Source organism: Dermacentor variabilis, chromosome 4 (genome assembly GCF_050947875.1).
Source record: "Dermacentor variabilis isolate Ectoservices chromosome 4, ASM5094787v1, whole genome shotgun sequence".
NCBI classification, from domain to species: Eukaryota; Metazoa; Arthropoda; class Arachnida; order Ixodida; family Ixodidae; genus Dermacentor; species Dermacentor variabilis.
Genome location: NC_134571.1, coordinates 21,959,855 through 22,031,943, shown reverse-complemented (window position 1 = coordinate 22,031,943; position 72,089 = coordinate 21,959,855). Strand labels below are relative to the sequence as shown.

The window sequence follows — 72,089 nt, the reverse complement described above, 5'->3', positions numbered from 1 at the left end:
TAAGCCTAAGCACCCGCAGAGCCAACGACAGGGTATGTAGTGATTTAACTCTTGTAGTAGAAGACGGAATCACCATTACTTACGCCGACTATAGAATTTACTGCTTCATTTTTGTCCTGAATTCGCCGTAGGCAACATGTACTTGGATTGTTTCCGAGCACATCGTGCAAGTACTGCACTTAAAAATAATTTAACAAGATCCTTCACCTAACCTAATGTTACCCCTCTTCACAATTTGAGCGTGAATCAGTTCTAGTAGAACCTGAAGAGCCATTTAAATCTGACCGCATGAGCGATGAAGCATTCTTTGATGTGCGTTAAACACATGCAGTGAAATAAAAAGAAAAGAGAGAGAGAGATTAAGGGGGATTGCCAAAAATTCTTGCAACTGCTAGACTGTGCACGGATCCGCCACATACAGATGAGAGCCGTACTGCCACACAGCAGTCTCCTGCGATATGTTATGCTTATAAACGCACATTCCTTGAAAGCGGTTACGAAAGTTTGTAGACAGAGGATGCTTTCAGGGATACTTTCACTTCATGACGTAACATCCTACAGGAGGTCTCGCTGAAGCGACGCGCATTGTATGAATGTAGGCCAAAATAATTCTCATGCGAGGTGTGAGATTGCGCTGTGTGAATATGTGCTGCTTTCGGCAATCAGCGTGTGCTGAATACAAAATATACCAGTGAAAGTGATCGATGGAGCAATGCGTCCCCAGCATTGCGTAATAGACTGACCGTGTGCTCTCGACGAAAACAGCAATTCTTGATGGTGCGGCGCCACTATTTATGTTAAGCTTTCCATAGAAATAACTTCCAGCAAAACCCATTTTCGCCAAATTTGGCCAAAAATTATGTGCCACACGAGTAAAGGCTCACCTCAGAATTTCGTCGGCACCTTGCTTTCTGTCTGACATATTCGTATTTTTCATTGCTCGTTGCTCGTTCAAACCGCACATCAAGCAATGCGCTACTAAACATTATTTATGCTTTCCTTAATTTTTAACCTTTCCGCAAGTACGTCTCCATGGAATGTTGTGCAGTGTTATTTTTAAATGACCGTTGCATTAATAAAATGAACGTTGCGCCATATTTCCGTCCTGTGATAAGTCTCAACATTGCCTTCATTTTCAATATCTAGCCTAACCAAACCTTTTGACTTAATTAGGTTGAACACGCAAGCAGCATCATAGCCGTTGCGTGTTTTCATTGTCAAGGGAATCGCCCAAGGAAACAACCCGGAAGCAATTAGTCGCAGAGCGCCTCCTTCGGCGGGACCTTTCCTTCTTGTTTTCCTACAAGCTTGCTAAAGCTCGTGTTGGTGGAGTACTCTTAAAAGGATAGTTCTTCCTGAAGGTCCACAGAGATCCACCAAATGAGGAAACAGAGGTAGTGATCTCGTAGCCAACAATTTTGTGCGCTCGAAATGGGAAAAACAACGGCACGTGCTCATATAAGAGGGAATTAGCTTCATTCGTCCTCATTAGCTTGATTAGCAGCAGGCGTTACAAACCTTGCGCAGCGCGTTGTGTAATAACTCCTGCTGTACGCACATGCACTATAGACATGTGCGACATGCGCGGGCCACGCCATTGGAGTAACATTCTCGAAATGTTATTTCGAGGATGTGCTACAAATTTCTAGATTTCTGTCCGAACTGGCTCTGTTTATTAGGGTTAGGTTTGGAGCGAGCCCGTTTTAACACTGAGCAGACGATTGTGGAGTGCCAGCCTGTACCCAGTCGTCACAGGGGAAGACAGTCAAGGCGCTAGCAAGTTTTCCAAGGTCAATCTAACTTTCGGACACGGCTACGACATTCGGCGGGCTTTACTTCGTGCACATGCAAGCTTGCGTTTAATTGCCTTCTTTCCCCTATATATTCCTTATCAATGTATTTCGAAACCGACCACGCCTAGGTTTACCGGGCCCGGCAGCGCCAGTCTACACGTACATGCGCAAAGGAAAAGGTCGTGGTAAAACACGGCGGAGCAGTCGTGTCCGGAAAACATTGAACTGGCCTTTCAGACATCCACGCATCGCCAACGTCATCGCCTTCGTAGTTTGGCGCAGCACCCCATTCTGTAACCTCGTCGACAGTGACTTGCACCCTTCCTTCAGGCTTCAGGCTTCACGTTTTCAGCCACTGCTGATAAAGCGAAGTCTCCCTGTGACCCCCTGTCGTGTTTGACTTTCAGTAAGCATAATTTTTTTCATGTCCGGGTAGACCCAAGGCAAATATAAAAAAAGAAAAACAAACCAAACAAAACGAAGCATCGTATAGATGAGTCTTGGAAGGGTAAGTAAGTTGCCTTTTCCTATTTGGGACGGTTAAACACTGCAGATGGTATTGCGCAGTCAGGGCTCTTACTTTCCTGATTCCTACACATATATCACAGCCAATATTTTTTTAGGACGTATCCTTGAGCCAACTGGTGCTTGCGAAACGACATCTAAGGGGTCGAAGAAAAACACCAGCACAAGATATTGAAGAAAACAATGGACAAGACGTTTTGTTCTGTGTTCTACGTGTAATTAATCTTGCTGAATTAATCTACTTAATGACGGTTTACTTAACATACTTTCATGTTAATGAATTAAACAATGATGAGTTTAAACGAGCGACACTAAATAAACTTTCATATGACCGCACCGGTTGCGGACCGACGAAACAACATTCGTTCTCATTTTCTCATCTCAAGCCCGCGAATACACGCAAAGTGCCTCGAGTGGCCAATCGCGCAGCTACTTTGCGTGTATCCTCGGGCTTGTTTCACGCTGGCAAAAACGCTTTTATGTAGGACCTATTGTGTAACAGAAAGCTGCAACGGGAGTTTTTCATATTGCTCTACAATATTCTCACTGACACTTTGCATCAATAGTTATAATATTTGAGAATTTAATTAAGACAAATTGTGTAATTAGGTGCAATACAAGAAATAATCTGAGTATCCCCAAGCGGCAGTAAACAAGGTTACCTTGGTTCTGTCCAGCTACGTGGCATACGGGAATTTTAAATCTTGCTGCATTATAGTTGGGACACTCTGTATAATTGCAACATTGATCGTACTTCAGCGCTCCAGGACTTCCCGCCGGGAAACACGAGAGGGTCCATTATCCAAACACTATGTCATGTACGAGACGTGAGGGCTCCAAGTTTTTATTAATTATGACGCCAAAAAACCGGTGCGTTTGTTTGTTTGCGGCATTTCGTCCATTAACCTGCAAAGCATACGGGACGATCGTTTTGCGAGTAAAAGCAACGAGTGCACACTTCTCCGGTGGAAGCTCCAGGCCTTGCCTTCATAGATAAGTTGACGCTGCCGTTGAAGCCTTCTGAAGTCGTGCGCGGACTTGTACAAATGTCACTCCTGAAGCCCACATGCAAATGACGTCCGCATATACGGAGAGGTGTACCGTTTGCGGTAACTATTCAGGGAGAACAACGAGCACAAGTTGAACTGAGTATGGCTAAGCACTCCGCCTCTCGGTACACCGCGACTGCTATAGCTGGACGGCGTTGGTCTGCCTTCAGTCAAAATAAATGAAGATCTTCCATTGAAATAGCTGCGCATCCAGCGAAAGACATGTCCACCAATTCTTACAGTTTCTAAGGAGCACAAAATTGCATGATGAGCTGCATTGTCATAGGCACCTTTAACATCAAAGGATAAGGCCGAAGTGATTAATTTCAGGTGTTTCTGCTGCTGCACATACGTTACAAGGTCAATAACGCTATCTATTGACCAGCGTCCACGTCAAAAATCAACCGTTACCTCTGAATAGACGTAAAATTCCAAGTACTATTCTAACCCTGTAAGGATCATTCACTCAATTACTTTGCCGACGCAGCTGGCCAGTGTATTAGATAGTAAGATGATAATTCCAATAAAGGTTTGCCACAATTCAGGAGCGGTACAAGGCGAGTGGATTTCCACGTGGTCCGGACCAAGCTGTCACGCCATGATGCGTTGTGTAAGTCACTAAGTGCATTTCTGGCCTCTTGACCAATGTATACAAACGCATATATATATATATATATATATATATATATATATATAGAGAGAGAGAGAGAGAGAGAGAGAGATAAGGAAGGCAGGTATGTTAACCAGTCAAAAGTGCTGTTGGCTACCCTACGCTGGGAAGGGAGAAAGGGAAAGAGAGAAGGGATAGAGAGAGAGAGGGTATAAAGACGTGCACACACAGTCATTGAGTCAAAGCCGCTCGTGCAAACGAGACGTTCTCAGAAAGAAGAAAAGTACCGTCAGTGCCTTCTAAGCCGATGATCGATGGGGACGGTGCTCTAGCACTGTCTGCTCACTCAGAAGACGGTCATCTAGTTTCCTCAATGTGTTGGACAAAGATCGTCTTTGTGTTTGAAATTGAGGTCAGTGGCGCAATAAGTGGTCAATGTTCTTTTCGGATCCGCAAACGTCACATGAAGGACTATCAGCCATTCCAATTAGTGGTGAGTAAGCTTTCGTGAAGGAAACTCCCAGCCACATTCGACACAGAAGAGACGATGCAAGCGCAGAGTGTATAATGCAAACGGGTCTCCAGTTCATCAATAGAGAAAGGAGCGTCCGTACGAGGATCTCCAAAGTCAGGGGTGACAATCGAAATAGGTGTGCGAGGTCGGAACGTCGGGCACACGATCCTTGCGCTGTAATCTTCTGCTACGTCGACTACTCGGCGTCCTTGATGCAGGCGCTTGAGATTTAAATGGACGGCGTTGTTGATGATTTTCTCTAAGTCCCCGGTCTGTTCTACAGCCAACCGGCAGACGTTTACGCGGATCGAAAGACTTACAAAAAGATTTCCAGCATTCGTTTTGGCCGTACAACAATGCAATGCTGAATTTTCTTTTGAATGCGTCTGATCTATTTAAGGTCGCAAACTGATTTAATTCTGTCTGTGTCGTCGCTCCACTCGCCGGTGGATTGCACGGAGGCGCTGTATTTCCTACTTAAAATCCGTGTATTTTTCCTATGGCCGACATGAACGCATATCATGCTGCATAGCTTAGGCGATCTGAATTTCCAGTGTGGGCGAATAGCCTTCGTGGCATGCGCCCTCCAGAAGTTATTTAAACACAGACCAATCTATTGTTTGGTGAAGGTTACACGAAACCGATTTTGGTGTGCTCTTTATCTTCAGGTAGGTAGCAGCGAATGTTGCCAATTCCATCAGTTGCTATAGCTACGAACCAATGGACGCAGCGAGTGAGCCATCGTGAGGCAAGAGCTAAGTCTCAATAACTGGTGTACGTCCGGCCGGGCAGAAACGTGAGACTGCCATCGTTTAGACAGCAAGGTCCATGGTCATGGGCAAAGGAAACGAAGTTTCTTCCTTTGAAATTGACTTAGATGCTTCCCCGAAGTGAATGATCTCCGTTAATGTCTCCAACGGCAATCCATGGACCAGGAATTGTATCTAAAATGTCACTCAGCCTCTGTCTGTCGAAACGACTTGCTGGAGAAAGGTAAGCATCCCCTACAGTAAACGCAATTTTCTGTTTTTCCATGGTCAACCAGACGTACTGATACTGTCAGGAGGTCGCACTGGATGAACAACGTAAGTCAGTTCACAACGTATGCACATGATAAGCTTGCTAATGTCATTATAAATCGGTAACACTAGTCGATTACGAGTCGAGGTTCACAGCCTGAGAGCCGCACGGCTTTCTGCAGGTCCGGTTCAAGGAAATCGGTTAGTAAAAACGTATTGACGAAAACAATTAACATGGGATTTCAGTCCACGGACATTCTATTGCATAATCGCCCCTACCTTGACTTGTAAAGCACAAAGACAATGTTTGTCCAACACATTGAGGAAGCTAGATGCTCGTCCTCTAAGTGAACAGGCAGTACTAGAGCACCGTCGCCACAGTTCATCGGCTCAAAAGGCAGTGAAAGCACTTTTGTGCTTTCTGAGAACGTCTGGCTTGCGCGAGCAGCTTTGACTCAATGACTGCCTGTTCACGTCTGTCTGTCTGTCTGTCTGTCTGTCTGTCTGTCTGTCTGTCTGTCTGTCTGTCTGTCTGTCTGTCTGTCTGTCTGTCTGTCTGTCTGTCTGTCTGTCTGTCTGTCTGTCTGTCTGTCTGTCTGTCTGTCTGTCTGTCTGTCTCCCTTCCCCCATCGTAGGGTAGCCAACCAGACTCTTGACTGGTGAACATCCCTCCCTTCCTTATATCCCTCTCTTTCTCTCTCTCCTTGACTTGCATGGCAAAGCCATTGCGTCTACTATTCGAGGCTCGCAAGAACGGAATCCATGCTGTCCAGCACTTGTAGTGCGCCCCTAGCTAGGCACGTCTGCATGTCATTTATCAACAGGCGAGTGACTCATTAGAGGCTCGATGATTTCGATTGCTTGTTTTTCTTGACCTTGCACGCGATCAGCGCCGTCATCGTTGCGTCGGTAGTCAACCGTGGGTCTTTGTTTCGCTGAAGGACTTAATGCCGGGAGTGCAGGCAAGGAGTTTGCAGTAGACACATTCACTGCGTCACCAGACACTGTGTTAGTGCGGGCGACCGGCTTGGGAGCACCAGATGCAGGAATTAGCGTCTTTCTTACGATGGTACCAGTAGATTTAGTAGACGAAGATCGTCTGCGGTGGGCACGGCGCCATCGCAGTTTTGCGAAGGCATTTTTGTGCTTTGAGTTGTCTCTCACGATTTGTTTGAGGATTTTGAGCACTGTCTTCTGTCTAGGGCAATCTTTCGACGAAGCTTCATGTAGACCACAGCAATTGGCACACTTTAAGTCAGTCGCACAGCAAACATCAGCGCTGTGCTGCTCACAGAATTTTGGGCACACTCAAATTTTTGCATATACTGCTGACGTGCCCAATGTTCCCACATTTGCGGCCATGAGGGGGTCCAGGAAGCGAAGGTCTCATTGGGTGACAAACAATCCAATTTTCCCTTGTGACGGGAAGCTTCCACCCTTGAAGGTTACCTTCACACAACGTGATTATCCTAGGCGACCCATTTGCACAGTAATTACATCCGCTGTGACAGGTTTACACAAAATAGGCAGGTCGTTTTCGTGGTTTTAGTCATCCACATCATAAATCACACCTGATGAAGTATCGCTGTCCTGTAGTATTATGGTACGGACATTTATCATGCCCAGCACTTTGACTACGCTCAAGACATCCAGCGTTGCTCTGTTCTTGACATCGACTTCGAGATTACTCTCATTGGTGTTAATTCTCAGATACGTAATCTCAATAGGAACAAAGGCCTCTCGTGAGACAGTGTGTATTGCTTGTTTAGCCGATTCAGGTCGTCCGTTGGCGCCTTGGCCAAGAAGAGGCTGGTATGGGCCGTGTCAACGTTCTTTGCCATCGCTGTCGTCCTTGTCCAAGATGACGAAGCAGTGACGACTCTCCTCATTCTTTTTTGCCTGACAATTGTCAAGTAAGCACTGCCACCCGACACATCTTCCTCTGAAGCAGAGTAGCACAGCAAGGTGTCCTCGCTGCCTGTGTCGCTCATGAGGTGGTTGCACTTCCTCCGAGCGCTTGACGTTGTGACGTAAGTCTCGTCCAGACGCCTAGCCGACTCCGTTTCCATCGCCCAAGGCCTTGAGAGCGGAACCTGCCGAAAATACGCAAAAATACTCGCACAATGAGACAAGTTGTTATTGTTGCCTCAAAACATGGGTCATACCCACGGCGGGGATTGACCACACTAGGTTGATTGAAAAGAGCATCTAACAAAATGCCATAAGGGGTGAAGGCAAAGATTAAAAACGAATCATTAGGCAACTAAATGCCAATATAAATTTCTAGGCGGCCTATAAGTTTAGGATAAAATGAATATAATGTGTCCCACTATCGGTAACTTAGCAGCGAAACCTTCGACGCTTCGGTAAACTTGTGTATAGGAATAATCATTGACAAATGGCTTATGCCTAGTTCACAGGTACCAAAGGACAAAATGTTTGCTATAGTAAGCGCTAATCTCAGCTTACTAGTTCGAAATATGAGGGACATTCTGCGGAGGGAGGAGAAGCGGTGACAAGAAAGAAAGAAATTATCCGTAGCTTGCGGTTAATTGCAAAAGGAGCTCAGGTTAGTTACGGATAAACCAGATCTATTTAGGTAAAAATTTAGGTGGGGAGCACTACAACGGAAGCTTAATAACGTCACCTCGCATTGTCGTGAAAGGCATTTGCTTGAGTTCCGCCGGAAATTTAGACGTTGAAGATCATCTGTGGAAAGTAAGGATGCTTCATAGCATTCTAGAAATAAAAGGCGTTTAAATTTAGCTCCTGCCTGTTATACAAGCGAAATCAGGAAGAATATTTAAAACTGGGCTATTTAGTGACGACGATGCGAGAGAGTCAGCTCATTCATTTAAAAAGATTCCACTATGGCCGGGGACGCGGGCAAAGCAGACTTTAGACAAATTTTCCGGGGCAAGAGTTGAAAATATACTCAGCAGGCGTGACCGATTATTAGAAATTGAACGTGCACAAACCAAAAGCGCATCGGTAGCAATCATTACCCAATTCTCTGATGGCCAGAATAATTGCTAAAAATGCTGTAAGAATTACTGGGGTATAATCAGCGAGACAGGAGAGCAAAAGACCAGTTAGGCTGATTTGAAAAGATGCCAACTCAGGCCTTCTCTAAATATTGTGCTGCATCCGTAGAAATAGCCAAGTGAGACCAAAACTGATTAAGATTATCTTGAAGGAGACCTTCAAGTATACACACTGGAAGAAGTTTTGCGTGTTTTGAATATATATAGTCAAACATTAAAGTTTCACCTTTAACGAACTAGTTTTCGGATAATTCAGGCATGGTAGTCGAACTTGAAGTTTTGACAACAGCGTCTGAACAAAAGCGACTTGTGGTTGTCGATAACGTCGCCAACGTATTCCGAAAAATTAATCGGGAGAATTCATGAGAACGGATTGCAAACGGGAGAGGGACGTATCGTATCGTAAGTCTGGATTTAAGCGGAAGAATTCCAGCCTCCAGATAAAGCACATCGTTGGCCACAAAAGGTGACATACCAAGACAAACACGCATCGCTTGCCTTTCTAATAATATTAAAGGTCCTAGCTTCTGTGCTGCCCACCTTGAAAAAAGAACACAGCCTAATTCGAGAATGGGGCTTACAAATCACCAGCAACGTAGCCCTAGCATACCCGTCTTTTTAATATTGAAACGCCGCAACAATCCCATTGAATGTTCTCCTTAACTACTATTTCTTTTGATTTGCTGCTGCCAGTTCCGCGTGCCATCATATGTTATCCCTAAGTAGTTCAAAGCTGCAACTTGCGGTATCGGCTCATTTCGATAACAAAGAGAAACGAAAACGGATTTGACAACAGAAACACAAGTAACAAGCATATGTTGACGTTAAGGGAAAAAAAGTCCTTCCAGCCCCGACTCGAGTGTAGGCAAACAAGATTAGGTGTAATGTATTCATATCCCATGATTAGGAGAAAAATGCAATAAAGTGTTGTAAAGTGCTGATCTGTGGCCACGGATCAGCATAGAGATCCTGCTGAACTGTAATGTGCAGAAGTTAAAAAAAATATTAAACAAAAGTGGAGTAAGAACAGATCCCTGAGCTATGCTTGCTTGCTTGCTTGCTTGCTCCTCACTCTGGAATACGGGGCTCCTCACAAGGGCCACTTCGTCGTCTCCAGTTTCGAGATATTCGTTCGCAAAGCGTGTAGCTAAATACGTGGGTTTTCCAGTTCGCGTTGTGCTTCAAGTGCGATCCTTAGAAGTCGTTCCAAGTGGATATGTCTTGCAAACTCACTGACTCAACTTCCTAATTTGCGATATTTGCAGTAAAGTAAATAACTATAAAGGCAATTCGTGAAATTTTGTTAATTATTCGAGGATGCATTTCAAGTTTTCATGTGGGTAAAGTCCGCCATTACGAGTAATGCATCTTAAGGACTAAAATTACACTATCTACTAGAGGCGACATAAAAACAAATTATGTATGGCCTTAAAAATAAACAACAAAACAAAAGAAGCCTATGTAGACATGATCGTCTCTAGTGTCGCTTGCTGAATCAACCGCCTGTGAAGTCGCTTCATACCATCCAGATTAGAACTGGGTAAGGGACTAATTTCAGTTTAGTACAAAGTAATTGCCCTAAATCTGGCATGTTTCCTATTGAATGTAGTTGGCTTTCAAGAGAACAACCTAAATTCGCTGTTTCGGTTTAAGTTCTTGAGGTACTCTTTCTTTTTTACTGAAATGAAAATAAAATAAGGAGACGTAGTCAACTTATAATGGTGACGGCTACTGCTTTTCTCATATCGGAAACAACACTTTAAAAAGATAAGTACCGCGCACGGGCGTCTGCGTCGGCAGCCGTTTGGTGTGTTGCGACACCACGTACCCGAGCACACGAGGGTTGGACCCTCCCGCGTGTAGCCGTGCGCGGCTTAGCCGTGTCCGGGGAAAGGGGGATCCTGGGGGTTGAGCCGATGCCGGTTGTTCGGACCTTTGAGGTTCCCCGGCGGAGGCAACACACCTCTTTGGTCTCTGCTTCACGTAGACGGCACCTCTGGGCTGACCCACCCAGGGGAAATCGGCTAGTTGCCTTTTCTTGTCTTCCTCTCCGAACTTTTTTCTTTCCTGTATACTTTCACCGCTGTCCTGTCTTCTCTTCTCTTCTGTTACTTTTACATTTTCATAGGCGGCTTGGGTTAACCTTGTGTATATGCCCTCTCTTGGGGATGTTATATTGGGTTATAGCAGCAATGCACAGCTGGCTTCTGCAGCCTTACATGTTAAATGGTACAGCGTCCCCTAGTTGGGCTCCGTGGTGGGTGGTCACCATTGCCACCGAAAATGGCCGAAGTATTATGGGAACACCTGCTTTTCCACGTCTACTTGATCGTCACCCTCAAAAGAGGGTGACGATCAAGTAGAGTACACAGCAAGTAAGTACACAGCAAAAAAACTAGAAAACCAGCTCGAACCGTATCTCCGTTTCTTGTTGCAAAAGGCTTGACTGATGCCCTCGGCCCAGGTTATAAGGTCACCAAAATGGCGAGCGGAGACCTCCTGCTTGAGATCCACAACAAAGAACAGCACGCTAAACTAAGCAAACTTGTAGCATTTGGAGACATTCCTATCACCGTTCCACCTCATCGGTCTATAAATACAGCACGCGGAGTAGTGCCTGATGTAGATCGGATCGACTTGTCCGAGACAGAATTATTGGATGGCTGGAAAGAGCAACATGTAACCAACGTACAGCGCACCATAATCAGACGAGAAAATAAGGAAATTCCTACAAAGCACCTAATCCTGACCTTTGCCACTTGCGAACTGCCACAAACTATAGAAACTGGATACACAAAGATAGCTGTCCAGACCACACATTTCTAATCCAAGAAGATGCTTCCAATGCCAAAGATTTGGCCACAGATCACAGAGATGCCGTGGTAAACTCACATGTGCGAAATGTGGAGTTCAAGCTCAAGCATCAGACAAGTGTGAAGCGACACCTCACTGTGTGAATTGTGATGGGGAACATCTAGCATACTCCCGATCTTGTCCAAACTGGAAAATAGAAAATCAAATTATCACTCTAAAAGTAAACAAGAACATTTCTTTCAAGGAAGCACGTAAAAGGTGCTCACCATTCCACAGCACACCTTATGCTGATGCGGCGCGTCGGGGGGTGGCATCGCAGCGGCCAATGCCACGTGCCCAGCCTGCGTGCAGAGAGCAGGTACTTTTGGCTCCTGCCCCCAGGGTACAAGTAGGTAAGCCTACTCCATCCAACCAGCAAACAGGCCAGGCTACCCTTGGGGCGCTACACGCAACAATCCGGCAGGACAGATAGCGGCCCCGAAGGTGGGCGCAGCCAAGGCTGCCTCAGCCTCACGGCCACTTACAGCGCTGGAAACAGCCGGCGCAGCTCAATCCCACAGGCAGCTCCATCAACCTCCGGGATGTGAGGCGCAGGGGTCTTGCCCTCCGAGGCGGGACTCTCTCGAGTAACTTCTCGCTCGCAAGAGCGCGTGTCCGGGGCCTCACAAGAGGCAATGGACACTACACCTATCCTCACGGCGCACCAAGCGCCAAACTAGCGGCGAGACTCCCTCGAAAGCTCCAGAAGGACAAAACCCGCGTTACAGGGCCTCCAAATAGCTCTGTAATTTAATCTTTCTAATCTCTGTAATCAATACTTTTGTTTCTGTACACAGCACCAATTTACTTCCAATATGGGTACACAAATTATTCAATAAACGTCGGAGGTCTCCTTAGATACCTTGATGAAGTGCAAGAACTCATCCACGAACACAATCCAAAAGTGCTGTGTTTACAGGAAACACACCTAAAATCACAACACACAAAATTTCTCCGACAGTATGTTACGTTTCGCAAAGATCGCGATGATGCTGTCGCATCATCGGGCAGTGTTACAATTGTTATTCAGAAAAGCATTGCGCGTCAGCGTTTACAGCTACAAACGCCCCTTGAAGCAATGGCGGTTCGAGTTATTCTCCTAAACAAACTCATCACCATTTGCTCGCTTTACATACCTCCACATTACAAGTTAAACAAACATGAATTTCAGTCCTTTATACATGAATTTCCAAAACCTTATATTGTTCTTGGCGATTTCAAGGCTGCCTGTGGGGCGACTCTCGTATATATGCGCGAGGTCGTCTTGTTGAACAGTTCCTTTTTTCTTTTGGTGCGTGCCTTCTCAATAAGTGGGAACCCACATATTGCTGTCTTGCAAACACAACCTCTTATTCAATCGACCTTAGCATAGTTTCCCCGTCTATACTGCCTGAACTTGAACGGGAAGTTACCAGCAATCGTTACGGCAGTGAACGCTTCCCCATACTGCTAAGAACATCTAAAGAAAATTAATATCCTCCACAGGCTCTTAGGTGGAAGATTGATAAAGCCGATTGGGAGAAATTTCGAACTCTCACTAGTATCTCATGGGCTGACACGTCTTCTTTAGGAATTGATGCTGCTGTGGAGTATTTTACAGAATTCATAATAGATGCCGCATCTAAATGCATATCCGAAGTAAGTGGCTTGGCATGCAGACGACGTGTACCATGGTGGAACGACGAATGTAGGATGTGGAACGACGAATGTAGGAATGTAGACAGAGGATGCTTTCAGGGATACTTTCACTTCATGACGTAACATCCTACAGGAGGTCTCGCTGAAGCGACGCGCATTGTATGAATGTAGGCCAAAATAATTCTCATGCGAGGTGTGAGATTGCGCTGTGTGAATATGTGCTGCTTTCGGCAATCAGCGCGTGCTGAATACAATATACAAGTGAAAGTGATCGATGGAGCAATGCCTCCTCAGAATTGTGTATTAGACTGACCGTGTGCTCTCGACGAAAACAGCAATTCTTGATGGTGCGGCGCCACTATTGATGTTAAGCTTTCCATAGAAATAACTTCTAGCAAAACCCATTTTCGCCAAATTTGGCCAAAAATTATGTGCCACATGAGTAAAGGCTCACCTCAGAATTTCGTCGGCACTTTGCTTTCTGTCTGACATATTCGTATTTTTCATTGCTCGTTGCTCGTTCAAACCGCACATCAAGCAATGCGGTACTAAACATTATTTATGCATTCCTTTATTTTTTATCCTTTTCCGCAAGTACGTCTCCATGGAATGTTGCGCACTGTTGTTTTTATATGACCGTTGCATCAATAAAATGAACGTTGCGCCATATTTCCGTCCTGTGATAAGTCTCAACATTGCCTTCATATTCAATATCTAGCCTAACCAAACCTTTTGACTTAATTAGGTTGAACACGCAAGCAGCATCATAGCCGTTGCGTGTTTTCATTGTCAAGGGAATCACCCAAGGAAACAACCCGGAAGCAATTAGTCGCAGAGCGCCTCCTTCGGCGGGACCTTTCCTTCTTGTTTTCCTACAAGCTTGCTAAAGCTCGTGTTGGTGGAGTACTCTTAAAAGGATAGTTCTTCCTGAAGGTCCACAGAGATCCACCAAATGAGGAAACAGAGGTAGTGATCTCGTAGCCAACAATTTTGTGCGCTCGAAATGGGAAAAACAACGGCACGTGCTCATATAAGAGGGAATTAGCTTCATTCGTCCTCATTAGCTTGATTAGCAGCAGGCGTTACAAACCTTGCGCAGCGCGTTGTGTAATAACTCCTGCTATACGCACATGCACTATAAACATGTGCGACATGCGTGGGCCACGCCATTGGAGTAACATTCTCGAAATGTTATTTCGAGGATGTGCTACAAATTTCTAGGTTTCTATGCGAACTGGCTGCGTTTATTAGGGTTAGGTTTGGAGCGAGCCCGTTTTAACACTGAGCAGACGATTGTGGAGTGCCAGCCTGTACCCAGTCGTCACAGGGGAAGACAGTCAAGGCGCTGGCAAGTTTTCCAAGGTCAATCTAACTTTCGGACACGGCTACGACATTCGGCGGGCTTTACTTCGTGCACATGCAAGCTTGCGTTTAATTGCCTTCTTTCCCCTATATATTCCTTATCAATGTATTTCGAAACGGACCACGCCTAGGTTTACCGGGCCCGGCAGCGCCAGTCTACACGTACATGCGTAAAGGAAAAGGTCGTGGTAAAACACGGTGGAGCAGTCGTGTCCGGAAAACATTGAACTGGCCTTTCAGACATCCACGCGTCGCCAACGTCATCGCCTTCGTAGTTTGGCGCAGCACCCCATTCTGTAACCTCGTCGACAGTGACTTGCACCCTTCCTTCAGGCTTCAGGCTTCACGTTTTCAGCCACTGCTGATAAAGCGAAGTCTCCCTGTGACCCCCTGTCGTGTTTGACTTTCAGTAAGCATAATTTTTTTTCATGTCAGGGTAGACCCAAGGCAAATATAAAAAAAGAAAAACAAACCAAACAAAACGAAGCTTCGTATAGCTGAGTCTTGGAAGGGTAAGTTGCCTTTTCCTATTTGGGACGGTTAAGAGGAAGCTTTAGCTCGGGCCCAACTCCGACGCGGCCTATTCAAACACATGCAAAACGCAAGAACGTTTTTCTGAGATAACCCCTGGACCGATTTTAATGAAATTTGTTGCGTTTGAGAGAGCAAGTTAAATTCTAGTGACTGTTGGTCACTGAATTTCTATTTATGTCCTGAATTTTGTTAAAAAGATTTTCAAAAATTCGAAAGTTTCAAAAATATAGAAGCACGAAGTTTACAGATTCATAGCTCTGTATAAAAAAACATATCTCGGTTCTATAAACGGGATCCATTAGATCATTGAAAGCGGACAAATTCGATACATTACTTTATATCTTACGTGAATTTGTTACGTTGTTTACAAGGGTTCTGCAAAAGCTATATTTCCATATTACTAAATTTTTTTACATTCATGTGTAACATATCAATTTTGTCCGCTTTAGATGTACTATTGTATGCAAGTCACGGAATTGTATTGTCAGTTTGCGTTTTTCAGTTACGGAGTTGTAAACTTGATAGTTTCGTTGCCTGAAAATTTTCGATTTTTTCCAATTTTTAATAAAAACTTGACAGCCTAAATCCAAAATCCGAAACCAACAGTCACTAGAGTTTAAGTTTTTCTTTTAAATGCAACAAACCTTTTCAAATTTGGTGCGGTGGTTGACGAGAAAAACGAATTCTGCTTTTACGTGTATTTAGATAGGAGCACCAGAGCTAAAGCTTCCTCTTTAGCTCGGGCCCAACTCCGACGCGGCCTATTCAAATACATGTAAAACGCAAAAACGTTTTTATGAGATAACCCCTGGACCGATTTTGATGAAATTTGTTGCATTTGAAAGAGAAAGTTAAATTCTAGTGACCGTTGGAAGCGGAATTTCGATTTAGGGCTTCAATTTTCTTAAAACGATTTTCAAATATTTGACCGTTTGAAAAAAATAGAAGCACGAAGTTTACAAATTCATAGCTCTGCAGCAAGAACTGATATCGCGGTTCTGTAAATGGCATCCATTAGATCATTCAAAGCGGACAAATTCAATATGTCATTTTGAATTGTCATTGTGAATTTTTTATGTTGGTTACAACGGTTTTGCAAAAGTTGTATTTCCCTATGATTAAATTTTTTTTGTATTCATGTGTAACGTATCAATTTTGTCCGCTTTAGATGTACTATTATATGCCATTCACAGAATTGTATTATCATTTTAGTGGTTAAGTTACAGAGTTGTAAACTTGATAGTTTCGTTTCTTGAAAATTTTCCATTTTTGCCAATATTTAATAACAATTGACAATCTAACTCAAAAATTCGAAACCAGCAGTCATTAGATTTTAAGTGTGGCTTTTAAATGCAACAAACCTCGTCAAATTTGGTGCAGTGGTTGCCGAGAAAAACGAATTCTCCTTTTACATGTATTTAGATAGGAGCCCTCGAGCTAAAGCTTCCTCTTAAACACTGCAGATGGTATTGCGCAGTCAGGGCTCTTACTTTCCTGATTCCTACACATATATCACAGCCAATATTCTTTTAGGACGTATTCTTACGCGAAATGGTGCTTGCGAAACGACATCTAAGGGGTCGAAGAAAAACACCAGCGCAAGATATTGAAGAAAACAATGGACAAGACGTTTTGTTCTGTGTTCTACGTGTAATTAATATTGCTGAATTAATCTACTTAATGAGGGTTTACTTAACATAGTTTCATGTTAATGAATTAAACAATGATGAGTTTAAACGAGCGACACTAAATAAACTTTCATATTACCGCACCGGTTGCGGACCGACGAAACAACATTCGTTCTCATTTTCTCATCTCAAGCCCGCGAATACACGCAAAGTGCCTCGAGTGGCCAATCGCGCAGCTACTTTGCGTGTATCCTCGGGCTTGTTTCACGCTCGCAAAAACGCCCTTATGTAGGACGTACTGTGTAACCCTAGTGTAAACGCAATTTTCTGTTATTCCATGGTCAACCAGACGTACTGATACTGTCAGGAGGCCGCACTGGATGAACAACATAAGTCAGTTCACAACGTATGCACATGATAAGCTTGCTAATGTCATTATAAGTCGGTTACACTAGTCGATTACGAGTCGAGGTTCACAGCCTGAGAGCCGCACGGGTTTCTGTAGGTCCGGTTCAAGGGAATCGGTTAGTGAAAACGTAGTGACGAAAACCATTAACATGGGATTTCAGTCCACGGAGATTACATTGCATAATCGCCGCTTCCTTGACTTGTAAAGCACAAAGACAATGTTTGTCCAAAACATTGCGGAAGCTAGATGATCGTCCTCTAAGTGAACAGGCAGTGCTAGAGCACCGTCGCCACAGTTCATCGGCTCAGAAGGCAGTGAAGGCACTTTTGTGCTTTCTGAGAACGTCTGGCTTGCGCGAGCAGCTTTGACTCAATGACTGCCTGTGCACGTCTGTCTGTCTGTCTGTCTGTCTGTCTCCTTCTCCCTTCCCCCATCGTATAGTAGCCAACCAGACTCTTGACTGGTGAACATCGCTCCCTTCTTTATATCCCTCTCTTTGTCTCTATCCTTGACTTGCATGGTAAAGCCATTGCGTCTACTATTCGAGGCTCGCAAGAACGGAATCCAGACTGTCCAGCAGTTGTAGTGCGCCCCGAGCTGGTCACGTCTGCATGTCATTTATCAACAGGCCAATGACTCATTAGAGGCTCGATGATTTCGATTGCTTGCTTTTCTTGACCTTGCACGCGATCAGCGCCGGCATCGTTGCGTCGGTAGTCAACCGTGGGTCTTTGTTAAGGAGCAGTTAACACACACAGTTAAGGAGTTAAGGAGCATATATATATGTATATATATATATATACATATATATATATATATATATATATATATATATATATATATATATATATATATATATATATATATATGCTCCTTAACTGTGGTGAAGGCCTTAATGTCACTCTGGAAACATAAACATCCTGGTACTTACTGAGGCCTATTCCGACCTGTGCAAAGCTTATCTATCTAACCAGCATATCATTATATGCTGGGTACCTGGTCATAGGGGAATCGAAGGTAACATTTTGGCAGACGAAATGGCCACGTCAATTGTATAACATGCTGTTAATGCTACTGCTTCGGTCCCTGTCACAGATCTGAAACCTTTCATACGAAAGAAACTGCGAAACCACTCGCAACTCATGTGGGACGCAGAAATAAATAACAAACTGCATGTGATAAAGCCACAGTTACGTTCTTGGCCCTCCGCAACAAAATCACGGTGAGCAGATGTCCTATTCTGTCGTCTCAGAATAGGACACACATTTGGTACCCATCATTTTCTACTTATTCGAAATGAACCTCTAACCTGTGGTAGATGTGGTGAGAGGCTGACCGTCTTCCACATGCGGTTGGAGTGCCGCAATGACGAAGCGGAGAGAACGAAACATTCCCCTCTTGCATACCATTATTACATCCTTCTTCACCCGGCTGTGTTTCTTGGTAAGGGACCGCTTTTTAACACCAAGGAAGTCCCCGGTTTCCTTAATGATGTTATATTACATGTTATAAGTGCAATGAATTCGTAGAGCATCCTCTTTCCAGAGGATTCCACTGCGATAACTGTTTTGAATAGCACATGCATGCCTCCGGGCCCTTGTGTTTCAAGGGCTCTAAGGAGGCAGTAGCGCTCTAGCCAATTTTAGAATCAGGTATATTTTATACATCGTATCATTCTTTTCAAACGCATCGTAATGTCATAGTACACGCCACATGTCAGGGCCATAACCTTATTATACAGATTTTACGCATTTTAGAACAATTATTTTTAAGGCCCCTCTACAGCCACGTCACACCAACTTCACAGAGCTCATCACTGCACTGCGAATTCATTACCATGGGCTTGGCGCTCTTTGGGCATATTTGGCCCTTGCATCATTAAACATCATTCATTCATTCATTCATTCATTCATTCATTCATTCATTCATTCATTCATTCATTCATTCATTCATTCATTCATTCATTCAAAAAGATAAGTAAGAAAATTAGATGAAATCACGTCATAGGCTCCCAGAACACCACAGTACACAGTCCTATATACCCGTGAGCATAACAATATGAAATTCAAATGCAAGTTCCACCACAATGTGTTTGTAAAAGCCACAAACACACACAGATGCCCGTGATGTAGACTGCGATGAGCATATAAACAGATGAGGAATTACATAGAGTTAAAATAATGCACGCCTGCATCGTGCGTACATGACATTCTTACTCTTGAGGTAATCATTCACTGCGCAACAGGCGTACTTACCTCTACAGGTGCTAAATTGCGTGAATGTAACACGTAGTCCTGCAGGGTTATGCGTGGAGTGATACATTTTATTGCTCTGTACTACATGTGGAACTTGAGCTGAGCTGTGGGCTCGAACCTTCAGTTCATTTATTATATATCTTTAGTGGGAGACTCCGGATTACTTTTGCAGCCAGTGTACAGTAGTACACGAACATGTTTGCATTTCCCGCGGTGGTCGCAGTGGCGGCGAACCGAGCCCGCAACCTCGTGCTTACGATCGCAGTGCCAAAGCCGCTAAGTCACCACGGCGCGTGGAGGAGGACTACAAAGTGTGCGTAGCATTGGGTTGGTGGCATGAAAGGAGACGTAACGTGAACTACCGCAGCGGCGTTATATTTATTAGTCTTATTGTCATCCATTTTTTCTCTCGTTCAATTCTTAGCTATTTCTTTATTTCTTGCTGTATGATATAAAGAAATGGTATAGCGGAGCTTCTCTTTACCTCAACTTATTCACAGCAACCCATGTGTAGCAGAACAGAACGGAGCATTCAGTACTTGTCGGCACGCCGTTTACCATTATCTTATTTCAAATCAGAATTATATGCACGGATATATTGATCAGGTTATTGGACACGTGAGATCTGTAGGATGCGAGACGAGAACGTACCTAGTGCGACGGAGCCATCTCTTTTTCCGCCGGGATATTTACTCGGCACGTGTTTCGAGACGCGCATCGGCGGTCTTCTTGGAAATCTCAAATATCGCATCCGCCGCCACGTGGAGCAAATATCGATACTCATTCATACAGTGCGCATATCCGACATATGTAGAACCGTTGCCCCTGACTTTAAATTCAGATGGCTGAATTTCCTCCGCCGGATAAAACTGAGGAGTCTTTTTCTTTGTCCCATAACTCAAACGGGCACCGTACATGACGCATGCGTCCGCGCTGTTATCAGAGAGGATCTAAGGCTAGAAATATCTCGTACTATTTGTTTTTGTTTTTCTCAGACAGGCGGAAATGTACGTTGGTAGCGGGCGGAATATAGAATATCACGTCTTGTGCGCTTATCTTGTGCATTGTGCACAGATACTAAACCTCACTTCTATCTCTCTATATATCTGTACGTTTCCAGTCTTTGGGGCTCGAAAGTTCATCTTTAGAAGGTAGTCGAATTGTGTATGGTGTGACATACAAACTTTCTTAAAGCGTTCTTTGGATAATGCCCCAGAAGAACGTGGCATCCCTACAATCTACAAAACAGCGATCAATCGTTTCAACATGTGCACCCAAGTGGCAGTTTGTCGACCACGACAAAAAACAGCCCCCTTTTTTTCTTACCAGGTATTGAGATGAAGGCTTGCCGAATGTAACTTAAAGAAATGTTTTGATCCCTGGAGGAATCATCATTCGACCGACACGCTTAACTACACCTAAGTAATACCATTCCAAATAAGGCGCACGATAATGGGAAACAGGAAAAAATGTGTATGTGCGTGCAGCAGAACTTTCGTTGCGGGAGGCAGTCAAAATATAATCCATACTAAAGCGAGCCTTAGGAAAGTGAAAGCCTTCCACAACCTCCCTCAAGAAGCCCCAAAGAGCCGGTGGGGCATCTCTGGCAGATGACGGTGGAACTGTTTCTGGAAAGTAATTGATTGATCGAACTTGTAACATCTCTCTTAGAAATGGACTGTTTACGTCACGAAAGAAGAATATTCGGGAGACAAGCTGTCTAAAAAAAGGTGAGCTAGGCTAAGGCCCCCCGCTCTCAAGAGGAAAAAAAGGCTATCACGCCGCATGACGTCAATACGTGCGCTCCACGCATGTGTAGCAAAGCAAACACACGATTTAAAGCTTGCAACCTAAGCCGCGAGCACTGCAGGACATGCGCAAGTGTGATGCTATGAACACATTGCAAGCTTCAACTCGGCTAAATATATGGTCAACCGCTCGCTATGCCAATTGTTCACCTTACGTTGTACTTCTGCAACTTCCGCTGACCAGTGTGGATTACTATTGCGATATTGATAGAGGGGTACACTTAAGTACTTATAGCCGTCCCTCCATTGAATACCTCTGAAGTGGGTTGGCATTGTACGCCATAGACCGAACCAAAACCCTGAACTTTCTCAAAGCAGAAGCTGAGCAAAACTGTTGCGTTATGGGAAAGGCAGTCTCGAAACCTTTCTTGTCACCACAGAAGGAGTTGAAGTTGAAGTCATGCTATGTCATCCGCATAGGCAAACACCCGGACCTCATTGGAAACAATGTGAATTCGTGAAAGTTATGATCCTTCAGAATTAGTGCGCAAAGCGATTCCAAGTGTCGAGCAAATAATAGAGGAGATAAGTGACAATCTTGCCTCACCGATGCCCTCAGCTAGATAGATTCAGATCTATCGATTCGAGATAGAATGTTGTGCCATTCACATAATGAATGGCGATGCCCTTAAAAAGAAGAGACCCAATGTTTATGTGATCTAACACATGGAACAAGAAGTAGTGATTAACTTCATGAAATGCTTTTGCCAAATGAACCTGAACTATGGCGACCTGACCTGCACTTTCTGCTACACGTCCTGGCACAGACCACCGTACGTGGATATTTGTTGCTAGGTAGCTCACACTTACGGAGCTACCGCGCAACAGCGCTCGTCAATCAGTTCAATGCACTACGCTCCGCAGAGACAATGTGTGCACTGGCGGCTGTGCATGTATTTCGGGCGATTGCGTTATGTGCTTCGCATAAAAATTGTTCTTGCCATGACAGCGGTGTGTTTTCGTGGAATTCTCTGTTGTCATGCTCGTAAAAAACAGCGCCAGCGGCGCAGAGGAGGCAATTATGACAATGGCGATGATAATCCTCAAACATAGCTCCTACCCACAATAGAGGATGCGCCGAGATTAAGGTGATTGGTGAAGAAAAGTTCCGAAAGTGTCGACAGCATTAATGCCAACAGCGACAACGCAGCAACAACACCACATTGTTTACACAATAGCTCCCAGAACTCACAGCAGCCAAGTGACCTATATGGTACACTGCTAACGCACAGAAAAAATGAAATCGCTCAAATTTCGCATGTGACACTGCGTTATTACGCTCGTGAAATGATTTTGCAGTAGGAGTTTCGGCCTCAGAGTTCGTAAATCCCCAGGAAGGAAGGTTAAAACAAGTCATCGGCCCTAAGCGGCATGCAACCTAAAGGGCACAGCAGCTGCCTCTTCTTCTGCCGCTTAAATATTGATTTACAAGAAAAGTGGAGAAAGAAAAAATGTATAAGGGGATCAAGTTTGCAGGTAATCTCGAATAACATACTGCGGTCACGTTTAGCAATCAGGCGCTTAGACGTTGTCCTGCTGAACAATGAAAACAAGGAACAGTAAGTGTTTTACACAAAACAAACGGAAATAAACATGATGTGCTAAGATTATGTCGGTCAAATACATTTAACTACTGAAATGCAGAACCACTCCCCCAGCCCCTCCCCTCTCGCTCCGAAGAATAATAATAAGTAAATAAAAATAAAAGATACGATAAGTTTCTTTTGCTAAACAGCTACGAACAAAAGATTTCATAAAGCTACACATTCTGAATGATTAAACAAAGCTCGCTTAGACAGGAGGGAGTCTGAGAATGGCAAGGCCTGTCCGTGCGTGTAATTTAAATTACACAACATCCAATGTCACACAAAAATCATGAGCCATTACACTCTGTAAAGGTGGTTGACCAGCGAAGCTGTTTAGCACACGACACAGAGGTGACACGTAATTTTGAACAAAGATACGAACTCATTTATTGTCTTGATGGGGCGTCATCCTGCCCATAGGTACGCGCACTCGTTTATTGTCTTGATCGCTGGTCCTTATTTCACTCGCAACTGCCATCACATTCTTCGATAATGTCAAGTCGATGCACGTACGCCGCTGGGTGGTCGATTGGGCTGGATCTTGTGGCATCGCAAGGAATGTGTCTGCAACACGGAACGCGTAAACAGCTCCGTTTTCGGTACCGACACATTCATATTGAAATCACCGATACCGACAACCGGGGTGGCGTCATCGCAGCGAATTCACGCAAATTGAGTAGCCATGAACCTTAGGGACTATGAGCCATTGCAGTTTTTGTTTACTTACGGAGGTATGAACTATTGATGATGACAGTTTTCGACATGCTGTTTTGTATAATGTTTGCGTGATTAGAAAGAATTTAAGCACTGTTCGCTTCACTTTGCTCTGTGCTTGTAGCCTCTGCCTTAGGGGGCTATGAGCCATTGCATTTTTTGCTTGCTTACGGGAATATGAATGCTTAGGCGGGTATGAGCCATTGATGATGATATTTGTTGTTCACGGAGAACAAGAATGCAAGGAACCCTGGCCATATATAGCTTCGCTGTAAAAAAGAAGTTGCGCACGTCACAAAGAACAAGTCAGAATTTCTTCATCTAATCCACACTGTTCTTTCTGTACTATCACATATTGTATTACTGTTTTAAATATGACGGTACATTTCTTTAGTTATTATTTTAAATTAATAAGTTATTTTATTCGACCGCACCCCTGTCCCTAGAAAGCATGTTAGAACCGCTGTGTTCTGGTCCAGTTCCTGGTAATGGGCGAACCCAATTTTTTGAGAAAGACTAAGGCAATTGAATATACGACAGGGGTCTTCACTGTGGGAGAACGCTGATGTAGCAGTAAATAAGTTCAGAGACGAATGAATCACTGGTCTGCGTTTTTTTTCTTTATGTATGAGCTATTCGGCAGGATGTCAGCAGTCCGCCACGGTCGGAAAGTTCCAGCTCGATTTGCAAAGAAAGCTTATTGTTGTGCGCAAATATTGCGAATAAAACCAGACAGACCGGGTAAAACACACAGATGCAATGTACGGAGTGCTGTGTATGCCTTTTAATTTATTTTCATTATACATTTTCGCTGTTTCGATGGCATCTCGTCATTGAAAACTTCCCGTATATTTCTGTGTGCCACGGGACCGAATCGCTCTCCTTCAAAGCGCTTAAATATGGAAACATGTTGGGAAGACACAATGTGAACGATACGTCTTCAATTAGCCGTGATGACACTTCGGTGTCATAAATTGAGGCCACGCAAACTTGAAGTCATTGTTGGCCCAATTGGGTGAGACATGTTTTACTGCGTGAACTATACGACGGAGCGAAAAGGATCGCTCCGCTTCATCCAAAAGTCACTGAGTTAACTCGACAACAATGCAGAGGTACAGGTACATCAGCATTCCCAGCTGCAGGCGGAACGCAATGACAGTGAAGAATCCGGGGCTAACCAGCGTGCGAGAGAAAACACCGTCACGAAGCGTTCGTTACTCCATTTAAGCGGAGACGCAAAGTGACCTCGAACTTTCAGAGCTGCGGCGGGGAGCCGCGCTGTGAGCAATCTCGAGTGTGCCATCGCGAATCGCTTTGTGAAGCGACCCAATTAAGGGGCATCCGATCACGCGGAACTGTAACATGACCCTCCGCTACGTAGCGTCGATAGCTGGTCTTCGCTAATCTCAAGCTCTACATGTACATAGCGGCTCGAGCGACGTGCTCAAAGCGGCCCGCAGTGTTGTGGGCAGCATCAGGTTTCCGATCGGTCAGCAGTAAGGAGAGATGGTTCTCATATGGGCCTCAAATGGATCGATATAGCCGGGATTGAGGTGCACGTCTAACGCCTCGTCGATTGATACCAAACTTTGTTATCTTTATAGTAATGCCTAACTTCTCGTTTAGGAGAAGGAAAGGAAGCAAGGAAGTCAATTTGCGTTGCAAAGCCTTTTACACGGAGCCCTTACACTCAAGTTGTCGACGTTTGATCGTTGTGACGAATACAAAAGCATTGGTGGAAACACGGAGAATAAACAAGTCGACGAAAAGCGAATATGTTTAAGGAAGGCTTATCACGGCCACACTCAAACTTTGTACAGCTGAATTTATGCTGCGGGCTTCTCATCTGTCCCTAGTGAACTTTTCGCCACAGACGCTCCATCACCATCTTCATCTGTACACTATTAGGTGCATTGTGTTGTTCTCTCTGCACTGCGCTAGAATAAAATGGCTGCCTCAGAAGCGATGTAGATATACGTAATTTTGGCAACTTGCAGACTCACGATCAATGTATACATTGCAACGTATACATTCAATGAGCCACATTTACACAACCCAAGGCCGTCAGGGTATGATGCAGGTGTCATGAGCAACTCACTACACAACACATTCACCGCATGCTTGTGCCACGTAGGAGCGGCTAACGCTTCTGAATAGTTGTGCCTAAATTACGTAATCGGCGCACCTTCGGATCTTCGCCCAAAGCGAGCGAGCGCGCGCACGAACGCACGCACGCACGCACGCACGCACGCACGCACCCGCACGCACACGCACACGCACACATTTTTTGCAAGCCAAAAATGGCCCTTTACATAGGTGGAGTCCTTAGTCTAGGACCCCACTGGACCAGGCCGCTACCAGCGGCCGTTAAACTAGAGCCCTTTGAGACTCCGGCACCGAACAGTTGAGTAGGGCTGCCTCCCACGCTTCTCTAGTGGGGAAGGGTTAGGAGGAAGGGAAGGATTCATATGACATGCCCACACCTTGTGAAAATAATTGGAGACTTGTTGACTTGGAGAAAGTTATCGGCCATCAGCTTTCGGGTCAAAATGCTTCACTATTGCAGGACAAAACATGGTGTTGGTCTGCAAGCGCCTTAAGGCTCGTTCATCGGCCTTACTCAGGCCCTTAGCAGGGACCGGGAAAAGCCGATGACGTTCGCAATCCTGAACCGAACAAACGGTTGTCTAATGTCTGAGCCGGAAGAGTCTGGTTGAGGTGCCCGGTGGGTAAGCGCTTGGGCGGTCGCGGTCGCAGCGTGGTTACCTCTAAGGTCCTGTTGGCCCGGAGTCCAAATGATACGTTTGGGTGAGAGGACCGATTCCATTTAAAATGCGGTAGGCTAAAGGTGAGACCTCGCCCGCCAGGTAGTGCTCACAGGCTCTGCGCGAATCTGTGATGTTAGCCGTCGAATCGGGTCCGAAGCTGCAAGCGCTATAGCTACCGCCTCGGCCTGCGCGGAGTTGAAAGCTCGATAGGAGAGCCCGTTAACTCGTTGGCCCTGGTGAACTACGTCGGCCGTGTAGAATCCTGTGGGCGACGGCCCTGCCACATCAACGCAGTATACACCCTGCTTGGACCCCTATTGGTGTTCGAAGGCCTGAGCGCGCGCCTTTCGTCTGCGTTCATGTGACTGCGTGTCCTTGTTGTGCGGGAGTGGAGGAACCCAGAGCTTGTGACGCCATAGTTCCGGGAGCCTGCATGTCTCCTCTGGAATGCATTTGTGTTGTATGCGCAAGCGGTCTAGCAGGCGGCGCCCGGACACCGTCTGCGAAAGTCGCGTGCATTAGTCCACAAGGTGGGCCTCCTTCAACTCCTGGTAGGAGTAGAGCACCCCTATCGAGCTGACAACTTAGCGTTGCAGGTAACCAACGGGAGGTCCAAAGCTCGCTTTGTAGCCTTCCTAATAGCCTCCCGTCGTGTTGCTTTGTAGTGCGAAGGTAGGGCACGGGGTATAAGATCCTGCTGGTTACGAAGGCATGGGCGAGCCGAAGCGTGTCCCTGCACCGCAACCCGCCGCGTTTTTTGGAAACGTGGTGGATCATACGTCCGACCTGTTCGCCTATGCCTTTGAGTTTGGCGATAGTGGACTGCGGGCTGAGTCTGTGATGGAAGGAAGTCAGTGAGATGCGTCTCAGCTTGTCGGTATTTACGGTCTCACCTGGCTCAGGAATGAAGGTGACCAAGGAGGTTTTCCAATCGGGAGGGAGTGGATGCCCGTCCCAGATCTAATTAATCTACCTTAGCAAGTGGAGGCAGGCCAAGTCCAGAAGATTCGCCAATAGTTTCATTGTTATGTGTTCTCGGCCCGGAGCCACACTTCTGCGCATCTTAGCTAAGGCTGCCCTAAGGTCGTGGAATGTAAAGGGGGCATCAATGTCTAGATTAGGCTTACCCGCGTAAACATACTCGGGCCCATTCGGGTCCTCTATGCGACAGAGATACCCGTCACACAGCGTGTCTGCGAGTTGAGCTGTGGTTCCTTGGTACCGTGCAAATCCCACAGCAGTTGTTGCGTCTCCCCTCTCATCTGAGTGGGGTCAATAAGGCTGCGAAGGAGGCGCCACGTCCCTCTCGAGCTCATCTGACGCACTGCCGAATTGCACTTCTCTATCTAATTTGAATCCGTGAGCTGGCCAGCATACGCTGCGGCCTGCTCCGTGAATTAGATAATGCGAGCCTTAAGCTTGCGATTGAGCTTTTGCTTCTTCCACCGTTTCGTAAGACACCGGCGCGCCTCCCCCAGGTGCATTAGGTGACTGTCCACTGCGGGGATGTCTTCGGAAGTGTGAAGTGTTGTAACCTGTTGTTGCTGTATTGTATACATTTGCTTTGCCCACTCCGCATAGCCGCCGCAAAAGAGCACGGGAGGTACCTCCTCCGTTCTGAACTTATGCCAACCGGTCAATTCGGCCTTGCGCACTTTTTGCGAGTCGCCTTCGCCAGAAGAGTGATGCGGAGAAGGCAGTGATCGCTACCAAGAGAGTCGCCCAGGTTCTTCCAGCCGGCATCTTTAGCGTTCTTAGCGAGAGACAGGCCAGGGCACGTGTTACCGAATTGCCACGCTTGTGGGACATGCCTGATCTGTGAGCAGCGTAAGACGAAGTGTGGAGATTAACTCTGCTAGTTTGCGCCCTCTGGCCTGCTCAAAGTGGTATCCCCGATGAAGGCTGGGAGCATTGAAGTGACCCCAACAATAACGAGAGGTTCCGTGTCAGCCGATTGAGCGCGCGGTAGGAGATTTTACTGAAAGTTGCGCGCTGCTTGTGCGGAGCGCAGTACATGTTAAGAATATGTATTCAGGGGTAACAGCGCTTAAGTGGAAGGACCTTGACCATACTGTATTCCTGTTCAGTCACTAAGTCGAGATCGACCGGCTCTGCGGTGTATGCCTAGTTCACCAGAATGCGCGTTGTAGGACCCCCCTGAAACGAGCTATACCCAGTGAATTTAGCTTCCGTTCCGGGTTCCTGAAGAGCCAGAACCGCCGACGCTGTACCGAGAGACTGCAGGTAAAGCTGGAGGTGCGACCATTTCTTCCAGTTCCGAAGACCCCTGCAGTTCCACTGTATGATCTCGAATTTCTTTTTCACGGTTTCGTTAAGAGCTTTTCGCTGGAATCGGCTAGCCGTAGTGAAGGTTGTTTTTAATTATGGGGGGCACGCTCACTCCCCGAAGGCGATAGCGCTTCAGACAGGGGCACCATCATTTCCGGGGAGGGGGCAGCAGGGCTGTGTCCCTGGGAGCCTATGGTCTGATGAAGGTCCACCTTTCGCCTATGCGAATCTGGTCGCGGGGCACAGGAGCGAGCGCGGCTGTTCCTAAATTGGACTCTGGCCCGTTCCTGCACTGTGGACATGATAGAGTCAGTCACAGCTGGAGTTAGGCTATGCACCATGCACGGGAGCTCCTGTTCCCAGAGTGCCCTGAAAGCCCGACCGTTGTGCTGCCGGAGCACTGCGAGACACTAGATAGACCTGACGCGACCAAGGACCTGCCATCTTGTTGCGCCAGCTCGGCTGCTGCATGTAAAGCTTTCTTTACTTCTTCCGGCGTTACCTGTGGGATTTCGAATTCCTCTAGACAATTCTCTCTTCCATTATCGTCGTGGGTGCCACTGGTACTGTATAAATCTCTATAGAACTCCTCAGCCACTTGAACTGTCTCATCCATATTAGTAATGATACTGCCGGCTTTGTCTCCTAACGCATACATCTGATTCTTGCCAATTCCTAGTTTCTTCTTCACTGCTTTTAGGCTTCCTCCGTTTCTGAGAGCATGTTCAATTCTATCCATACTATACTTCCTTATGTCAGCTGTCTTACGCTTGTTGATTACCTTGGAAAGTTCTGCCAGTTCTATTCTAGCTGTAGCGTTAGAGGCTTTCATACATTGGCGTTTCTTGATCAGATCTTTCTTTTCCTGCGATAGCTTACTGGCATCCTGTCTAACGGAGTTACCACCGACTTCGATTGCACACTCCTTAATGATGCCCACAAGATTGTCTTTCATTGCTTCAACACTAAGGTCCTATTCCTGAGTTAAAGCCGAATACCTGTTCTGTAGCTTGATCTGGAATTCCTCTATTTTCCCTCCTACAGCTAACTCATTGATCGGCTTCTTATGTGCCAGTTTCTTTCGTTCCCTCCTCAGGCCTAGGCTAGTTCGAGTTGTTACCATCCTATGGTCACTGCAGCGCACCTTGCTGAGCACGTCCACATCTTGTATGATGCCAGGGTTAGCGCAGGGTATGAGGTCTATTTCTTTTCTAGTCTCGCCGTTCGGGCTCCTCCACGTCCACTTTCGGCTATCCCGCTTGCGGAAGAAGGTATTCATTATCCGCATATCATTTTGTTCCGCAAACTCTACTAATAACTCTCCCCTGCTATTCCTAGTGCCTATGCTATATTCCCCCACTGCCTTGTCGCCAGCCTGCTTCTTGCCTACTTTGGCATTGAAGTTGCCCATCAGTATAGTATATTTTGTTTTCACTCTACCCATCGCCGACTCCACGTCTTCATAGAAGCTTTCGACTTCCTGGTCATCGTGACTGGATGTAGGGGCGTAGACCTGTACAACCTTCATTTTGTACCTCTTATTAAGTTTCACAACAACATGCCACCCTTTCGTTAATGCTATAGAGTTCCTGTATGTTACCAGCTATATTCTTATTAATCAGGAATCCGACTCCTAGTTCTCGTCTCCCCGCTAAGCCCCGGTAGCACAGGACGTGCCCGCTTTTTAGCACTGTATATGCTTCTTTTGACCTCCTAACTTCACTGAGCCCTATTATATCCCATTTACTGCCCTCTAATTCCTGCAATAGCACTGCTAGACTCGCCTCACTAGATAATGTTCTAGCGTTAAACGTTGCCAGATTCATATTCCAATGGCGGCCTGTCCGGAGCCAGGGATTCTTAACACCCTCTGCTGCGTCGCAGGTGTGACCGCCGCCGTGGCCAGTTGCTTCGCAGCTGCTGGGGACTGAGGGCCGGGGTTTGATTGTTGTATTCATATAGGAGGTTGTGGCCAAGTACTGCACCAGGGTGGCCAATCCTGCTCTGGTGAGGAAGCGCGTTACCGGTTCTGGTCACCGGGATTATGCCACACTCCAGGCCTGTTTACGCAATTTTATCAAAACGCGGATATTTTTCATCCTGTGGAAAATTGCGCGGCACCGGCATTTGAACCACGGACCTCTTGCACGCGAGGCGGGTGTTCTACCTCTACGCCACCGCTGCACCTCAACAAAGACAGCAACAGCAAACAAACACAAACAATACAAAACCACAGCGGCGGAGCATTCCGCACGTCTGAGGAGAAAAATCGCACAATATGGAAACCACACAAGAGGCTGATAAATGTTCAGCTCACCCAGAGTGGATCCGCGCTCGGGCTCTAGGGCGGTCAGTTGCGCACGACGGCCGAGCGCTGCAGGCAGAGGCGTGCGGCGGTCTCAGCGGCTGAATAGAGATGCGGCCAGTCGTAAGCTCCTCAGCCGAAAGACAAAGACGCGTCGGGGGAATATCGCTTCTCCTCGAGCGGCGGAGGGGGAGTCTTCCCCGTTCCAAGAAAAGGAAAAGAGCGAACTGAGGGTTTTCGGCTGCAGCGTCGCCGCCACGCGCAAAGAGCAGCGGGGGCAGCGAAACCTTTCCTCTCCCCGCTACCCTCCGCGAGCGAGCACGTGATCACCACGGGATAACCGCGCTGCCGCTCCGAAGATATCGGGATGCGTGTGCATTCCCACAGTGCTGAATTACCTTCAGAATTACCTTCAGCACAAAATTCAGCATTACCTAATGCTGAATTTTGTGATAATATCGTGCAGCTGTGGAAATGTTTTCGCCTGTAAAACACGCTTAGCAACTGAACAGTACAGTCATGCGGCAGAGCCAGACTTTCAATAGCAAGAGGCATCGGTTTGCGGAAACTGAAGGTGCACTCTTTTGCAGCGCCATCCCCAATCTGAGCTTATTGTTTGACAACAAATGGACAGGGTCAAATTTCTCTTAGTTTACGGGCATTTGATGTTGCATATTATGGCACAGGCAGATGAGAACAGACAGCGAGTGGGAATTACTCGGTTAACATGAGCAAAATTCATAATCTTTTAGTATAACGGCTTACTAGACTAATTGTTTAGCATTGAAAATGTAATTACGATCTTCCAACATGTTAAAATAACCGAACATGCTGATAAATGCTAATCCATTAAATCATACGATATTCTATTCGACGTGCGATGCTAAGTATTCGTATTCGATTCCTATTGGAGAATTTAGATATTCGCACCTCTCTACATAAAGGGTAAAACGCCAAGGAAACTTCAAGCGTAGTAGTCAGTAGGCAGGAGGGGCAAAAGAGATGGATACGCTTTTCGCTCCTCGGAATTAGTGGGAGAGGAAGCAAAGCAGAAAGGTGAATAGAGCTGCGTATTTTTTTCTTTTCACTTTTCAAACATAGCGGTGTTGATGAATGCATGAAACTTGCTGTAAGACATTTATGGGGCCCTAAAAGGCAGAAAATGAAATGTGTAAGACAAACGCCCATGCTCCATGTTTTTTTTTTCACTTTGGATATTCCACGCACGACAGGAATGCGCTCATAAGCTTATACTCTCGCGCTGGCGCTCTTGCAAACACTGTATAGGTTTCGCAGGAAGTCGTATACAGTACGGTTTTCATTTCGTGCGTGTAGGAACAGGACTGCCGCGTTATTGTGGTACCGTGCTTCTGCGTAGCACAGTCCTGTTCCTTTCTTTTTAAGCTTTAGCTCTCCCGAGTGCACGGCGGCGCTAAAATTATTTGTCCTCAGTTTGTTGGCGCATTTCTTTTTGCTTCCATCCTCAGTTGCTGCAGCGGCTGCATTCTTGTAGCGTTAATTAGCAGAGTTCCACATCGAAGATTCACTCCTCCCAAATGTGCCCACTTGCAACACTCTCGGGCGCAAAGTAATGAAGTGTGCTCCGATCGACAAAGGCTTCAGCACATGCAACGGTTCCTTTGAACAGCAAGTGGAGTTTACAGGACGGAAATACAAGCGCGCCGTTTCAACAGGATGCCCTCGTACATCTGAAATTGTTAGTCAACTTAAACATAAAGAAAGACAGCGCGGCTAAATAATAGAGAACTGTCTTTCCGGTCAAGCCGCTATGCCAGCCCCCCGTATCGCTTCCTGGAGCACTGGAGCATGCAGGGAAGGTCCTCCTCGGCGTTTTCAAGGGTTGTGCAAAGGGGTTTCACCCTAGTTTTACTTGTGTTGCAATCTATAATGCAAGCTGTAAACGCCAGCTCATTACAAACTTGATTTCACGCTCACGAAGAATCTTTTGTGTGTGCCGGTGAGAGAACTTATAAAACGTACACGTACCATAAGAAACTTTGCAACATAGTCGTGAAGGAAGCGTGGCATTTATTGCTCTGATTTGCAACATCTTTGTTATGGAAAAAAGAAGCCTCTATTGTCTCATCATCAGCTACAGCAGCCTATTGTGTGTCCACTGCAGGAAGAAGGCCTCTCCCTGCGATCTCCAATTATCCCTCTTCTGCAACAAGCGTTTCCAACTTGCACCTAGGAATTTCTTAAGTTTGTCAGCTCACCTAGTCTTCTGCCATCCCCGACGGCACTTCCTTTCTCATGGCGCCTTCAAGAGTCTCAAACACATCCAATACAACGAAGAGCACCAGTAAATTGCTACAACCAGAATCGAGAGCAGATTCATGACCCATTTGGAGCTGAAGGTAGAGAACATGGCGGCAAAGTAAACTTGCCCGACCAAGCCGTTAAGCACTCGCGAACCAAGCCCTTAAAACAGAGCCACGCGTGCAGAAATAGTCAAGGAAGGGTAGCTCGCTTTTTTTAATTGGTTCGTTTCAGTTTATCCGAGGACTTCGCTCGATTCAAATAATGTCAGACTTTGTACCTATGCTATCCCTGTCTCAGACAATAGTTAAACCCATTCAGAATATGTTCTTTTTCTCTGGAAACAAAGTCGCTGTAGGTTTACTATGCTTTGCTTTTGGATGTTTCTCTCCGAGTGTTCCCTCTGCCGAATCTGCGGCACCGAAAAATTGCCTGCGTTACGCGAAAATTCCTGAAAGAAATGCGTACTGATTAATTTTGAATGTACATTTTTTTACATTGTTGTCAAGGTACACGCTGCCTACCATATTCTACCAATGAAGCTCCATGCGCTTTGGCGGGCTGGTTCACAGTAGTCAGACCCCGCTGTAAATAACTCATATAATTGATTTGCTGACGATCTTAGTATAAGCCCGCGCACTTCATCGGCAAGAAGGGTGTGAAGTTTTATTTTGGTGGCAAGAGGGAACAAGATTATAGGCTATGAAAGGCGGCGAAAGTATTATAGGAGAAGACATAACGACCACAAAGCTAGGTAAGCTTGTGTTAGTGAGATGATGAAGTTGTTCACGAAAAACAGCGACCCGATTAGCATGGAGCAAGTGGCTGACAGGCATATCTATGCCCTGTATCCACGCGGCTTGGTTGTGCGTTCGTTCATTAACCATGTGATCACCTGTGTAGCTTATATTCCTTGGTGTGTGTGTGTTTCAGTAAACTTACTTGTGAGTCAGCGCTCGCCCTGTGTCCTTTCACTCCGTCGTCGTTTTGTTCGCGCTGTTACAATTATGAATCTCTTATTCTGTTTTTGAAACACTCCACTAGGCAAATAAGTGACAGCGAAGCCTGAACATGTCGCTATGTGGACGTAGAGCCACATATGTGGTATGTGAGGAGGTGTAGAAATGCAGCATGCACTGAAAGAAATTGTTGTGCAACATTTATCCGTCTTTCTCTCTTTTCTATTATTCGAGAAAGCCCTCAAGTGCAAATTAAGAAGGAAAGTGGATCAAAAGGTCAACTTAAATTCTACGTAAATTCGCGTGCTGTCTGGTTTTTGTGTGCAAGTTATATGCCATGTGGTTTTCCAAGTCATGCCGTGGAGAATATTTGCCATTTCGGTCGGGGAATGTTTTCAACCTCCCCCCTTTCATATCTCTTTCTTTCTCTCTCTCGCACTTTCCCTTTCCTTTACTAAGCCTAGCGTAGTTTTGCTAACCATTGTTATTAATCTGTATTTGATACTCAGCGGCCAACCTCTTTATCTGCCTAAGGTCAGTTCCCTTGAAAGTGTATACCATGTTTTAACACTGACAGCAATATCACAAAAGGAGCGAAAAGTCACAGGAAACAAGAAACCTTTGTTGTCTTTATTGGCTGATAGCTGTACATGATCCACGCACGTGGCAGAACGTAACAATGCCAGGATTTTTAGCTTTTATGGTTCTTCTGGGACGCATTTTATTTCTTTTTTGTAAGAGAATACACATTCAAAGGCCCACATTTAGTGCGCCTTGGTTAAGAAACGCGTCAGAATTCTCCTGTCTAGACTAAATCAAAAGTTCTTCATCTGTTGACGTGTCGGTGGGTTCGCGCTATAATATATCGGTTGAACGCTCTGGTACTTAGGCCCCTTTAGTTCCCTTAGTTCCCTTAGTTCCCGTGATACCTGCTCCACCCTTGGCACCACTAACAGAAAGGACGTCTTCTACCTTATTGGCTGCGGTCGACGCGGCCCCCTCGATTACATTACCAATGGCTGCACCTAACCCGGGAGCGCCACCACCTGCACCACCCCCTGCGCCACCAACAGCTCCCCCTCCCATACCCATACCTCCGCCGACTGCACCACCGGCTCCAAGGCCTACTCCACCACCGCTGGCTCCACCGGCACCAGCCCCACCTCCGAGTCCTACTCCCATCATCTCAGTGGCGCCTGCTCCTTCTCCTCCAATACCAATAGCTCCGCCGCCGCCACCGCCGCCGCCGGTGATGCCTAGTTCTCCTCCGCCTACGGCACCTGTGACGCCGCTCGCACCACCCTTGACTCCAACACCGCCTTTAGCGCCTCCCTTCGTGACTACGACGCCCACATTGCCTCCGCCTTCAGCCGTGGTTCCAGATGGCTGCTGCTGCGGCGGAGGTCTGGGGGCGGGCACTGGCTCGGCCCTGAGCATCACTACTCCGGACGGGTTGACGGTCGCCGGGATGTCGTCGAACGGCTTGAAGACAACCGGGCGCGCTTCTGGGTCGTACAGGTCCCACACCTTGTAGCCGTGGGGGTAGTTGAGGCCGATGCTGGTCAGCTGCAGGGTGACCCGGACGGGACCCCCGATGTGCCGACGGTTGAATAACACGATGGCCGCGGAGGGGAATCCTTCGTCGGTCACCGGCGTCACCGGTCGCGCCCACACTTCGATACCATTGACCTGCGAATGTTTGAAAAAGGGGGAGCGTAAAGAACACATTCAGTTCAAGTGATAACACGTCGCAGTGTTCATTTCAAGAAGGGGCAAAAATCTGAAGAGAACGACCAGTGTGCGGCGAGTCTGACAACTGGCCAAAGTAAAGTGGAAGTGACCGCCACTCGAGAGTGCAGATTTTAGCTGTAGTAGTCGGCGTCAAACAAGAAAATGAATTGGCTGCAGTAATGCATTGTTAACTGTGCGCAAGCAGTTACATACAAATATACATGCACGAACGTTTCAGGTATTCATGGCGTCCGTGTACCAAACATGTGATGACATATCGTAAGTGTTGGAAGGGAAACTAACGCAATCAGAAAGTGTTGGTGGTGAAGTACAGCAAGGACCTGCTTTGCATCTGGAGCACTATGTTAAATTTATTGTGAACTTCTTCGCTACTTCATGAACGTTTTTGTCCAGCTTTCTCACACGAGTTTGTGAATGAAGCCCATAACCAGCCGTGGTTGCTCAGTGGCTATGGTGTTAGGCTGCTCAGCACGAGGTCGCGGGATCGAATCCCGGCCACAGCGGCCGCATTTCGATGGGGGCGAAATGCGAAGACACCCGTGTACTTAGATTTAGGTTCACGTTAAAGAACCCGAAGTGGTCGAAATTTCCGGAGTCCTCCACTACGGCTGCCTCATAATCAGAAAGTGGTTTTGGAACGTAAAACACTATAATTTAATGAAGCCTATAAGCAACAGGCACAGCGCTTTTCGCTGAGCGAGCGTAATTGAAAGTGATGGTGCCAGAACATCATTGTTGCTAATACACCTACAAATGTTCAGTCAACATTAAGTCCCACTCCATAGACAAAAACGTCGACGCTTCTGCCTAGATCACTTGAGTTGTGCGCTTTGAAGCGAAGAAAACATATAGTTGCATTGTTGTTTTGTTTGAAGAACAATATTTGTGAGAAATAGGGGTTACCTGGACAGGTAAGCCACATGGTCTTCAGCTTGGTGTCCTGAACCTACTATCTACTTTGCTATTAATCTTCATTTGCTTTGCAGCACGGCGCTCGAGCGCCATGAGCAAGAACGTGACACACCACACGTTGCATACTCCGGAAGAAAGCGCAAAAAACTGGAGTGAGGGACTGGAAGCCATGCTGCGTGCTAAGATTGTCCACTGCGCGTTTATTCTGTGCGTGACGACATAGCCTGAGAAAGGGAAAAGAATCGCAAGAAGGGGAAATGGAAAACTCCAAAAACATTCATACGAAAACCTCAGTGCTCACTTCATGAAACATGGACAGTAATTGCTCAGGGCCCCTGATGCGCGAGATTAACGGGAAACATTTTTCAGTGACTATTATGCGTTGACGCTGAGAGCCATCCAGGGCACGCGATATAATCGTGCAGAATCGCAGCGCCCTCCACGGAAATGCACAAAGAACACTTTGTTCCACACGCAAGAATGGTTCACGCGAGCGCAAATCTTCCGTTTGTCTAAGCTTTTCGGCTGATCTACTGATGTGTATTATATAACATGCGTTTACTATGGGATGTTTAAGGCACCATTCAAGCATACTCTCCATAATGACAAAAATGACTATGAAAGACCAAGTGTTAATGATCATTGAAGGCGTACACAAAGTTACACGTCTCATCCAGTATCATGGTTCTCTAGACTATATTGAATTTAGCCACTGCAATGCCTCAACAGCTATGCCGACCTGCTACTGAAGACAGTGACTCAGGTTCGATCCCTGGCCGCGGCGGCTGTCTTGCAATGGTTGCGGAATACAAAAACTCTCGCGTACATTTTTTTTTTACAATTACACAAACAACTGTAGGGTGCATGATTTACCAGCAAGATTCCAGCCCGTCAGCCAAACAGTTAGTCAGTCAATACGTAAGCACACTTATTTGCTAGAAATTCTGTGGCTCGCACCAAATTCGACAAGTTAGTCCTCCAAACGCGCGAAAAAATGTATTACTCTTGCACGTAACTTTTCTTTTTCTGTAAAGTAAAAAAAAAAATATTGCCTAGATGGAACTTCGCCGCACACATGGCGCTGAGGAACAGCCTTTCGAGAAGGTCTTTGCTTACCGACACGATCCGTCTTCCCATCTTGCCGAGCGGGTCCTGGTTGACGGCAATGATCTGTCTGTTGAGCAGAATTTCCTTGAACTCTGGTCTGATGGTCCTAAGGTCAACGGACATGAAAAGCGGGGCTGCCAAAATGGCCCACAGCGCCATCTGGGCCTTGCTCTGGTCGTAGCTGAGGCCGTAGTTGCCGATGATGAGCTGTAAAAATGAGATTCCGGTGTGGCAGGGAAAATGAAAAATACCGTAGTTATTCGTATATCGCCAGACCTTTTTCTTTTTTCGTCGCGCGTGCCGTAATGTCAATCCGGAGATAATTCAGACTGGCGATAAGAAATGCTGCATATCCAGTGCACTAGACGGTAGCAAGGACGACGTTGTTTGGGGTGCCGTGGACGAGAATGCAGCTTGTGGCATCGACTTGCGAGGTTCATTAGCCTAGCTTACGATAAACAAAGAGGCCATCCATGCTCAAACTTTTCGATTTTTCTAAAAAGATATGGGTCGGCCTGCATTCGAATCATATTTTTATTTCTCGGCGAGTTCAATACATAGTTCAATATAAGCCGGCAAAACAGCCTATAACACTTCGTGATTCACTGATGCGTATTTAGGCCGCACATGTATACGTGGCAGTCCTGAGGCGTGCGCCGGCTCTGCTCAGTTTAGCGTGCAGAGAGACTTGCGGCAATCATGCATCTCGTGAGCGCCGTCGCTGAGCCGAGTGGCCGCACCGATTGTGAGTAGAGTGGCTTGAGTACTCTGCAAACTTTCAGACGGTAGCACCTCGGAATCGTAAGTTCATTCGAGGCAAGCCTCTATGAAAACTGAGAACTGTCGCGGTAGATGCGGCACACCTATGTGTCTCGAAAACTTGCTGATGCATGTACCTTGTCTTCCATGACGCGCCTCCAAGAACAAGGTTCGGTATATGACATCTGTTGTGACCTATTATGAGCAAACTGTACAAGGGAGCCGAGACGTCCGTCAGGACTTTCAGCCTTTAGCCCCGCGGCTTCCTCTTCTGTAATAAAGGGGAAATATAATACTTCATTTAACTTCACTCGTAGATTGCGCAGAGGTTGTGGGGGTTCAATGCGAGCTAGCAGTGAGATTAATTTACACTCGCAGGTCTTAGTTAAGCATAGGGCTAAACTGGTGGAAAATGTTGTGGCGAAAGAAACTGCCGGCTTAGTACACTTCACACCAGCGCTAATTTCACACCGCGACGCTTTCGAATGCACTTGGAGGACAGGTAACATAATAGTCATGCCTACGAAGGCTGTGTGTATGTACGGGCTCTCTCAAGGATGCGTAGCGTTGAATGTGATACGCCGAGCAAAAGTGAAGCTGCCGCCGAAGCTCACAAACGAGAATAAGTTCCCGATTTTGGCCATTGTAATTATTTGTTGCAGGGAGTCAACTAAGTGTGTCGGTAGGTCCAATTTCGCTACCGAACTGGAAGCGACGGGATAATCCGGTGAAATACTGTTATCTGTGGGCTTCTCTGCGATCGAAGAGCTAAGTGCTGAAACACTGCTGTGGGACATTGAATTTATAAGGAGGCATAGTTATAAGACCGCACCATGTCCGGGTCACTCCATCGTCCTGGTCCAGATGCACGGATTAGCGTGTCCTGAACGGAGGCGTAGTAGTCCAGGATGGAAAGCACGCTCTCCCACGAATCCGAGATGTCGTCGTAGTAGCGCCATAAGTTGCAGGAGCGGGCGATGGCGCGGTAGTTTGGCTGCATTCAAAGCAAGCGGGCTCAGGGCTGTGATGTTCGCCAGCGCCGCATGTACACATATACGATAGAAAACAGCACATATGCTGGACTTTCAACAAGCTGAAGCGCTGCCAACATAGTCATTCACTCTCTTTACGGACTCGGCCTGGGCTTGTCGCCCCAGCCTAACTTCGCTTTCATTATAGACATGCAACAATTAAAATTGCAGAGCAACACCACAGCCGCTAAGCCACCGAGGCAGGTTGCGCTGCTAATCACGGGTTCACGGGATCGAATCCCTGCCGTGGCGGCCGCATTTCGATGTGGGCGAACTCCAAAAATGCCCGTTTCCCGTGCATTAGGGGCACGTTAAGGAACCATAGGTGGTTGAAATTTCTGGAGTTCTTCACTACGGCATGCCTCATAATCATATCGTGGTTATGGCACGTAAAACGCCACAATTTTTTTTTACGAGCGCGACGTCAAAGCCTATAAGCAACAACGGCGGGATAAATATAACAATTCGCTATACTTACAAGAGGGGGAAGCTTTAGCTCAGGTACCCTTAAATTGATAACCGCATATTAAGATCGTCAATTACATCAATAGGCAATCGCTGCAGCTGCTTGAAGGAATATTGTTGCATGCAAAAAATAAATAAATAATAAATCATATTATAGTGGCCGTTGGAAGCGTCCTCACTCATATCTGTTTCTGTCAAAAAAAAGAAAAAGATAAGGAAACTTGCCAAATAAAAAACAAAGAAGTCCCATCGAGTTTATAATTACGCAGCATAAAAGAACAGAATGTGGTTCCAGGACTAAGTAAATTATGTCTGTGCTTCGAAAGCAGACAAAATAGTCGTATAATTCTTTATAATATGACAGCGGGCCGCCATATCGTGAACAATACTTTCGCAGAGTTCACGAATCCGAAGTAAAATGTTACGTATAGCGTGAATTACCAAGTCAAACTTCATGTCAGCAGTTGCCTAATGAGGACAGCTATCCGTGTCTGACATATTTAAATGCGAAGTAGAGCTGAATCTTTCTCGTCAGCGAGAACTATGTGTAGCGCATTCCGAACGCATCTATCGGCGCGACGTGGGTGTGTCCACTGGCCGTCGCATGATGCTTTCACATCATGCCCTTCTGCATTCAGTGTTGCATTCAATTTTGCCGCGTTCAACATTAAATGCCACTGCACTCGATGTTCTCACTCATTAGTATAATAGAAAACAAGCGTATATCAGCCGTAGTTCTGGCGCGTATGATCTTACTGTGCGAAGCAAACGCCGCGCCGGAAACGGGCCCTAAGGCATTCTCGGAGGCTGTCGCTCTCGATCAGAGGGCCGATCTCTAGGTCTTTTGAGAATTGGTTTGGCCTACCCTTTATAACAGGACCTGGTTTTGTTCAGAATATGTTGTCACATATGGCATGGCTTTCATGAACTTTAACAGTAACTGGGGTCTTTTTGTTTGGCACTGCCGAACAGATTGAATAAGGAATAAACAAGAATATATCTGCATGGTTCAGCTTGGCAAACTGAATGTATAAATCACAGAATAGAAATCCATGGTTCCACATAACACAATCCCACCGAAAGTATCTAACTTTTTTTTACATAATCCCAGTGGAACAAAGGTGCGCCAACCCTCGTGCATTCATGTTGCTTAAAGAAGTGCAGCAACAAGGCACTGGGCACTGGAACATAAAAAAAAACACCAACAAGAGTACTCACGCCAGTACTGCTACAAGTGCAGTTCTGAACTCCTCATGTACTGCGTACTGCATTATGTAGTAACCATACTTTACGTACCCTCATTCCGAGATCAACCTGGTAGGCTGGCCAGCTGCAGGAAAAGACTATCGGCCGGCCGGTCCTGTTCAGTGCCTGGGTGTACGCTGGGTACACTGCAAGGAGATGACACAGCATGGAGCACTCCAATAAACATTGAAAGCTCCTAGTGAGTTCTATGCAAAAACGTTCCTGGACGCTCGGCTGTATCAAGGCATAAAAATTGCGCGAATTAACCAAAGCGCCACATCCTTTCTTGAAAACCACGACTGCTTAGAATGCTATACAGGCACCCGCCGTGGTTGCTCAGTGGCAATGGTGTTGGGCTACTCAGCACGAGGTCGCGTGATCGAATCCCGGCCGCGGCGGCCGCATTTCGATGGGGGCGAAATGTGAAAACACCCGTGTACTTAGATTTAGGTGCACGTTAAAGAACCCCAGGTGGTCGAAATTTCCGGAGCCCCCCGCTACGGCGTGCCTCATAACCAGAAAGTGGTTTTGGCACGTTAAACCCCATAATTTTTTTTAATGCGATACAGGCGAAACTTCTTCGTGGCTGATGTCATTGAACATTTTGCTTGCTAAACATGTTGTTTCTAGCTGAAAGTGCGGGACATGAAAAAAAAATGGGGGGGGGGGGGACAGGGTAAGAGACTGAGGAACGCCAGACAGAACATACAGAGTTGGCGCTCCTCTTACCTGTCCCCTTTCTTTTTTTTTCTTTTTTTTATTGATATGATATAAGGAGATGTTGACGCACAATTTAAAGCGCCGGCTACTCCTTATCTTTTGAATGGTTTCGTCACATAACATACAGGGTTCAAGATTACATGTGAAATAATATTTTCACGGAAGCACCAGGACTTATCACGCAATGTTTTCACAGAAAGATTATGACGTAATAAACACATGGTAAGTACATACAATATACAAGGTAAATGTCTCCACAGTTATGTAGATAAAAGTCTCAAAGATACAAACGATACTGTCGCCTAATGACACAGTCTCTGGTCAGCGGGTGGTACATTCATCGTGTAAACGCACTATCACGTATAGTCACAACAAAACAGTCAACATAACATTATTCACAAATACATGGATATATACAGCGACAATGAAATGAAAGGAGCAATAAAAGCGTTAATAACGTCCAACAATGCCGCTGTCTTCAAGAAAGGTCTTTAGTGCTCTTAAAGCGCTCTTCTGCAAAGACGTTGTTGGCCAAGGACCCAAAAGTTTCTTTAAACTGAAAGGTCTGCGGTCTAATTTAATTAGGGCTGATTTAAGTCGGCATCTTGGTGTGTCCTGACGTGGGCAATCTAGAAGGAGGTGATATATATCTTCATCTACAAATCCACAATCACATTCGGGGGTTTTCGCACGGCCAATCCTGTGTAAGAAATGATTTGTGTAGGCAGTGCCTAGCCTTAATCGATGAATAAGGGTTTCTATAGTTCTGTATAATGATTACAAAAACTTGAATTCGATGAACGGATCAATATGATATAAGTCCGAGCTCTTGGAATTCTGGTCAAACCAAGTGTTTCTACACATTTTGAAAGACGTTGTCCTTATAATGCAACGTAACTCATTTTTCGATATTGGAAGCGGAATCACATCATCTTTGAGGTGTGTTTGTCGTGCTGCTTCATCGGCTGCTCTGTTGCCAGGAATGTTACAATGCCCTGGTATCCACTGAATTGCTATTGCATGTTTCGCTGCGCTTGCCTTTGTGAGGTTTTTAAGTGTCTCGTATATTATACTATCACTGAATGTTTTCCCTTTTGTGCTGCAAAGTGATGTTAGAGCCGCCTGTGAATCGCTAAAAATTACCCATTTTTGCGCATCTCTTACTGACAATAAAAATTTTATCGCACATAGGAGTGCGAACAGTTCATCCGTTGTGGACGAAGTTGCACGAGATAACTTAAATGATTCTTGTTTGTTGAGGTGCGGTATAATGAATGATGAAGTTGAAGAGGTTGATGTACTGGAGCCATCTGTATAGACGTGTGTGTATCCTGAATACCGCGTATATATCTGGTAAAGAGCTAGCTGTTAAGCAGCTTGAATGAACATGTCTCTTTTTCTGAATATCCCGTCTACTGACCATTCGATTTTTGGAAGTGCAAGCAGGCATGGAAGATATTCGACGTCTGAGTTCCAAAATTCATTTCTTGGCAATATGTGAAGATTTCCTCGAATTTCTATATGAACATAACTTTTATCTCGTTTCATTATGTCTAGATCCAATGGGTGACCTTTATGCTGTGTTTGAAGACGAAAATAATGTCGGCATGTTTCTGTAGTTCGCATAACTGGAAATGGTGGTTGGCGAGCCTCAGCTATTACAAGGGAGCTCGAAGTCGCTCGTGGAACTCCTAAACATATGCGTACTCCTCTAGCTAAAAGTCTTTGAAGTCACACAGCATCGATTCCTTGGCATAATACTTGATAGGCAGTTATCCTGGACACCCCACACAAAAGAACCTCGAAAACAAGGTCAATGCCATAGTGACTGTACTTTGCAGACTCGCAGGCACATCAGGGGGCGGATCAGTATCGTCCATGCTGACTGTTTACAATGCATTAATACGACAAAAAATTGCGTATTCCTCGCCCATCTTACAGGGACTTTCCCACACGTCCCCTTTCTTCATGTTCCGTACTTTGCGCCAGGAATAAAGAAAACATGTTTAGCAAGCATACACACCAACTAGCGCAAGAATAAATTCTGTTGAACATTATACTGCGATGTTCCCATACGCAAGCGTGGGCGAAGGGAAAACGATAATACGAGACACAATAGTGGTTATGTTTCTCGTATTGATCACAGTGAAAGTAAAAACACGCGTTATGTTTCTCGTATTGATCACAGTGAAAGTAAAAACACGCGTTCTTTCGATCTCTCTAAGACACGAAGGAAGCTCGCTTCGCCAATGGTGTGCTTTACAGCGTACGCGCACAGCCGCCCACTTCGCATTATGACTTCGAAATATATGTTCTTCTTCTCGTCGACGAATTGTCTGTTTGATTCTTGATTGGCTTGAACTCCTTTGGTGGTGTCCTTCGTGACTTATTGTTTAACAAAAGAAACTTTGAATTGTGCTGTTTTCATGTAACCTCGTTTTCCTTTTTCTTTACGTTATCGACTTTCTCAGACCTTTCTTTTTTAAGTATGGCTTCTTCAATTTCATTTTTCGTAATTCGTGCAACTGCCTAAATTACGGAACTTTCTTTCGGGTCTCTCGCAGCAGGTATTTTATACCATTGAATTTTATTAATAGACGCCTTGCGTAACCCATATTCAATTGTAAAAATTCCAGAACTTGCAATTTCTTTGTTGGGATGAAATATGGCAGCGCACTTCGAAACAAGGAAGTAACGCAGAGTGAACAAACACGAGCGCTATATACTTCAAACTTAAGACTACAGGCTTCATTCTGTGTTACGTCGTTGTTTCGAAGTGCGCTGCGTATTTCATGATGACTAACCAACTAGCCCATCCGTGCGTCTTTAGCAAGTTATTTGGTGCGTTTATTTTTTCCCAAGCAAATATTATTACTTGAACAGTTGGCATAAGTGCTTTGTTGTTTGCAACGTGTTCATTTCACCTCGTGTTACAACTCTACGTTCATGCAATGCTTTCAAATTTGGGGTAAACTTCGAGAGAGTATACGCGAACATTTCCAGTTCTACTCACTATTTCAGAGGTTAAGTCATCGAGGCTGTCCTTGGCTTTGCCTACAGAGCTTGGTAAAAGGGCAAGTTGACAGGGAATACATACGGAGTAAACAGGAAGGGTCGACATAAAGCCATTTCTAAGTTCTCTCTCATATTTTAATACGTATGGTGGGTCCAGACTTGCGGCATGTTCAAGGTCACTCACGGACATCCATGAGCCGCGGGTTGAGATTGCACCCGTCCAGCTTGACCATGTCGACGCCCCAGTCTGCATAGGTACGCGCGTCGTTGACGTAGTGGCAAAGTGCACCCGGGTAACCCGCGCACGTCTTGAGGCCCGAGTCCTGGTAGATGCCAAACTTCAAGCCCCTCGAATGTATCTGGAAGAAAGCACGTCCGCAGAACCGCGTTCGAACGTTCTGCTCGTAGAAACAAAATTTGTAGGCGAGCTTTTCAATAGGCCACCCTATTGGAAACACCTAATGGGTGTTAACCCCCAATAGGTGTTAAGTTGGCTATATAGCAAGAGAGCACTCCGGCCAAACTCGTGCCATTACCGAAGATATTACGTTAACTATACGTTGAAAAATGTGCATAGAGTAATCTTCAGAGCTGATTTGGTCCACTTCATCAAAAAACAAAACACACACGCAGTGAATGTATTCGCCGACGCTCTTATCACAGCCACGTTGTCGACAGAGCGTCGCGGGAAAGCTAAATTATTGTTGCCATATGAAGAAACCAACCTTCAAACATTGTAGTTGGGTGCATTACTGCTTGAATTTTTTTAGGGTGTTTTCGTTTGATTCTAAAGAAACATATCGTAAGAAAAACTAAAACTGGGTTTCAATTTTAAGTCTTAATTCAGTTGAATATTTCCACCGCTCTTTTGAACATAACACATGGCGAAATAAAGAAAAGTGAAATTTTTTTAGCACGTCTTTAGCTTAGCTGGTAGCAATGACAGACAAAAGATAACCGTTACGTGATAAACAAAAGATAAAAAATTAAAACATATTTTTTTTAAAAATAAAGCCGATGGTTTGGTTTATTCGTATGAGCTTAAACAAAAATATCGTAAGCGACCTATAATAGCTTCGCCGTTATACCATTGTGTAATGCGCTGAAGCGTGCACAGTGTATAACAGTGAAGGGAAGTTAAGATTTGCTCTAGTACTACGTGCAAACAACGTATTCTTATTTAGCATAATTTGGCAGCACCTCCATGACCCCAAAGGGCTAACGGGGAGATCAAAGCTGGAACGCGGACTGGTCCGTGGGTTGGTGTCTCGTCGAGGTCTCCGCGGGCCGGAGGTGCACAAGGCCGGCTATTGTGTGATGTTGTACGCGAACACCTTCCAGCGCACTCCGACTTCGGCAGCCCCAACCCACGGAGCATCCTGGTACCACCTTTGATTCCTCCGCTTCCCCTTCGGTGCCTTCGAGATCCTGCGCCTCTCGCTCTATTAATTTCAGGCACTCTCCCGAGGTACCTGTTTGCCAGCATTATTTTCGCAAGCTAAATAATTTCACCGTAATACATATTTGCATTGCGGCGAAGCTTAGTAAAGCACATCCGTCATTATGAAGCGCATATAACACCGTCGCTCAAGTGTGCCCGTCGCAAACTGAGACATTTATTATAGCTTGTTGCACGCGTATAAGTACAGCCCAAAGCACAAAAATCTGGCGATGTACGGAAGCGTGCGCGCGCACCGTTTAGTGGAGGTCACCGTTTCGAGAAGACAGTTCTCTTCTCAGCAAGCCTTTTTTTATTGTCATGCCACCGCCAAACGCTGTTCTCTGTGTACTGAAAACAGCCATAGCTCTGAGTTATAGGTCACGAGAAGCGTAAAGACACTTCATGGCTTTGTATATTGTCTGCTCCTGAGGCTCGCATAAAATGCCGTACCGTGGATAAAAGGTACCACTGAAAGCCAAGTGCATGGCAAGAACCGCAACTAGAGGAAACTAGCTCAACTGGTGACTTAATCTTCATATCAAGTTGTATCGAACTAGCGGGCAATTGTGTACAGGATAAGCTCGATTCTGAGTACACCGCTTCCGTGCTCTAGCAAAGTGTACTGGGAGCTGTGCACGGTGCTTTGTTGAACACGCTGAGCTACCGAACTTGATCTGGGATCTCGGTACATTTAGTACCGCTGAGGATAAAGGAACGTCCATGCTAAAAGCAAACTCTCTCACGTATTCGGCGAGTGCCTTGATGCCATGCGGGAAGCGCGTGGCATTTGGCCTCAGGTGGCCGTCAAAATCTCGCTCGTCGGCCATCCAGCAGTCGTCCACGTTGACGAACTGGTAGCCCGCGTCCCGGTAACCCTGGGTCGCCATGATGTCCGCCATTGTCTTGTACAGCTGCTCGCTGCAGGGTGTGCACGAAAATTAGGCGACGCAACGCTGCGCCGGACTGTGAGAAATTTAGTGTGCGTACTCAGAATTATTCTACGAAAAGCAAAGCCAAGTACGGTTTGCGTGTGTGCGTGTGTGTGTATATTTTCCACAGACAGTGCAAGAGCATGAAATGAAAGAGAGAGAAGGCAGGGATGCTAGCCATAAAAATGTAACTGAGCCACCGTGGCGGGTCATTCAATAGGAAGAGTGAATTAAGTGAACCCCTTACAACACCCTGGTATGGGACCAAAGGAACGATGCTTGTCTGTTTGCTGCGTGGTGGAGGAATTTGACCACGCCGACAAAATAACTTGCGCTCATTGTAGGTCACAGGAAGCTTAAGGCACGTCATCGCTTCGTATTTTCAGCGGAGATCGCGCTTTTGAATGTGAAAAGCATACAATGGGCAATCAAAATGAACTCGTGTACCTTTTGTCTTGCTTACAACAGTACTGCGCTGAGAGCGATCATTCACGCTAAGGATCCAGCAAGTACAATGAACTTATTCCAGTATAATATTTGATCCCGTTATTGGTCTCTTTAGTATTTCACAGTACTGCTCTCGCATAGACATGATACATATCGCGGAAACCTTGAACTTTGGAGTCAGTCCCGGTAACTGTAGGGTTGACTTACTTTTCGAAGCGGCATTTGGTTGCGACAAATATTCGCGATATTTTCAGCCTTCGTCTAAAAGGATGCCTTAGCTCGGGGGCTCCTATGTAACTACATGGGAAAGGGGAAATCCTTTTTCAGTTAAAAGAAAAGTTAACCTCTAGTGCCTGTCGGAAGCGGATATTTTATTTAGGCTGCCGTCCTCTTTATATAAATTGTCAAAAATCGCAAATTTTCAGGAAAAGACACACTCACGTCTACAACTCTCCAAGTCAGCAATAAAATATGATATCGCTATTCTGTGAACGGCATCTAATATTAAATAAAGCGTACAAAATAAATGTATTTCACACCACTCTGAAACATACCGTTCTTACATGAGTACGATTTTTGCAAGACCCTTGTAAACATTGCAACAAATTCACGTAAGCTGTAAATTTATATATAGAATTGGTCCACTTTAGATATTCTAACGGATACAGGTTACACAACGGCGACATCTACTTTTGATGAAGAGGGACAAAATTGTAAACTATGGGCTATCACTTTTCTTTAACTTACAATTTCTGTAAAAATTTTGCAAGAAAATTCAGGCCTTAAATCAATATGTCGCGTCCAACAGCCACAAGATCTTAACTTTGTCTCTCAAATGCAACACATTTTATTTAATTTGGCCAATGGTTATCTCAGACAAGCATTTCCGCGTTTTACATCTATTTGAACAGACAACATCAGAGTTGGGCCTGAGGAAAAGCTTCCGCTTAAGTTAAATACGTATTCGGCCATCCTGAAATGAAGGACTTGCGTAGACTGAGCTTTCAAGAGTGCAAGGCGAAGCGCTCTGTGCTTACGGTGGCATTATGTAAGCGGCAGGATTATTGGATTCGTTTTGCAAGCAGTTCTTCATGAAATCATGCAAAAACCAGGATCCTCGACACCTCAGACAGCATTCGTGAGTAGCTAATTGAGGAAGTGGAACTGATTAACCCGAAAAACAAATTCTTTCACTTGATAGGAAGTATAAAATTAAGCCACAGATAAACACTGCAGAAATATATCATTATTGTCATACAATAAAGGCGGTGGTGTCGAGTAGCGTTTTTGCTCTTAGGCAGATTAACAGCTTCGCTTAAAGCTGCTTAATATGTGACGTCAATTTTCATGGCATACGGTTCTTACCATAGGCCCACATTAATTACGCCTGTGCTGTCTACGTTCAGATGCCTGGTAGCTAGTTTTCAAGCTTTTTTTCTTAGTGACGGTTAAGCCTAAAACTGCATAGCTTCAGTATATCTGCGCCACCATTCGCTTTTTCTTCAGGTGATTATTTTTTTTCTATAAAAGTTCTCACTTCAGGCTGTACTCAAAATTAATTCTTATTAAGTATTTTAATTGGTTTGAGCCTGCTATATTTACAGTGGTGTTGATGTTTACGTCACTAATATTATTATGTTCAATTTGTATGAGAAAATAAATAAAAGAAAAAGAAAGTGGAATCCAAGAGTGCTCTTGCGCTCAGATTCAGGTGAACGTGAAATAACTCCATGTGGTCGAAATTCATCCGGAGTCCTTCAGTGTGACGTCCCTCTTATCTCCTCGTATAGCTACAGCTGGTGTAAGAACTAATCCATTATTAGTAATTCAGGTGGTTTCAACGCGAAGAGACAACTGCTGAAGGCACCATGAAATTCGCGGCATGAAGCAGTTTCGTCACCGCTCCACACCTTCGGAAAGTTAGGCTTGAAATGGGGGGGGGGGGGCGGTCCATAGCTGATAAGCTATTTTTATTTCTCGGCACAAACAATCTGGGGGTTTACGAATAAGTACGGTACCAGTCTAACCGAATTTAAAGCTTACCCTCAATATATGGGAAGCGGTTTTCTGTACAGGTACCTTATATATATATATATATATATATATATATATATATATATATATATATATATATATATATATATATATATATTAATCTGAAGGCGAGGTCGGGCATTTCAGAGCCTGTTTTTCTCGTTAGTGATCATTTTCCTGCTCTACGCAGAAATACAGATTGTCCTCGCGTGTCAGCTGCTCGCCGTTTTTTTGCAAGCGGTGACAAGTTCCTACATCACTGGCACAGTTGCAAGACTGTGGCCTTCCATTGTCCACGACACAAACAAGTGTGCTCCCGAAATGACGGCGTGATTGATCTGTCCCCTCTCTTTTCTTTTTTCAAAGTTAAGCGTGTCTTCGCGTTGAATAAAAGGCATCTGACCAATCCTTAGCTGCGCAAAGGTCACAGCAACGAAGTGCTCAAGCAATTCAGGCTGGGAGCTGGCGCGGCAGTTATAACGGGACCCTGCTTTTCCAAGCGGTCTATAACCTACATGCTCACTGACTTGAACGTTAATTCGGTCGTTACTTTCGCATAAGGCCCTGGTCTGTGGAACAAAACAAAAAGTTGGCATTACTAACACGTGTAACAAGAAACAAAGTCCGAGATGCTCAATTAAAGATTTATTAAATGAGTGTCCACGTCTGAAAAGAAAGGGGAGAGAAGCAGTTCGAACAGTTCACTTCGCAAACTCCAAGCAAACGCTGTATGCAAAGATAATGATACGGTGCAGTACCACGAGGTGCGAGAATCTTGCTCTGTTTTACCATCAACGGCTGGTCACTTAATTATTAAACACGGAGGGGTCGAGGCCTCTCAGCACTCTTCACGAACTGAATTGTTAATGAACCACGCGAACTATGCCGGCTTACGTTCTTTCGGCCAGAAGTCTGACACCCTGTATTGAAACAGGGCAACATTGGCACGGCTGCGTTGGCTCTCAAAACCTCTTACGTGCATGTGACTACAACCGATATGGTATCCATTTTCGTGTTTTCAGTTGGGCGTCGCCACTTCTGGTTCCATCACGTGATGCCTACTCTCTAGCGTAGGCTACAGCTCAAACGTGTCATGTGTCATCGCCGCTTTAAGTGCAAGCTTTCGTTCAGGCACAACACCGATATCTCTATTCAAGTATGTGTTTTGTAATCCTTTTAGTTATCAAATGCATGTGGCACGACGAAGTTCTCTCACCGTGCAGGTAACGGTCGAACCGAATTATGTGAAACTTGTTGGACACAAAGCTATCTTCTACCTATTGCAGAAGGCAGAATTTTGATTCAGGGCCTAAATGTTTTCGCGAATATTGTAGACCTTGCAAAGATTTAGAAAAAGCGGAAAGCGAAAATTTACAACTTCGTAACATCGTTGCAGCGTCTTTTAGCATCTGCTGGAACGTGTTAGAGCAACTTCGTAGGTTAGCGCGTCCAAAGCGTACAAATGTGATTTATTATTTCACCGATTATGTAAAATTGTTGCATTGTTTAGGGGCATTCTAAAGATGTCCTACTTTCAAATTTGTGGTATGTTTCAGGGTTCTCAATAATCGCCTTAGATTTTCCTTTAGATGCAGTTTACAAAAATGAGAGAGAGAGAGAGAGAGAGAGAGAGAGAGAGAGAGAGAGAAGGTGATTTTTATGTTTTGTTACAAAGTGTCAAATTTAGTACTTCAATTTTTTATTACTTTCGCATTTCAAGAAATAAAAACGAAATATATTGACGGTCTCAATAAACTTAAGTTTCTGAAATCGGTAGATAATCTTTTTTATTTCGAACGTAAAAAATCTCCTCAATATCGGTTCAATGGATAGCGAGGGAAGAGGTTTATCCGCTGCTGTGTACTCAGAGGAACCTCCCGAGTTAAGGCTTCTATTCCTCTTAAGCTGCAGACACAAATAAGTGATGTATAAGTTAGGGTGTGAAATTAAAGTTATCTCAGCAACAGCTTGTAGAAAAGAAAGTCAGATATACGTCTTGCGTGGTATCCGCGTAAGAGTCATTCATGATTCACCGGCGCTAGTGCGCTGACCAATCCTGAGCCATTGACAAGTAGGGCTATCACTGTGAACTCGGCTCGTGATTTGGTTACACGAGCGATATAGATTTGAACAACCAGTGTGCACAAACAACTGTTCAGTCCCGATCTGTTTCCATGCTCAAGCACATGTGAGAGCCGAGTTTCGAAACGGCCGCTGTAAGCGCTGGAGCCCAGTCGAGTGCCTCTAAAGCGGACGCCTCTACAACGAAATGACCTGTTTAACGATGGAGTGTTTCTCTGTTCTATTATGAGTGGTGCGGTGCGGTACCTTTACAATGAAGTGACCGGTATAGCGAATGATTTGCATGGCCCGAAACACTTCGCTATAAAGGCTTTCCACTGCACTCTGCGCTTCATACGTTTATTGAGAAAGACAATCTCCTTTTTCTCTATTCCCTGACATCTTTGGCGGCGAGCTATCAACCTTTTCTTTGTATTTTCCTTTTGTACGATAACTCGTTCATCCTACCCAATGCAGTTCTTCGGGTCCTTAGCGCAGTCAATGTTGCACAGGAAGCGTTCCCAAGAGAGCCATCCCATGGGTGGTGTGCGGGCCACCCCATTGTCCAGGCTGTGGCTGGAGCCAGCCAAGCACAGTATTCCCACGAGGGGAAGCAGCAACCGCAGCGTCATGCCCTCCTGAACCATTCGGAGAAAGAGAAAAAGAAAACAGACATGCTGTAGATGTTTATTCACGTGTAAGATAAGAAAAGAAGAAAAAACGAACATACAAACAGCAGTAACGTGACGTACAAGAGCGAACTGAGAAGAGTGTTGAAATGTGATAAACCCATTCTTTGTTGTATGTTTTTTTCTTTTTTACCCGACTTTGATCAATTTAATGCCTGGATTTGTGTACCTTCATTTGAATTTAATCTGTGCGTTCTTATGTGGCCAGATTTTAGTGTAGTTATGTGAGCGGACTTTGTGTTTACCTTAGTGCACCTATGGGACAGGACTTCGTGTTGCCGTGTTTCTGAGCTGACTTTCAGTTTTAGTGTGGCACTAATGTGTTATGTGACTGGACTTTCTGTTTTTACGGTTTGGAGTTCACTTTCAGTTGTAATGCGTTTAATTCTTTTTTTGTTTATATCTTTATGTGAAAAGGAGTAGCCGGCTCCAATTAAAGGTGAGAACATCTCCTAAGTACCATATAGTTAAAAGAAAGGCGAACCTAGGCAAGATGCCCTAATTCTTCAATATGTTCTTAGAAGTTATGTACATCTAGGTTTGTAGCAGTTAATCTTGCCCATCGGCTAAGCTAAACGTTCAGCAGTCACAGGAACGTAAAAGAAAGTAATTTATTTTAATCGTTGTTGTGAAAACCTTCCTGTTTTTGTCTACGTTCTACATACAGGAAGTAGTACAGTTTAATGCTTTGCGACCACTTGCATGGCTGCGGGTGGGGTCAGTTTCCTGAAAACTGTATGAAAAATACAATCAATCAATGAATCAATGAATCAATCAATCAATCAATCAATCAATCAATCAATCAATCAATCAATCAATCAATCAATCAATCAATCAATCAAATTATTTTATTTCCAACGTAATTGTTCGGGGTCACCTGAGGCGATAAGCGGCAAAATGCAGCTTGGAGGTCCCTGGGGGCCCGTGCACAAGGCAGTATAGGCAAAAATTTATAGATAACATGAAAAACATATATGTAGTATGCATAACGAACAAGCATCTTTAAGCTAGTTTGGAAAAATTAATGACATAAAACGCTGATAAACGTAACTGGTACATACGTTCCACGTGAGTCGGTGTTACTACAAGTAACAAACTTAATAATGACATCACAAAGCACAGTAGTAATTCGTAAAGACCAATAATAATAATAATAATAATAATAATAATAATAATAATAATAATAATAATAATAATAATAATAATAATAATAATAATAATAATAATAATAATAATAATAAAGCCATAAACACATATGGCAATTAAAGATATAATGCAAAAACGAAAAACAAAACATGGCACTCAGGTACAATGATATGAAAGTGAAATTTATGGGAATGCTAAGTATGGTTCTCAAGTAAAATATTCGCGCAACTGTCTTTTAGGAACGTTGTTAATATTGATCCCAGGATGCCACTATTGGTTCGAAAGATATGAGACATTGAAAGCGAGTGAGTGTTTGCCATAAGATGTGCGCCATCACTGTGGCAACCATCTCTCGTGGCCTCTACTTCGAGGATCACCTATGTGTTTTTTACAACCAGGAATGACTGGTCAAAAAAAGATTTAATGTTTTCTTTTTAAGAAAAACGAATGTAGTAGGCGGTACTAATAAATCAGCGTGGCGGTTTTGAGTCGGTAGCGGAGAAATAATTCTCTGGTAGAATGGGCGCACGAAACATTTGCAACGCGTGGTATCGTTTTCTTATATAGCAAAAAGAAAAACTCCGCGCCAGTTTGTCAGTGCAGTTGTTCCCCACACAAGTGTGCAAAGGATTATGCGAGCGTGAAATAGTGCGACATAGATTTGCATATTGACCTTGCTAGGAAAGAAATAGCGGCACCACGATGGTGCTCCCGTAGCTGGAGAAAGTGATTCAGCAAGCAGAAAACACGACGGGAAGAAGAGAGGGACACATACCACAGCGCTGACTAACAACATAGCATCTTTATTCTTTCAGCCAGCATACGTGTACTCTACCGCTATAGCGAAGAAAGAAAAAAAGGGGGGAACAGAAATTCACAATTCGTAGGGGCAATAAATTGTAATCGATGAGATAGGAAAGCTATCTCCTTCGAAAGGAGTGAAATGGAGGGGAGGCTCCCACATGCGTCGCCGCTATTGTGGATTATTATGGCGACTGTAGGCCGTCTTTTAAAGATGTGACCTTCTTGTCAAAATGCCACGATGAATGCGCACGTCTTATTTCTGAAGCCTTTCACATCCACAATAGCGGCGACGCAATCGTAAGCCTCCCCTCCATTTCACTCCTTTCGAAGGAGGTAGCTTTCCTATCTCATTGAATACAAATTATTTCCCCTGTTCATGCTGAATTTGTCTTCCTTTCTTTTTCTTGTTTTCCTTGTGTGTGTGTGTGTGTGTGTGTGTGTGTGTGTGTGTGTGTGTGTGTGTGTGTGTGTGTGTGTGTGTGTGTGTGTGTGTGTGTGTGTGTGTGTGTGTGTGTGTGTGTGTGTGTGTGTGTGTGTGTGTGTGTGTGTGTGTGTGTGTGTGTGTGTGTGTGTGTGTGTGTGTGTGTGTGTGTGTGTGTGTGTGTGTGTGTGTGTGTGTGTGTGTGTGTGTGTGTGTGTGTGTGTGTGTGTGTGTGTGTGTGTGTGTGTGTGTGTGTGTGTGTGTGTGTGTGTGTGTGTGTGTGTGTGTGTGTGTGTGTGTGTGTGTGTGTGTGTGTGTGTGTGTGTGTGTGTGTGTGTGTGTGTGTGTGTGTGTGTGTGTGTGTGTGTGTGTGTGTGTGTGTGTGTGTGTGTGTGTGTGTGTGTGTGTGTGTGTGTGTGTGTGTGTGTGTGTGTGTGTGTGTGTGTGTGTGTGTGTGTGTGTGTGTGTGTGTGTGTGTGTGTGTGTGTGTGTGTGTGTGTGTGTGTGTGTGTGTGTGTGCGCGTGCGTGCGTGTTGCGCGTGCGAGTGCGCGCGTGTGTGCGTGTGCGTGCGCGTGCGCGTGTGCGTGTGCGTCGCAAGATAGTCGATATGAGCTGTTCACGTCGTGTCAGGAGAAAAGATGACGCCTAGCGATTTATGCCTTTGTGAAATTTTGATTTGAGTTCCGCCAGGACACAGGTCCGCTGGTAGAAGGGCATGCTTATTTCTGGCCCTAAATAAGATGGCTTTAGTTTTGCAAGCGTTGATTTTAAGAAAGTCATTGCTCGACCACTTCCAAAGATGTGAAAGCGCTCTTCGAGCTTTCATGAAAACTTCATTTATCTGCCAGCCGATTACGAACAGACTTGTTTCGTCCGCGTACATTACAATGGAAATGTCTTTATTTACTTGGGTAACATCGTGTGCGTACACACTAAAAAGAAGTTGCCCCAAAAGGCTTCCCTGTGAAACTTCGAGACCCTTCGATAATACTGGGCGGATTGATATGTCTATGGTTAGTAAGCGGTTCCTTTCGCCGTCTTTACGTAAAACAGTTGCTTTTGCACGTTTCATCGCAGTTTGAAAACATCCAGTTGCTAATGCCTGGTTGAATATACGTGCGAGGGGATGGGAAATGATATCAATAACATATTTTATGGGCCCGATCTGCATACTATCAACGTCTACAGCTTTACTATTCTTTAGATGCATGAACAGCTGACAAATTTCGAGCACATTGGCGGACTCAATGAATATGCTTCCTTCACAATAATTACTCCCGGCGACGTCGGGGGAACAGTGCAATACCTTTACCATATTTAGAAAGTGAGCATTGAATCGCTCGCGCAAATTAGATCCCGAGAGCAGTTTCTTGTCAATTGTTAGTGCTGTTATCCTATCGTCATTGTTTCTGCCTTTCAAATGTTGATCTATCCCTTTCCACGCTTTTACAGCGTGCATATACGATACATCAGAGAAGATGCTGCCATAATACAACGCCTTTGCCTTTCTTAGTTCCGAGTTTACCTAGGTTATGGTATATTTTAAATGCTGCTAGCTGGCACGAATTTCTCGATGACAAAAATGGTTTTAAAATCTTATTTTTCTTGTTCTTTATTTTGAAGTATTCCGGCCTTTATTTTCACGGTTTCCTAATATTTTTCTTTCTTTTGAAGCATTTATATGAAAAATAAGCGTTATAAATTTGAAAAAAAATATGGACAAAAATTCAGCGTAGAGGCACTGTTCTTGGTATACACCGCACACCAATCTGCTTTGGCGATTCGGTTCTGAAAGGTGCCCATATAGTTTGTTTAGATAGGCACCTGTATCTCACAAACGCTTGAGAACATCATATTGTGGTCTCGGACTTGAATACATGATTGCAATACGGCGATGGCCGCTTATATCCGAGCATGTCGTACTAACACTGTGGACACAGACATTTAAATTTGCAATGCAGTTATCAAGTCCAGATTGGCCACGTTCTGTTACACGTGTTGGTGTGGTAACGACGCTCTGAAAACCCCTGGACTCCACAAATCAGCTCAACAGAGTGCACACTCGCGCCAAGGAAGTTTATGTTCACGTCGCTTCGAAGCATCATGGTTGCTTGGCTGAGCGTGGCGTATTCTAATATTTCGTCTAAAAAATCTAAGAAAGCAGCTATCATTCCTATGGGAGGTCGGTATACTACGGTAAAAATTTCGGTTTTATTTCTTAAGCAAAGCACTTCAAGGCCGGATGTGACACGTGTAAGCTCTCTTACTAGTTCGCATGACCTAATTCGTGCGATATGCATAGCAACACTTCCGCCGCACATGCCTATGCAGTTTGTATGGTAGTGGTTGCAGCTAACAAGCAACAACTTATCGCTGTCAGTAGCATACCATGTTTCGGAGAACGTGGTCACGTCCAAAGGAAAGCAGGATTGGCCTAAGAGCATAATAATTTGAACCTGTTTGGAACTAAGGGAGCGGGCTTTGATATGATTGGCGGAAATTGTGTTGTTCACTCGAGGCAGCTGCGGAAACTCTGGAGGCAGACAAAATTCCTAATACGCTATTGTGCGAGATGTCACACCATTCGCCTTTTGTTCTCCCCTTCCTTAACCGAAACTTTGCTTTGGCTTCTTTACGTACTTCATTTTGGAGCTGTGATATGTACTTAAACCTGTGAACTCCTCCGCTTAACCGCTACGCCAGAAGATGGGCGACATAAACGGGAGGAGAAGTGACAATTTAGAATCACTGAGTGCTTACACTTGTCCCAAACTAATCAACACTCGTATAAAAGTACGCGTCACAAGTAGGCACGTAGACAAAGTGCGTAATGTTAACAGTCATCATAGCTGAGCAGCTACGAAGTAAGTCACGACACACAGGAAGGGCAACCTGAGTCCACATGGTCTGTTGCTGTAGGTACTTGAAAAGCAGAAAACGAACAAAAAATGTAGGTCATGTTGGGCGCTGATAACGAGTACAGGGATTTAATTGACCCGGTACCTGTGCAAAGATCACGCGGCATCGCGTGAGCGTGGTTCTGGTTTCGTGTTCACAAAGTAATTCGTACCATAGAATGCATCATGAGAACAAGCGCCATCGAGTCGGCATAGCAAGCGTATTACTAGCGATGGCGAACGTCATAGTGTTTACGAACGAAAGGTTTTGGGAATTAGGCCTCTGTCACGCAATGCGATGCCAGTGCGCAAGAAGTATATTACAGCGATGGAGGAACTTATCGGAACTTGATTCCACCCTGTGGGGGCGCTCGCTTCTGGCTTCACTTAGCTGTGTGGCGGGCGTGCCACAATCACTTGGCCTCAGACTTGCGTGACTGCTGGTGCCACAGCACTTCTTCATGCGCGCATCAAAGTAAACATGTAGACCACGTGGAGGTGTAGGCAGAGTGCCCACTTCCGAGGAAGAGAAAACCACCCAGTGGGCGCTGTGTCTCACAGGTGACAACAACAAAAAATAAAAGTAATTCTTTTCGCTTTGCACTAACTACTGTTGACAGGTTGACGCCCGTCGACACGAGGAGTTTTTATTTTTCCTGAGGAAGGCCTCGCCTGTCAGATCCGCGGTTGCTTCAATTAGAAGCCTGCACTGCGTTCAAAATGCCCAAAGCATCTTTTGAGGACGGCTCAACCTGCTCAGAATAGCACTTAAATATGGCCAGTAACGAGCCGTCATGTTTTGCAAGGATGTCACGAGGAGTTTTTATTTTTCCTGAGAAAGACCTCGCGTGTCAGATCCGAGGTTGCTTCAATTAGAAGCCTGCACTGCGTTCAAAATGCCCAAAGCATGTTTGGAAGACGGCTCAACCTGCTCAGAATAGCACTTAAATATGGCCAGTAACGAGCCGTCATGTTTTGCAAGGATGTCACGTTGTGCTTAGTTAGGATAGGGTGTTTCAGCTACATATACTTGCGTTCCATACCAAGGCAACACAAACGGCCCTTAACTGGAAAGCTCCATATTTTGTTTCTGCAGCCTCTAGTATTAAGGAAGAGGAGGAGAAAAAGAAGAAAAGTAGGGAGTTCAACCAGACGGGGCGCATCCGGTTTGAGTTTTGTAAGAATAGTCGGGTACTAAATTTCGCGAAGTGTAAGGCAACGATATGCACAGTGACATTAGAAGGTACGGCCGATGTTTAGCGAACCTTCCACCTTTGGCGACAAAAAGCAGGAATAAGCGGCTCGCGGAAATGACGTCGTCTACGGTACGTTGAGTTGCGAGTGCAGCTCAACACCGCCCATAAAAGCTACTAAAGGAAGATACTCACAAAAGGGAGGATTTTGAAGAATATCATCCCCAACAAGAAAAAGAAATAAAGGAAAGAACGGGAAAGAAGAAATGAAGAAGGCCTTTAGAACAAATGCAACCTCAAAGAGTGCGACAAGGGATAAAGAACACTTGAAGCATGTCGAAAATAAAAAATTGTCTTTTGGCCTGTATGTGACGCATCGAGAGAGATGGCGTGGTATAGCGTTGCGCTGAATGCGTCTCAGAACGCTGTCGTGATGAGGAGTGCCGCCAGCGACGTTGCACACATCGCACACCTAAAGGCGCTTTACGCACACCGATGGTGCACAAGATGACGCCGAAGAAAACCACCGTCTTTTGTCAGCATTCAAAGAAAGGATTACAAAGATTTGGCTTGACGTTTGCTACCCGTTCCTCCCAGAGTAGGGCGCTGAACCGGGCACACTGCATGGAAGTAGAAATCGCTCTTTGCTCTGTGCAACCTCTTCATCTCGCCCCTTAAACCAATGTACACACCCCGTATGCACACAGCTGCCGTCGAACTGGCAACATGGCGCACCTATACTCGCGTGCAACTTTCAGTGGCAATGAAGGGAAAGCTACGGAGGCAAAGCGCGCACAAGGGAGAGCGCTTCTGAAAAGAGTCCTGTGTTTTCATCCCCGTTAGTTTGAGCTGGGGAAGAGAAGACATGAACACCTTATTAGCAACAGTTAAATAAAACAAAACACACCGCTGAATGTAAAGGTTTACTTATTTTGCGGCTTTTTCCTTCGGCGTAGGGGCAAACGCGAAACCGTCGCTCGTTAAGCTTCGTCGATTCAGCGTCTGTTCAGAGCAACCAAAAACCACTGGCGGACCACTTGGCGCCGTAACATATGTGCAGCAACCACGCGCCCGTAACTTTCCCTTCACTGCCCCAGAAAGTTGTCCGCGAGTATACCTTTACTCCTATGCTACTCTTTAGAGCGAAAGCTCTTCTCCTCGAGGTAAAACTCCCAAGGTCAACCTCGGCGTGCGTCTGACCTTTAGCCGCCACGTCACGTGATCCGCTGCGAAGAGGCTTCGCAGCTGTACTCGTTCGAGCGTCGCCGCTGTTTACCACGTAACTAGGCGAGCGTTTAAAGGGCTAAGCAGAGTCCGACGTAGCGTGAACGCATGCACACGTTACGTCACGTTGGCATGATTGAACGGATGGTTCGACGCGGTGGCGCAGCCAACGTAACCGGACGCTGCCAACATCCTCCGACGCGCACGGCGTCGAGCGACGCTCGCCCGCTCGCCGATAACGTCGGACTATAAACGCGCCTTAACAGTTGCTTCGCCGGCACCAATTGGTCGCTCAGTGTCGTCATGGACGAAGCACGCGCCGGTGCGGGCGCGTCAGCTCTTCGCCGCAGGCCCCAGTCTGAGCACCCTGCCGATATAGCTCGCCCGGAAAGAAGCACTGAAAAACCGTGTCTAACCATGGTTAACGGAGCTTTCGCTCGTATAACTAGGTTCAAGCCACGTTGAACCCCAGCCCTTCTTTCTCCCATGCCCTTCACCAAACATCGCAGGTGTACACCAGTGTGCGATACAGTTACCGCGGTTTTCCTGTTCTTTATAGCCACATCTCTCTCTCTACTCATCGAGAACGCTAACACGAGGGCTCACGATGCTCATGCCAGCAGTGGAAGCGAGGCCGCTGCCTTGGCTTCGGCAGAGGCTTTTGAGCGCAGCGTCATGACGCGTCAACTTCGCTTGGTCTCTTTTGCAAGCAAACGCACAACTCGGCTCTGGAGACCTCCACGCGCAGGCCGCGCACGCTCGTCGATACCGCGACCACACGACGGCGACGGCGCGATGTGCCGCTCGAGCGTCCGTACAATTACTATCGCAATAAAAGATTACTTACGTCTGCGCACATCCCAAGCTATATCACGTGGCCATAGCCTTAGGTTACGCGGCAAGGTGTCCAGAAGGGCTGTTGATTTGGAGGTGCTGCCGAGAACCGCGGACAACTTTGGCTTAACGACTTGCGCTCGTCGGACATGCGGTCCCCACTCCTTCGTCTCATTGTAAAGCGCTCGTGTGCAGCGGCTGGAGGACGATAAAATTGGATCTCATTCAGGCTGTCCTCGTTTCTTCCACCGTTCAAATATGTGTATATTAAGCACTTGCAAAGCAGAACGCAAGAAGAACTGTGGGGCAAACTGTTACAACACGGTTATGCGGAGAAAACCAAACAAATGAAATATAAATAAAAACGGCTGCACGAGACGGAAATGGGATGTGCAACCAGAAACGTACGCAGGTTTTTCGATATTGCCCGAGGTTCTGCTTCCAACAGCGTTTCTATCAAAACGACCTTCCCAGGTGACTTTCAATAATGCAGTCTTTTCAAGTTGTATCCGATGTCCGTGACACGTGGGCATTCAGTGTCTTCCGTGCTGCTCTTTCTGAATCGCGAGTATAAGCATTTTAATATGACTGTTTGATTTCTTAACAGGTGTTTAATTTTCTTTACAGCGTTCGCAAAGTAATACTTTTGCAAAGTGACGGTGTCGTTTTAGCTTATTTCTGCCCACAGCACCTCCTACTCCTGTTTCTTAAGCTTTGAATTACAGGTTAATATGTATTTCTTGATATGACAGAATGCCTTAACTAGGCCGCCCTGCCAGGCTTCCAGCTTCCGCTTTTTCTTTTGGTTTATTTCTCCTCTTTTTTATGCGTCAGAATGTTTCAAGCTTTTGCATAATTCTCAATGAGAATTTGAATTTTCACGGTTATTACGCATGTGTTGTTTGTGTTTTTACTTGTAATGCACCATGTTACACAATTTAGGTGCTGGTCAGCTGAGACTGCGCGCCCAGTCAACCACACATGGCATAAGACTTATACGGACTGGAATTAACTTATTTGTCCCTGATTGTTTGCCCAGATAAACATTTGCATGCTATTTTTATTTTATTTTACTTTATTTTTATTTTGGGAGCAGCCCGCCACTTCATCACCTCCCTGAAAAGGTCGCATAGGAGCCTCATCCCAGGACTATCAATAATGCTCCTTGTCTGTCGGCCTGTCTGTCTCACATCTACGCTACATCCACGAAATTATAACGGCAGGTCAAATCGAGCCCACGCGGAGCAACCAATAGGAAAACGCTGTGATAAAGACTACTCCTTCCTGTACTCGACTTCTGCACCACTTACAATTCGCGTTATGTGCACGTTTCATGTTTTCCATCGTGCCTACCTTGCCTACCTTTCTTTCATTCTGTGCTTGCTTATTCGTATTGACTCTGGAATTGCCTCGTTTTAACGGGGATCATTCCTCAGAAACATGCACGCGGACCTCGCGGGTCCGATTCTCGTCAATGGTTTCTCCCTTTCTATGATTATTCTTCTTTAAAAAAAGCAAGAAGACTGCGTGAAGTACGGTAGTCAGAGTCCTTTGTTATTGCTCCTACAGGAAGGTGATAAATGGGCTGATTATCTGACACTTAGCGTGTACAAAAGATATACGTTGACACTATCGCTATAATGACTGTAGTCGTACACTGATTGGATTATGCGATTGTTATCGCAGTCCTACAGAGCCTGTAGACAAATCGATTAGAGGTTCTATAGCTCGCCAGAGACACAGCAGCCCTGTGTTTATTTCGCGAAATATTTCAGCATACGCTTCTTAATAATGTATCCTGCATCTCTTCACAGTCAGAGACTTTAACAAGTAAGAAGGGGAATAAAGCTTGGAGGTCGCTGAACCCGAGTGCGGAACAGTGGGAGAGTATGCTTTCCAGCGTAAGCTTGAACGGCCAAAAGCGCCTGGTAGAGCGAGCTCGCGGGTTGGCCATACTCAGTGGAGCCTTGGACTAGGGCACCAACCCTGTGATTGCAGACAGAAGAATCCATCAGAAGATGGAAGAGGCCGTCTGAAGCCGCGAAGATCTCTTTTCTAGAGCCCAGTAAATGTTTTCCGATCCGATCCGAAGCTTCGTCTTTCAGAGTGGAACGAGATAGCATTCAAAGATCCGTGACTGCTTCTCATGTTCCTCGGCAACTGCAGCTTACGTAACCGTGATGCTTACCGGGAAACGCTGGCAGCGAACGCTATGCATGAAGGGGGGGGGGGGGGGGGCAGCTTTCTGGTGGAAACGTGGCCTCTTGCATGGGCCTATCTCGGAGGTAGTGCGCAGCCGCGCCAAAAACATATCATTTTCAGGTTTCTGTTATTGTTTCGACCTTTCATTATTTAAGTCAGAGAAGATTTAACAAAAGAGACATGCGATATCAGTGTTTTGTTTCATGACATTTGTTTGTGGGCTGAACGAGAAGAGAGGGGATTAACCGAGGGGCCCGATTTTTATTAATCATATCATGAGAGGCCAACAAAGACGCCAAGGACAACAAAGGGGAAATTACTGGTGCTTGCTAATTTAATTAAAGAAATGATAGATTAATGCAATGAAAGTGGATGAAAAAACAACTTGCCGCAGGTGGGGAACAATCCCACGTCTTCGCATTACGCGTCAGAGCATCGCACGCGTAATGCGAAGACGTGGTGTCGTTATCCACCTGCGGCAAGTAGTTCTTTCCTCCACTTTCATTGGATTAATTTATAATTTCTTTAATTCAGTTAGTAAGTACGAGTAATTTCCCCTATGCTGTTCTTGGCGTCTTTGTTGGCTTCTCATGATTTGTTTGTGGACTTTCATTTTCAAAATTCCAAGTAATAAGTTTCTTAAGAATGTAAGACAAAGTGCGAGCAACATTAGTGATATAATGCTGTGGTAATATAATCCGCACATACCGCATGTCATATAGAAAGGCATGGCACATACATATACCTAAATGTATAGGAAAATTTTCGCTCACGGAGAACTCCGCCGACGCCGACGGCGGCGCTGACATCGGATTCTTTTTTTTTTTTGCGACACGGGTTCCTTAACGCTGACGCGTAAAACTGAAATTTCGAGGAATGCTCCGATTGCATGCCTGTCTAGCTCTGTCGTTTAACGCGATTCATAGGAGATACATCAAATCCACGAAAAAAGTGAAATGTTATTTCAATTATGTCGTTTTCATTTTTTCGTAAACTTCCTTTCAACTATTAGAAATTACAATGTTGTTTGTTAATAATCTTACGTTGCAATATTTCTTCCGCAAAATTTTGCTGCCCTCCCTTTTAACGCCTTTATGCTCCTGTTTTCCCCTCATTTGCATAGTCGCATGTAAACGAATTCTTTTACGTCGTGAAACCTCGCTGCTTTTGAATGACGGGCTAGCTCTCCTCTCTTTCTCTCACCCATGAATCTAGGTCGCTTCTAATCTCGCTAGCTAAAGTGCATGTGCAAAATAATAATAATAATAATAATAATAATAATAATAATAATAATAATAATAATAATAATAATAATAATAATAATAATAATAATAATAATAATAATAATAATAATAACGCACACAACGGATCCGCCATCATAGCGCGTATATCGCAGTGGCGGACATGCTAGCGGAACTATTTCTTGTCATTGTTTTAAGGTTCGTCTGCTCTTCGCACGCATTCAGCTTATATCGACTTTCCCTTGAAGAGAAAATTCCATGGCCTCCTTTAGCCTTAGATAGCCTACAGTCTACCTTACGATACGGAAATGGAGCTTTCTAGTCCACTGAGATAACAACGGGCATGGTGGAGAGTGAAAGAACGCGCCAGTATTTGTAAGCCGATTGACCTATAGTTCAACTCTGCAGGCAAAGCGCAGCAGTGGAGATTTTAATTTAAACGCCTGCGTATTCCGTTATCCACGTGCCTGAAGGTTATCGGCATAACTGTCATAAGCTCATTGCGAGTTAACTTCACGCAGGTGGCTCCTATCATCTTCATGATACTGCGTCTAGACGCAGAGCCATGCTATTTTTTTTTACATCATGTATACATGAGTGTAGTCGTTCGTGATAATTAAACTCAACTCAACATGTGGCAGAGAAACGGGCTCTTATGCTGCATTGTTTCGAATAAATATAAGACGCTTTCCCCTTTAACCTGGAACCAGTTGATAAATACAATTCTCAATGACATCACCGGTGCTAGAATCTTTTATTATATATTTTACTGCGAAGCAAATATATGTCGGCGGAAATAATTGAATATTTAGTATGTCGTCACTAACCTTCTTACAACTCAGTTTCAGCATTTCGAAGTTTTACTAGTTTTGGATGTATAAAGACTGAAACAATACCCCCAAAAGTTAACAGTTATAACGCAGGAATTAGTGGCTATTGTAATGCGGCTTCGTAAGTAAAGGCAATACGCTGCAATTTCTTTCAGTCATCATCACAGTATAATTCATGTTATTAACACAATATAATTCTTGTTTATCGCGTAAGAAGCCGCAGTTTCAGCGCTTTGAATATGCGAAGTTCAGGCTGAGGTAAACATTCTTGCTCTTATTATTAATCATTCGGGGTTAAAGCGAAGATAAGACTCAGAAGCAAGTCGTAACACACTTACTAGTAAGAGTTAATTGCTTTCGTTACCCGAGACGCGAGCAGCGCATATAAGCGACATTATTGTTTGAGAAATAAGTTTGCATGATCTCGCTAGGGAAATTACGACACGCTCATTACAAGGCTTCAGCGCCTCGTCGTACCTTATGAAACACGAGCAGCGTGTAAAATGTCTTTCAGCGCCGTTTTTGCGGTTATGTATAAACACTTCGAAGTGCTGTTGCTCTTATATCTCGTTTCAGGCATAATATTATAATTAAAAAAACAAAACTTTTGTTGGTTTCATCACTGCTGGTGCCTAAAACCAGCAGTGGGAGGTTCAGGGACTTTCGTCCGTGGCTTTCGCATGTAGCTTAAAACACAGTCAAAGATTCTTGCAAACTCCGCATCGCAGGACTGAGTAGTCGATCACGAAGGGGGGCACCGGAGACAACTAAAGAGAACAACCACGTGCACCCGTGCGCGACCTGTATTACCGGTGCCGTTTAGCGGCGCACAGAAGAGAGTGGTTCACCCAACGCACCTTTGGTCACAGGCCCTCGGTCCGGCAGCCAGCGAGGGAAGAAGGGGGAGCAAAAATGAAACGCTGCGCGGGTCCTTGCGCGGCCGTGTGATCGCTGAGGGGCGCCCCGGCCGTTACTGCTGCTCGCTGCTGCTGCTATCGCGAACGCCCAGTGCGTCTCGTCCCGTCGCGCGATAGCTGAAAGAGGAGCAGCGGCGAACGAGATTATCGTGGCGCGAGGAGGAGAGCGAGAGTGTGTGCGCGGGTAAGGAAGGCTCCGCCTGCGCACACTTTGTTATGCACTTCCTACAGATACGTGCTTTTTCTTTCGAACCTATCTTTCCATTCTCTCATCGCTTCTCTATAGCTCCTCGTCTTGTTTGCTTTGCTTTAATTGTATCGGGCCCCGTTGTCCTCGAGGATCCTCTGCGTCAACCCCGGGCGATTCTGCTGCGGATGGATTACGTCCCTTTCACGTCTCGAGTGACTGGAAATAGCGTTCCCTTTGTTGTTCTCTTCGCCCGTCAGAGCCTCTGCCCTTTCAGTTGTCTTTTATTCTAAATGGAACCTCTGTCACTGCCATCTCTCCCTCCCACGCATTTGGTTATTCTTTAATATTAACTCATTGTTTTTCGCAAAAGACCTGTTACTGGTGACGGCGGCCTGCAGACGCAACACCGCCTTGCTAAAGCAGATCTTCTGGAGTTTTTGCCAAAGATGGAACGTCCTTCGTGTGGTGCCTTTTAAAGAAGAAGAAAAGCTTCTTGAATCTGGCCAATATTTCCCTTCGGCATCATTGCACAATGTATCGGGGCCGGAGAGCCAGCTTAGTCGATTTGGTGAAATCACTTTTTTTGAGCAACGAATGTTTTGCGCCAGCTCAAAATTCTACCTGGTTCACGTTATCCTACACAATTCTGCGCAAAAGCTTTAGTGTGAATTACCCTAGAAACTCCGGGGAAATCGGACTGGTACCTCCGTGTGAGCCAGTTTTTAATGCTTGGCTTGATGAACTTGCTTCCTTCTTTAAATACCCTCACCCCACCTCACCCAACCCCACAAAAAAGAAAGAAATCTAATTGAACTTAAGTCAAGGGAAGGAAGGAGATAAAGCCGCTTGGTGCCAAATAAGCACGTGGCACCTCGCACAGGGAGGCTAGCCGAGTTCTTTCACAAACGATAGTTACATCGCTCCATTTTAGACGTTTCTCTTTTGCCAAAAGTGACAATCTGTGTTCCTTTGCATGGCTGATAGTTCGCGAATACAGTCGAAAGCCTTTATAACCAAAAGCTCGGGGACTCCAAAATCCTTCATTATACAGGTCGCTTCGTTGTAAATGTCGTGCATCGTACCGCACGCAATAGAGCAAGCTAAGCACGTTCAGAAAAACAAAACTTTTATTTAACATGAATTGAAGAGATACTTAATGAAATAAGTCGGTAATTTTCTTCTGGACACTTCGTCCGATGCAATGTGCAACTGCAGCTGACCTTATCACATCGAGGTTCCATGGCATGCTCCACTGTGAAACCCGGGAGTGACGCAACGTACATCTGTAGAGCGTCGAATGCTGCTATTGCCTCTCTTGTCGTCAAAAATCTATGGGCACATTGCTGAGCTAAAATGCGATAGGCGAAAGCCTATCTATGACTGCCTCTGTTGCTGTTGTTTTAACTGTTCTGCGAACGGAAGCCGCCGTGGCCGCGAGCATGGGATGCTATCACAGCCATGCGGCTGCAAGGTTTGTCGCCGGTGTGCGCGCACCCCCACGCGCATGTCCACGCTCTCCCACGCGCCCACTCGCACAGCTCTACTGGCATGGCACCTCCTTTCCTTGCTCCCCTCGCTGGTGGCGCCTCCTCTCTGCTCCCCTCACCGGGGATCACGGCTTTCCTGCGTCCACCAGGGACAGCGCCGGACACTCATGAGCCACTAAAGGCTTCCGCCTTGATATTCTCGTAACGCCTGCAGCTTTCTTCGTTGGTTCCGACCGGCGCTCCCTATGCGCTCCGCAGCTCAGTGGCGGCTGCGGAGGGCAAACACGGAGGCGCTACACGCGTTCGTTGTGAAGGAGCAAATCAGCCGTAGAGGACACCTAAATTCCTTCGTTGTACAGGCAAATTAGTTGTAGTGGTCTTCACTCTAGAGGCGTTCGGAATACTCATGAAAAATAGGAGTTTCGCCGGGACATGCGAAATACTTCGTTATACCAGTCATTTCGTTGTAGAGGCATTAATTGTGGAGGCATTCGACTGTATTCTCAGCCACGATAAAGTCAGTTTCACTAAACAAACAATTACATTTTACCGCAGGAGCTGTGGTTTATGGCTAGGTCTACCACAGGCTTCCTGTATCAGGATGAAACTGGTACAACGTCATACTTCTGACAATATGGCGTCCAGCCGGCCAACTTCAGGCCAAAAGCGCAGCAACTTCCACCCCATCTGCCCCCTTTCAAAAAAAAAAAAGAGAATGTTGTAGACATTCACTTCCCTTCATCTCACACCCGCCGTGGTTGCTCAGTGGCTATGGTGTTGGGCTGCTGAGCACGAGTTCGCGGGATGAAATCCCGGCCCCGGCGGCCGCATTTCGATGGGGGTGAAATGCGAAAAACACCCGTGTACTTAAATTTAGGTGCACGTTAAAGAACCCCAGGTGGTCAAAATTTTCGGAGTCCTCCACTACGGCGTGCCTCATAATCAGCAAGTGGTTTTGGCACGTAGAACCCCATAATTTTTTTTCCCTTCATCTCACATCGTCAGCAAAGTTTGGACGTTATCTCGACAGTTTTCTTTAGATGTTTTCTCGATATCGAGGGTTGAAGACCTAGTCCCCACGGCGGAGTCTAAAACAGGGTGACCATGATGTATCTACACCTCCGAAATCACTTCCAATGCTTCTAATCCTCAAAAGCATAGCCTTTGAGATTTGTTTCTCTTGCTCAGAGTCAACCGTTGTTATGGTGTTGGACACCAAAATCTGACGTCTGTATGTCATGTTTTTAGGCTTCCGCAATCGTTACCGCCGCATGCCGCCAGCAACAGCATGGCATCCAAGATCTGCATTTGTTGCCCAGACAGGCCCGTCGCTGAAACGTGGATTTGGACGTACCCTATCGCGGACCTGTCCTTGTGGTATCTCAGAGGTGGCTCCCTATGCGAGTGGCTTTAATTGGCGTGGTTTCAGGCAACATACACCAACACACACTCTCCTTCACTGGTAAAGCATCTTACCTCTTGAAAGGAGTGACTCATCGACGCACACAAAAGCACGAACACATCAAAAGCCAATCTAGTTTACTTCAAAAGCCATGGTACACATTACAGCAAGATGTCCCAGAGAGAGAGAGAGAGAGAGAGCAAATAATAAAGGAAATGTAGGGAGGTTAACCAGTACTGAGCCCGATTGGCTACCCGAGTTTAGGACAAGCTGAATGGGGTAGTTTCTTGATTGTATTATTTCGGTAATCTAAAAAGAGAGCAAGCAGTAATAAAATTGCTGTCATGAGAACTTCCTAAATCACAAGTTGATAATATCTTAGGAAAAGACTTATGTACATGCTACAAAACTAGTGCTAAGTAGTAATCAAAGCAGTTCCATGTGAACAAGACTACTGATAATAAACGCGAACTAGAATAATCAACTTGATCGTTTAAATTATCTGTTAACTGTACCAAACGAACAATAATACGAACATGTTCGCTTAAGACGCAGGAATAAAAAGCATAAACAGTTCTCAACCTTCAGGCTTTCCTTCGCTCGTGGGAGACCTCCTTTTGAGACGACCGAAAAGCTCATTAAAGTTTTACCGAAACTTTGTAAATATATCTATAGTGTATAGGTGTGTGTGTGCTGCTAAGTGTATATCACTGTATACGTATATAATAATTATCACTCCGCACCTGGAGTAGCACGTAAGGCGAACAGCCAGGCTAACATCTCCAGCATATTATTAAAGCTTGTATCTATCTCTCTCTCTCATTGAAGCTTACAAACGCGCCAGCGCGTGAGATCTCAAACGACCGAGTGTGCTTGCACCGGGGAACCAACAGTTGGACAGTCTGCTCGCACAGACTGGAGTCATCGCCGACCACGTAATACTTTCCCACTTTATCGTGACTTTTATCACTGTTCCCGGAGCACCCACCAGCCTGAGCTTCGGCATTACTTGGTTCACTTGAGAAATCGAATAACTCGACGGTTATTTGAAGCTATCAAAAGTTCGATATAGACACTGACACGCCGTACGTGCATACCTATATCCTCCCCGACACCTCCCGTGGATTATCATAATCTATGCATCAATGAAGTCTGACCTTGACCTTCTCTTGCTACCTTTTCGCCATAAGATGGCACGATAGCGTTTTTTCGCAGGCTTTCACCAACCTACTTTGAATGCGCATTGCTTTACGAGACCACATTGTGTATCCCAATGTGTTGACCACTGCGACAAGGGAGGGCACTCTTGCAGTTTTTAAAGGCAACAGAACTGGACCAGAAGCTGTAGCCTGAACAGATGTTTGTAGTGCTGCAAGTGCTACAGTACTGTGCGGTGACGGTATGCGGTGACAGTGACCGACTGTGATTGTATGTCTATGCTCCTTTCTTTCTTTATCTCTACTTTGCTATCACTTTACCTCCCCCTCCGCCCTCCCCAGCATAGGGTAACATACGGGATCTTCCCATCTGGTTAACCTCCCTACTTTCCCCTTTCTTCTGTCTCTCTCTTTTGGGTGACACCCTTTTACGATAAACTTAGGCTAACATTGCATAACGAGAAAATGTTCAAGCTTTCCTGTTTCTTTTTATGGCACAATAGATAATATTGTATGGAAAGAAAGTTTTGTATGTTATTTTTTTATCATGGCATTTGTTGTTTACTATATACCATATTTTGTACCACTCCCCTCTATAGTGCCTCTAGCGCTGAGGGTATGATAAATAAATAAATAAATAAATAAATAAATAAATAAAAAGTTGGACGCATGCTGAGCTGTATAAAGGCGGCTTTATCGTATTCTTGCCTCCAGCCTTCGAGAAAATTGACATTATCGTGATCTATACCACTATGTCATCACTGACACAAATGACAACCGTAATGTGCATTTCGAACACGCACTACAAGAAAATCCAGGATACAGCATCAACAGGGCGACCCACAACACGATGTTTAGGCAACAAAAATGTAGCTTTTACACTGACCAACAAGAGCAGACGGTTACTTTGTACACGTACAACGACATGGTGATGCCTTTAGCATCAATAGCGGCATTTCAACAAAAGTAATGCCTCACGACATTCGTAACTTACAAGTAAGAACCTACTTGAATATCCTGAGCTGTCTTCAGTTTTCAGGAGAATACGGCTTTTCATGCCCAAAAGGTAAATGGCGTCGGTTCGTGACCGTATAGCGTGCCTTGCGCAAAGAGTTGCCATGGAGATGGCGACAGCTCGCAATTAGGAAAGCAGCGTGTCGCACCGAGGGTTGTATTCACAGTTATTTTAATACGTGAGAACTGTTTGTCACTGGCAAACAAGTTCATTATTTTCCCTTCGGCTCTCAAGAATTGCCGGCTGCAGTTTATGCTAAACGATTTTGCAAAGACTGGCATTGCGCATCCGCGCTTACGTTATTGAGCCAGGTGTGTAGGCGAGCCCGAAACGCTAGCCGCTAGACTGACGACATGAAAGTTTATTCTCAAGAAACAGTATTGCTCATAATCTACTTTATGAGTAAGCTGGGTAGTAATGGACCTTAAAGCAGTGTTACTTTCTTTAATGTACACGCTATTGCTGTGGTTGTTACTGGATTAATACTATTACCACATAGGCGGACCAAAATCACGTGGAATGTGTGTAATTTTCATCTTTCTTTTTCTTTTACTATTGTTGCTTTAAAGTTTATTGTAT

The 72,089-nt window shown here is 45.3% G+C and overlaps 1 protein-coding gene across 1 annotated transcript; it reads right to left on the bottom strand.

Annotated features, from left to right (window-relative positions):
- Window positions 1-34,543: 34,543 nt before the first annotated feature.
- On the bottom strand, window positions 34,544-66,516 carry LOC142578782 (alpha-N-acetylgalactosaminidase-like). Its single transcript, XM_075688352.1, has 8 exons — window positions 66,200-66,516; window positions 52,329-52,498; window positions 47,133-47,307; window positions 45,133-45,307; window positions 41,265-41,359; window positions 39,305-39,466; window positions 37,723-37,920; window positions 34,544-35,631 (listed from the first exon to the last, which is right to left on the bottom strand). Exons 2-8 carry the CDS (start codon window positions 52,490-52,492, stop codon window positions 34,828-34,830), a joined length of 1,773 nt encoding a protein of 590 aa, XP_075544467.1. The 5' UTR covers window positions 52,493-52,498; window positions 66,200-66,516; the 3' UTR covers window positions 34,544-34,827.
- Between the last annotated feature and the right edge of the window lie 5,573 nt (window positions 66,517-72,089).

Bases quoted from the DNA above. Each gene is read 5' to 3' on its own strand.
- LOC142578782 (XM_075688352.1), bottom strand. From the start codon at position 52,492: ATGACGCTGCGGTTGCTGCTTCCCCTCGTGGGAATACTGTGCTTGGCT. The intron at 37,921-39,304 runs GTGCGGTCTTAT...TCATTTTTACAG, and splicing joins GATGGAGTGACCCGGACATG to CTCATCATCGGCAACTACGG. The intron at 35,632-37,722 runs GTAAGCAAAGAC...AAACATTCGCAG, and splicing joins TGGGAAGACGGATCGTGTCG to GTCAATGGTATCGAAGTGTG.